The sequence below is a fragment of the Cucumis melo genome, chromosome 7 (assembly GCF_025177605.1).
Source record: "Cucumis melo cultivar AY chromosome 7, USDA_Cmelo_AY_1.0, whole genome shotgun sequence".
Classification (NCBI taxonomy): Eukaryota; Viridiplantae; Streptophyta; class Magnoliopsida; order Cucurbitales; family Cucurbitaceae; genus Cucumis; species Cucumis melo.
The window spans coordinates 22,091,607-22,163,695 of NC_066863.1; the positions used below are offsets into that span (position 1 = coordinate 22,091,607).

The following is a 72,089-nucleotide window of genomic DNA, read 5'->3' on the forward strand; positions in this document are numbered from 1 at the left end:
AGTGGGATAGGTGTTGGCTTTTGATGAAGACAAAATGTCCTGTAGAGAAAGTGGACTTTGAGTTGTTGGGCTTAGGTGTTGCATGGACCTACATTTTCGCATGAAAATTTCTTATAAATAGGACTTTTCAACTCATTTGATGGGTTGGACTCTTTAGGCTCTCTCAAGTATTTTTTTTTTTTCTAATTTCTTTTTCTTCCTCAATTATTTAAAACAAAAAGAAAAAAAAACCTAATTTTTCTCTCCATTTCCATCTCTCCTTCTCTCTCCCGATTCTTTCATCCACAGGTCCCACAATCTGGTTCAAAGTCCGAAGGATAGCAGGTCAACCTTAGTAGTAGTTGGAACAAAAATCGGAGCTCCGAACATAAGTATTTTCAAAAACCCTAATTTCGAGTTTTTTCGGTTTAGGGTTCCATGTTAATTAAATGCAATTATGGTAGAATTTTGATCTGGTTTCTGCCGTGCATTTTTTATTTCTTTCAAATATTTCATAAACCTTTGAAACAGTAACCAATGAACAATAATTTAAATACTTTAACTTTATAAAAATTTAAGAAACAATAACATAAATCTTTGTTTTTTTTTTCCTTTTCGAAAATCAAGTACCTACTTCTGTAAAGTGGTAGAGGTTACTCAATACCAGCTCGCTATCAAACCCTTTTTCAAAACCTGTTTGTATAAGGAAAACCTTTAGCCTTAAAGATCCTTTTGCATTTAAGCCACTTTTAAATATAATAATACCTTGAACTCTTCGTACCTACAGGACGAAACTCTAGGCATGGAACCCATATCCCTCGATACAATGCATACGAGACAAAACTCTAGACGCCCGTAGCATCTTATCCCACTATAGCTAACATGAGATGAAAAATCTAGGCGTTCATAGAGGCCCTCATCTCTAATCTAGTTTGTGTGATGGAAACTCTAGGCATCTATTGGATAGCCTCATCACACCTTCGCATCTATTGGATGAAACTCTAGGCATGGAAGCTCTATCCCTTGATACAATTAATACCTGTGAGATGAACTCTAGGTGCACGTAGGACCCTATCTCGCTATAATTAACGAAACAAGAAATCCTTTTAAGAATTCTTTTTGCATAAAGCAAACCTTTAAACATGCATTTTAGGAAATCCTTTTTGCATAAGACAAACCTTTTCTCTTAAAGATCCTTTTGCATAAAGCAAAGGTTTACCTTTTAAAGATCCTTCTCTTTTGCTTTAAACATTCAATAGTAAACAATGCTTGAATAAATACATTGATGAAAACTCATACTTTTGAAATCATTCATAAATAAGATAATTTGGCATTCAGCTCAAACCTTCCTTTAAACAAAGCTAAAACATCTTTTTGAACATTTACTTTAAACATAAGCTTTAAGAACATTAACTTGAAGAACATGCTTTGAAAATATTTAATAAATTTATTTTATCACTTGCAACTGGCTAGGTTCTTGGCTTAGTTCCATTTCTTCTTACCCAAAAACAATAAGGAAACTCAAGTTAAAACTTGATTTCAACTATGATAAAGTCTCTTTTAACTTCTTCCTTTATCTTTCTTTCTTCTCCATGAAAGCCCATTTTTTAACTCACATTGAACTCTTTTGAAGTCTCAACAACATTGGCTTCCTTAGAACTACTTCTACCAAACTTATCTTAGCTCCAACGAACTCCTAGTCATATTTAAAGTCTAGGTCAACAAAACCAGAACTTGTAAACTTGCTTTAAATCGTCTTAAACAAGGAAAATGAGCTTTAAATTACTTGGATATAAACCTTAGGTCTTTAACCCTTTTTCTTTAGTTCTAACTCACCAAAGAAAACTTCTTGAATGCCTCTTACTCAAACACCTAAATTGATGCTTGGTCAAACTACTCTCTACTCTGGCTTCCAAACTCCCAAGAACACTCAACTCTCACAATACTTCTCTCTACTCTTCTCTCTTGAGCTGAAAAGGGTGAGAAATGAGAGAAATGAGAGGTTGTTGCCTTTAAAAACACCCATTGCATTCTAAAAACACTAAACTTGAGCGTAAAAAATTTCCATAAAATATCTATCACACGTCTAATAAGTGATCTCGACCAAGATCGATTCAAGATCCACCAAGATTTGCACCTGTCTCAGTTGAACAAACATCGAGCTATTGCCCCAGGACCCTTAATGTCCTTCTTTACTTCTAATCCCAATCGAATAAAGCCCCGAGATGGCTCGAGTTTTCCTTACCTTTCGCTCCAAACACGACCTCGAGATTACTTGAGATCTTAAACTCTTAAGCTTTTTTCCTTCGTCTTGGTCGAACAAGCATCGAGATTACCTCGAGTTTCAACTCTAAAACCTTTCTGTCTTTTATCTGGGCTACTATAGCCCCGAGAGCATCGAGATTTCACTTATGCCTCTACTCTGCCTCTTATCTCGGCCAAACAAAACCAAGTCCTGAAGCCTCTGTCCCGAGATTTCTTTTCCAAGTGTCCCGAGATTTCTTTTCCAAGACATTTACTTTGGTTAACAACCAACTTTTTCTTTAACTTTTCTTCCTATCCACTCAACACAACTTCAACCTCCACACTTAACTTGAACCAAATATTTTAAAGTTTCTCTTTCCTTTATCAAAGCTTAACAATTCCTAAAGGTCATAGAAATTCAAGGTTTCACACACTGTGTCTCTCATCTACTTTAAACCTTCATCATTCTTTTAAGCCTCAATACTCTTATCAATAAAAGTCGATCTTGCTCAAAACTAAGCAACCAATCTTCCCTGAGAGTCGCTATCAACATTACATTACAATTCTTTAATTCCTAAAAAAAAAGTTAATGGCATTCAATGAAGCTTAAAATGAACTACCTTTCTACTCAAGGCATCAGTTACTATATTTGCTTTTGCTAGATGCTAATTGATGGTGTAGTCATAAACCTTGGTCAATTTTAATCATCTTTAATGTTACATAATGACCTTTTCAATAAAGATAAACTTTAAACTCTCAAGATACGACACTATCCTCGATATTAATAGTGTTGCCACATTTTGAATGTCAACACTACTATACATGGCTAATTCTAGATCATAAATAGGATAATTACATTCATGTTTCTTTGACTATCTAGAAGCATAGCTATCACCTTACTTTTCAGCATTAAAAGACAACCTAAACCTTAGAGGAAACATCACAATAAATTTTGAAATCAACACCAGACACCGAAAACGTTAAAACGGGTGCTAAAACAAGTTGTTTCTTTAGTTACTGGCAACTCCATTCACCCTCTTCAGTCAACACAAATTTAGAGTAAATAAATAGTCATTGTTAGAATTAAGGACAAAATGTCTTAGAACTGAAAGATACTTTGGATAGTGCTTTGAAGGGGGAGAGGGATGTCTTAAAGGGGAATTTGCAGATTTAATTAGAAAAGAAAGTATTAGTTGCGGTCAAAAGGCTAAAGTCAAATGGCTACCAAAGGGAACTCCAACTCTACATTTTCCATATAGTGGCTAGTAAATGAAGAAATAAGAACCATATTGGTCCTTTGATTTTAAAGAATGGAGAATGCAGTAGAAATGATAAAGAGATTAAGGAAGAGTGATGTTGACTTTTTCCAATCTCTTTAGCTCGATTGTTCAAGTGAAGCCTTTTGTTCATGGTATTCATTAGTGTCCCATTTCGACCAGGTAAGATGAAGAGTTGGTGAGGCCTTTTACTTTTAAGGAAATTAGAAAAGGGGTCTTTGGAAGTGACAAGCACAAAGACTCGGGCTTGGACAATTTTGCATGGATTTTTTCCAAGATAATTATTTTAATGTGATTTGGATGGTGTGTTTATTTTCAATTGTTCTATAGTGGAAACATTTGTGGGTCTTATACCACAAAAGGAAAATGCAATTAGTAACTAAGATGTACGAAGGTTTCTTGTAAGTTGCAATTTAAGGGAAGGAAGAAAGGATGATCAAATTTTGAGTCCTAATCTGAACAACAGATTTTCTTGCAAGTCCTTTAGATTCTTGTTGGATCCTTCTTCTGGTAGTGACATTTCCAAAACCTTCTCTATTCCAAACTCTAAGATTTCCTTTAGAGCCCTCAATTTTCTTATAAAAAAATAGTCTTCCCACTTCCTTCGAGCGGTAGTATTCCATAAAAAAAAAACATTAGCCTTAAAAGAAGGATGTTCTAACCATATATTCCCAAAGCAGAGGGGACTCAAACCCTAACTTTGGGATCTCGAAGCCAAGATAATGGGTTAATGATTCAATGTAACTCTTGACCTCCTCGTTTGTCTAGGACTACCAAACTTATCAATCTAATTCTCGGACAATAAGAAGCTATCAATCCATGTTATAGCCCTATAGGTAGCACAAGTATACTTCTCTCTAATTAAAGGAGGGCCAAACAATCCACTATAATCAATGAACTTATTAAACACTCTCATAGAACTAGTAATCCTCCCATCAGAAGCCTTCTCTTCGAGAGAATAAAAAATGAACAACGTTAAAGTCCCCAGTCACACACTATCTAAGATCACAATAACCATAAGGACTTCTAGTTCCTTCCAAAAAGCTTCTCTGCCTCCAGGCCTCAGGATGGCCATAAACCTTTAAGACCTAAGAATTTTCACCTTCATTATCAAGGAATGAGATCGAAATGGAAAAGTTGCCCCTAACCATCTCCCTAGCACGACAGCCTAGTGCTCCATATAACTAGCAATCCCCTCCCCCTCCCCCCTCAAGGAATCAATCGAATCAAGGACCACCCACTCCACTCAACTACTCTTCCAAATACCAGTAGTTCTCCTATGAAAAAGCCAACTTCTTTTAGTTTCCATTACAACCTAATTTCAACTGTAAGAACTCCAAAAAACTTTGAATACAACAATAATTACAAATTCAAACCTAACTTAGGGTCAAAACCATAATATATCCATTTTAGTTCAAACCACAATAATTTATCAAATAAATTGAAATACCCATCATATGCAAATGAGTAAAATGAGCATGCTCTGATACCACATGCTGAAAATTATACAAATGCAGCGGAAACAGGATCGAAAAATTACTCTATATGCAACTAAACACTTTAGTAATTAACATGCTTAAGACTACCCTAATTACAATGATTAAGGTTAAAAGAAATTCTTTGCCTTTGAAGCTCCCTGATGCTTCAAATCTTCTCATGACCACACACCCGGAACCACCACTAGAGATCATCCGCTATACTCTAGAGTAAGAACTGAGTTGTTGTACCCATCGGATGAAGGAATTTAGAGAGAGATATGGAATGAAGTTTTGATAAAAATTAGCCAAACAAACAACCATCCTTCAGGAAGAAGAATAACTATTTATAACCTAATTACATGCAAAGTTGCATGTAATTAGTTGGATAATTTCTCAACACTTTGTATTCCACTAACATTTAGTGGATTTACTCACCATTCCATTTAGTGGTATTTTTGGATATTTTCATTAATTTTAGTCAAGGGAAAAATGGTCATTTGACCATTTAGTCAAAGTCAAACTTTGACTTTTTCAAGTTTACCATTTTGTCCATTTTGACTAATTTCAACCTCTCGAGCATAAATCTGCATTCATTTTCTTGAAATTCAAATCACATTTAAATATAAAGTCCTATAACCGACGATTATATCACATATATTCATCGGTTTCTCTCTCTTTACCTAATTCGAACAATTCGAATTATTCCAATATGTTGTTCTAAGTTAATTCCCTATGAGCTAGCAGGGAAACTTACATGAACGATTCAGGATAACATCGTTTGTATTATTTACAAAATGGGCCGCATCCATAGTATTTCAGAATAAAGTGCCCAACCCTTAATCATATACTATAGACTATTTAGACTATACTCGAACTTAATCCATGTTTATGTCTCTACATAAAGTTTAAGTTTACTCAAAATATAGTCTTGAGATCTATGTTTATTGGTTTTAAGAATATAGTATTCAATTTCTCAATGACGACTTTATTAAAAAAAAATTATGATTACAAGTACTCTCATGTTGTTAATAAATGTTGAGATCTAAAGTTGAAGGACCAGGTAAAACTCCTAGCTTCTCTTTTGTGTTTCTACTTCCATAGTTTTCCGTAGTTCCATAGAATCCAATATGTCACGCTTGTGCCTTTTCTTCTTTATAATAAGTGGAACAATGGGCATTTAGAACCATTTCAATTACACATCTTGTTGTTACCATTCTAACTGCATTGCTTTGCTAATTTCTCTTTCATTCTCAAAGTTGGTTCTCTTTTTCTTTTTCTTTTTTTCATTTATTCAGATTAATTATCCTTACAGCTTTTTGAAAATCTAATAAACAACTGATGATTGTTGGCATTCCTTTGCTGAATTTAGTTGTGGATGATGCTTTGGCATGTGCTCTATGACTAAGCAAAGCACAATTAGTGAAAATTGTTTAATATGGGGCTTAGGGACTCATTTTGCAAGCAAATGGAAAACCTATGTCATAATTAAATTAGAATAAATGTGACCAATTCCCTTGTTCCTCTCCCTTTAAAATCCCAATTTTATGTCCATTTTCATATAAAGTTTCAATTGTAACCTAAACAAAACAAATACAACTTCATTAATTTCAATTGTACTCTAAATCAATGTGAAATGGGAGAGATGTCAATACCTAAATTAAAACAAAATAGTACATAAAAAAGACTTAATTTGATCTGCTTTTTCAAAAATATAACAATGCCGTGAAATATACGTATAGAACAATTTCGAAAACAAAATAACAAAATGGGCCGTGATTAATTGGCACACAGCACGCATAATATATTTGGTAAAGGATCGTTTAGATTTGATCGGCTATTCTTTCGCAATTTATATTTAATCGTTTAAATTTGGGTAGCCAAATCTAAACGTTTTTTTCAAGATTTTTTTGTACACCATCATTTATATTTGGTATTGTGTAGATTTGATCCTCTAAATTTGGCTGCCCAAATCTAAACAATTTTTTTAAGATTATTTGTACACGATCGTTTAGATTTGACTTTTTTCTTTAACACGATCGTTTAGATTTTGCTATCAAATATCTCAACGAATTTTTTTAGATTTGTACACGATCTTAAACAATTAAATAACAGTTTAAATAAAAGAAATAGATTTTTTATATTTGGTACATAATCTTGAACCAAATAACAGTTTAAAAAAGAAGTAAAAGAAAAATTGCAGAAAAAAGAAAATGGAAAGGAAGGGTAAACGAAAATATTTATAAAAAAAGTTGTAGAAAAAGACAATAGAAATAAAATAAAAAAAAATCACAGAGAAGAAAGAGAAACGAAAAAAAAAGAACAAATTTAAAATATTTTAAAAAAATGACTTTAATTTCATAGATTTTTAAATTTTGTTACATAAGTTAGTAAGGGTATGTTTGGGGTGAGGTTTTAGGAGGAAAAGGATTAGGAAATTGGGCCAAACCGTGTTTGGCCCAAGGGTTATGATAAAGGGGGATTAGGATATCCTAATCCCTAAATAACCCTATCTTATCCTATTTTTACTTTTTTACAACCCTACATTACCCTACCCAAACAATCCAATCAAAAATTTATTATTGTTTTTTAAATTACTACAATCATAACTCTTCTCCCAAACACATATTACCATAACACTACTATCATAATCCCTCCTCCAAACACATACCATCATAACACTACCTTTCATATTTTCTCTCCCAAACACATATTACCATAACACTACCAATAATAATCTATTCCCCAAACACATATTATCATAACACTAGGATTATCATAATCCTAGGATTATTATAATCCTTTTCCTCCATAACTCCTTCCTTCCCCCAAACACACCCTAAATATTTTTTAGTTTGTTATATTTATAAAAATTAATTTAATTTTATTGGTCTCTCTCAACTAATTACTTTTCTAATCCATCTTAATTTTCGCTGTTTTATGTTTTTTATTTTTTTTTTTGTCAAAATGTTTTCATTTTATTTTCTCTCTAATATATTTCTTCTTCTTTTACATGCTAAAATTTTAATAGAGATAAAAGGGTTTTTTTAGATAATGGAAAAAAAAAAACAAAAAATTGGTAAAAAAGTTGTTCAACACACAATTTTGCTGTAAATATTTTATCCATTTTTTAATTTTTAATCCTTTTTCTTTAAAATAAAATAAATAGACCAAAATAAAATAAAAGTGACTAAAAAGATTAATAAAAATAGAAAACGTTGATGAAAATGAAATGATTTAAATGTACGAGAATTGAAATGAAATTTATAAACATTTTTTTTTAATTATTCAAATGAATCAATCTTTAAATTGGAGATTTGAGAGTACGATCGTTATTCATTAGATAACATCTATAGGTCACGTTTGGGGTGGGGTTTTAGAGGAAAAAGAGTTAGTAAATTGGCCAAACCAAGTTTAGCCCAAGGATTGTGATAAATGGGTATTAGAGTTATCCTAATCCCTAAATAACCTATTTTCTACTCTCTTTTCCTTTTTTACAATCATATATTACCCTACCAAAATGACCTACTCAAAATTCTATTATTGTTTTTTAAATTACTACAATCATAACTCTTCCTCCAAACACATTATTATAACACTACTATCATAATCCCTTCCCCAAACAGATACAATCATAACACTATTTTTCATATTCTTTCATCAAATACATATTACCATAACACTACCAATAATAACTTTTCCCTCAAACACATATTATCATAACACTAGGATTATCATAATCTTTTTCCCTCATAACTCTTTTCGTTGATTAACTTATTTTCAACTAGTAGAAGAGTTTAATGATTTGATTAATTCAAATAAATTTTAGGGGACGTTTAGGGCAAGTAATGATTTGTAATAGTTTGGAGATTATAATAGTCTCGATGTTATAATAGTCTGATAGTCTGAGGATTATAATAGTTACATTTGGGATGCAGACTATTATAGTCTATTACTATAAACTGTGTTTGGAATAAATACTATTATAATCTGGGTTTTTCACTACTTTTTTTTTTTTATATATATACATATATTGTACATGAAATACACATTTTTCTTCAATTAATTTTATTAAAATCTGGTTAATTATGATGGTCATTTAATAAATTTAGCTTCAAATTAAACTTGATTTTTCACTACTCTTTTTTGCCATGCATGTATATGGTACCTAAAATACACATTTTTTTAACTGATTTTAATTAAATCTTGTTAATTAGGATGTGCATTTCTTCGATTACATTTTTCGTAAGTCATTACATATCATAAAAATAATTTTAGGAGAAAGTTTAATTACTATTATTCATTTTTATTATTTAATTACTAGTCTTTTTCATTGCTTTGTGTTTTTTTTTTAATAATGATTTTTAAAGAAAGTTATAAGTTTGTTGATTTTGTAAAAGTTAAAACAAAACTTTTTAAAAAATATATATATACAAGTTTTTGGATGATTTTAACCACTACATGTTATCATTCTTTTCTAAATGCATTTGTCATACTGTCATTGATTTTTTGTTTTTAATTTTATTTTTATTTTTATTACATTTTTCCTAAGTTTAACACAAATGATTTTTCCTATTATGTTTAAGCATTAATCGTTTAACACAATTTTCTTAAATTTTTTCAAAGAAAATTTTTCTATGATATTTTTTCTAATTTATTTTTACTAAGTAATTTTTATTACATTATTTTTACAAATATATTTTTCGTAATTTATTTTTCCTAACTAATTTTTACTACGTTATTTTTGTAAATAAATATTTCTTAATTTAACAAGTCATATTTCGAAGTTATTTTTGTTTTCAAAGTAGATGTTTTCTAATTTATTTTTCCTAACTAAGATAAGTAAAATTTGTAAAATATATAATATTTCTTGGGGAGTGAGGAACGCCAAAAAAAGAAAAATGAGGGAATGAAGAATAATAAGAGAGAAGGAGTAGAATAGTTATGATCTTAATTATAGGATTATTTATTTATTTATTTATTTATTTGTTGCAGTGTTTGATTGATAGGAAAGGTTGTTAAAAGTACCAGTGGCAAATCCCTTCAAAAAAAAATCTAAAGCATTTAATTGGAAACAAACAATTAGTATAAGATTATTGAAATGACCTGATTTTTTTTAGTAATAATTGTTCTTTCGGATGCATCCATGATTATGACTACCCACCTAATCCCTAATATATATATTCTAAACAATATCTCATTAAACAACTTCCATATTTCTTTTTTTCTTTTTCTTTTTCTTTTTTTTTTTAACTACCCATTAATTGTTCAGCCGATTAATCTCGTTAATAACATAGATACATGGAAGCATAGTCTTAATAACTTTATATTAACTAATAAACCTTCAATTGCATTGGATGGGAGTGGAGCTTTGACTAATATATTAATGTTTTAGAAATTAAAAAGTGTATGGTTGAAATTCTGTATATCCATAAAAACATCACATGTTAAAATTGAATTTGAGTGAAAATGCTGTAAAGGAAAAATTAAAACAAAATTCGTTTGAAGGCGTGAAAAAAGTGAGTATATTTTTGTTTTTCTTAAAAAATTCTAAGTGTATTTTATGATATATAGAGACGTGGGTATGAGGTCGGCAAGCGATAGGAAACACTCACGTCCTAACGCTCGCACACAACCAAAATCTCCTTCCGTGGGTCAGGATGAGCCTTTTCACATCAAATATAACTTTCCCAATTTTAATTATTAATTTCCTCTTCCTAAATCCCTATTGTGACCAAATATCAAAATGTAGGGTTAAATCAGTCCACATTCCATTTCTTTTGGAGTTTCCCCATCCCCTCTCCTGGAAACACACCTCCTAACTTTCTCCTTTTCTTTCATTTCTTTTGTTAACAAATTTAATATATGATTATTAATAGTAAATTTAGTCACATTCAACTTTAGTGCTTCAATGTTTTAGTGAACTATAAATTTCACATACCTCAGTCTGCTCCAAACTTTTTGTATTAAACGGTATTTGGAGTTTATTATTTTATTTTCTTGTTAGAACCAAACACCTTCAATGATTTCTATGTAGTTTTAAAAGTTTTGTCTAGTTTCCTAAATAGTTAATAATAATTATTTATGTCAAAATCTAGAGAGAAACCTAATACGGTTTTCATCAATTAAGACCACCAATCATGCTCTTGTTAATGTTGAAGTGATATGAATTATTAATTAGATTTGACTAAACTCTAATAAGCAGAGAAAAGCCAAAAAAGGTATAACTCTACTACAAGACGAGAATGATTGAATGAAAGGTCTCTAATCTAAATTTTCTTTTCTTTGCTACATATTAGAAAATTAAGGAAAAACTAGAAAATATATTGACGGGGCTGGAAGAAAAATAAATTACATAGGTAAGATTTGAACTTGGGTGGAAGGGGGCTGACAATCACAGTAACCACTAAGCTAATAGTAAATATTAAAATTAAGTAGCTTTCTTTATATATATATATATATATATATATATATATATATATTATATAATAACAATAAAGTTGAGGGGGGCTCGAGCCCCCTGGACCTATGCTAGATCCGACGGTGCTCTCGCTAGAATTATTTCTAGTCTTACCTTAGTAATTCAAAAGGCCACACACACACATATATATATATATGTTAGACACCCGAGATCATTTAAATATGTCTTATTTGAAAGATTAAATTTGTAAATTTTGAAAATTTCGGTACAACTTATAAAGTAATATAAAAAATAATTTAAATTACTAAAAATGTATATTTTAAAAATTCAACGTTGAAATATACTTGTTATCTAGAAATCGTTTTTCATAAATGAAATGAAGAGTCTTCTTGCAAGATAAAATCAAATTCAAATTGAGACCTCTAGAACTACGAGAACAAATAAAAAAAATTGTAAAATTATGAAATAATAACAAACAATTGTTAAATTTTTAACTTTAGTGTTTGCTTCTTCGAAATCATCACTTTTGTCTCATCTTTTATCTTTTTACCACTTTCAAATAATATATATATATATATATATATATATATATATATATATATATATATATATATATAATTTCTACGTGTTTTCCTTTTAAAATCATATTCTGTTCTTGCTTTTTATGTCATATCAACTTTTGCAGCTTATGGCCCAACATGTAAAGTTGAATATATACACATACATTTTAAACAAATAATTGAATTGTTTTCTAATATAACTTTTAGGGTTTATAAAATATGAATGATGATTTAAATTTAATGTTATATTATTCAACTAGCTAATTTATATACAAATTTAATCTTGACCCATCAATATTTTAAAAATTCAACCAGGTTATTGTTATTTACTTACTTTTAGTTTTTTACGATTGTAAATTCAAATTTCACCAAATAATATTTTTTAAAATAAAACTAAAATCTACTCGAACAACCTCTTTTTTTCAATATATTTCAGGATTATTTGACAACAAAAGAAAAGTAACTTATGTATTATAGATATTGTGAGATTCTCTTATTTTTTCAATGTAAAACCATCAACAATCATATAAAAAAATTTATCAAAGTTTAAAGATATATTAAATATTTTTAAAAGTTAGAGATCTAATATATATAAACTCTAATGGTTTACCCAAAATTTGAAAACCACATGCTTCATCCATAAATTTACTTGAAAAAAATATATATATTGTGTGCATACGTGTGTGTTTTGTTGTGTATATTTATTTCTATGGTGTTTTATAAATTAACCCATTTGCATGCATACCTTCTTTTTGTTAAAACGTTAAATGTATGGATGCATTTATATTTAAGCAAGAATATGATTCTATTGGACAGAAAAGATATTGAACTTAATTAGTGTCTATTAAAAAAAAAGAAAAAAACTTACAGTACTATAAAAAATGGAGATCTCCTGACTAACAAAATTATTGTGAGATATACACAAACTTATCGAAAAAAGATTTTCGATACATAAACATGCATTAAGATGAAAGTTGAGAAAGAATCTCCACAAAATATTAACAGAGATGGACAAAAGTCTAATATTTTATCAGAAATTAATAAAAGTGGGAGGAGGGTTTTTCTTTAATATAAATATTTTAACAAATTCTCTATATTAAATAATATTATCTATGCATGAAAATACGTACTAGAATTTTGATAAGCAAAATTTGAAATTGAATTGATATTTAAACCTCCAACTTTTTTAGTTTTTCTGTGTATAGTATATGTATTATCATTTTGATAAGCAAATCGATTATAAGGTTAGCAAATACGAAATCCATGGCAAAAATGTTTGTAAATTGAGAAAAAAAGAAGATTGAACAAAACTACATATATTTTAATAAATAAAAAAAATACATCTCTCTCTCTCTCTCTCTCTCTCTCTCTCTCTCTCTATATATATATATATATATATATATAAAAGTAAAACATTTGGAATTAAGACCATTGTGTGGGAACCCTGTCCTTGTTGGACTTTTCTCCCCTCTTCTTCTCCCATTTCCAAATTTTGTGTTTTTCCTTTTGTTTGGGGGCAAACGACGTGTCGGATTCAGCTAACTCCGACGTCAAAGAAAAGGCAAAAACGCCGACGACGATACATTCACCGTAAAAGGTTCATACTTTTTATCTCTCAATCCTTTTTCTTTCCATATTCTCCCAAATCCCTCTTTTCATTTCTATATCTTCATTTTGTTCCCTCGTTTTCCTATTCCTTCTTTCATCTGATCTTCCAACTCTCTCTCTCTCTCTCTCTCTCTCTCTCTCTCTCTCTATATATATATATATATATATATATATATATATATATATATATATATATATTAAGTTTTGCCCGTTGTGACTTGTTCTTTATTTTGATCGCTTCGTAATTCCGAAGCCACAGGCTTCGTTTGGAATTCCCAGAAAAGAAATTTTTTTTAAAAAAAGGAAAAGAAAAAAAAAACTCAGCTGGAAAAAGAAGTGTTTGTTTATGTTTTTGTTTTTTTAAAAAAACCAAAATATAAATTTAAATAATAAAACCGGTCCTTCTTTATTCTATATTTCGCAGATTCATTCGTTGAATTACTTTTTTTTAAAAAAAAAAAAGAAAAAAGAAGCAAGAAGAAAAAAGAAAAAGAAAAAGAAATTGAAGGACTGTTTTTATCATGAATTGTTTATATATCAATATTGTTGTTGGGGATTGTTTTACAGAGTAAGCAAAAAAGGAGGCTATGTTTTTTTCTGTGGATTAGGGTGTGGTTTGGAAGAAGAGATATTGAAAGGACAGGTGGAGATATTGTGGGATTTAATTTAGAGGTACGTTTAATACCTTTTGATTTTAGGAACAAAAATATATATATTATATTATATTATACCCATTAGTATTACCCACACGGTTTTAGAATTATAATTTAATTGGAACCGACTTTAAGGGGTTATGTCCTCCTGTGTGACGGAGCATGCCCCTATTGTGGTTACCTTTGTTATTTTGTTGACTTTATTTGTGGGATTTATACAAATTTTATTTAATTTATTTATGGGGTTTCATCGTGTTTCTGGGAAGCTTACTTGGTTTAATGCTTTTTTTATTTCTTCATTTCTACCCAAACCATTTGCTGCACTTTTTTTTTTTTTTTTTTTTTTTTTGGGACTTTGACTATTATCATTCACTCCTTTTAGTTTTTGGAAAGTTGTTTTTATAATGAACTTTCCAAATGCTCCCAATTCTGTCTAAAAACTAAACTAACTTTTATTTTTTTTTAAAAAAAAAAATCAACCATTTGAATTTTGAACCATTGTTTTCTGAAACTTGATAAAACCATTTATCCCCCATCGTCTCACTGGCCGACCTTGACCCCTTTATATAGACTTTCAAATACTGTTTTTTTTTTCTTTCTTTTTCTTTTTTTAAACTTGAAATTTGAGAAGGAACCCAATTTTTTAAAAGAACGAAATTGACCAAAATGATAATTTGTTTAAAAAAATTGTTATGTATTTAAGAAATGGGTAAAGAGGGCTTCTCAATTTGTTTTAGTATTTCCTCTATCAAGCGGGACAAAATTGGGTTTTTCTTTTTTCCTTTTATAAAAGAAGAATTATTTAGTTGTATTAATTTATAGTTACTATGCACTTTTGAATTGAATTTGATTTTTTAGAGACAATGATTTGTTGAATTATGGTCCCAGTGCTACTGAATATTTCAATTTTTTTTTTCTTTTGGCCAAAAACCATAATTACCCTACAAAAAATTTATATATATATATATATTTCTTTATTCGGAGTGGAGATGATTTAAATTCCAAATATCTTGCATTTCCATCCATTATTTGGCAAACAAATTTCTAATTGGGGACCCATCTTGAAAATAAATCTTAGGCCCAATCTAGGATATCTCAAAAAAATTAAAAAATGTCCAAAATATTTATTTTTTGACGTTGATTTGTGACTTGTGAGTTATGTTTGGAATACATGGAAAGAAAAAAACAACACTTTCTTCTTTTTTGTTTTCTTAGGGGTGGTTGTAATATTTTGAAAAAGCAATTTATGCTTATTTATTTAGATATTTGTAGAGTTCTTTTATATTGTAAAGAGAGAGAGAGAAATTAAAGAGAGACAATTCGGAAAAAGAGCTCCCCTTCTCCCATCAATGGTCTGGGTCTAAGTGCAAAAGCAAATACCTTTTTCCCCCCCCTCTCTTTGCTTTAATTTTAACATACTTTCATCATTCCCATCTCAATTTTGCATTGCATACCCAAATTTTCTCCTTTTTTCGAGTCTGAGATCGTTGTTGACCTCTGTTATGCAGATGGATTCCGTAAAACCCTCTGCTGTATCGTCGAAGAAGAGCAAACTAGCTCGTACTTTTGCGAAAGTTCTTCACATTCGAATGTTGAGTGGAGTTTCAGCGGTCGATGGAGTCGAGAAACGTAAGCGGATGACGGTGGTTAAGAATAATGGTGTAGCGGATAGTGAATCGGATTCGTTTGATTGCAGTGATGAAGATCAGCAAGAGAGAGGTGCAATGGAGGCATTCCTTGCAAAATTGTTTGCTAGCATTACTGCTTTAAAAGCTGCTTATGCTCAATTACAATATGCACAATGTCCATTTGATGTTGATGGGATCCAACTTGCGGATCGAAGTATCGTGTCGGAGTTGAAGAGTTTGTCGGAACTTAAACGATGTTTTGTTAAGAAACAGTTTGATCTTCTTCTGCCCGAAACCGCAATGTTGTCGGCGGAACTTGTCGAGCAAAAGAGTGTTGTGAAACTGTACGAAATTTCAGTGAAGAAGCTGAACTCTCAGTTGAGACTTAAGGACTCTGAGATTATATTTCTCAAGGAGAAGTTGGAGGAAGCCAAGAGCAACACGAAGGTTCTAGAGAAGAGGATGAATCAAAGCGGTCCACTCGAAAACCTTCAGCTTTCTGCCATAAACTCGAATCACATGGCTCGAGTCCTTCGTCATGCAGTTAAAACCATTAGAAGTTTTGTCCAATTGTTGATTGATGAGATGAAATGTTGTGGTTGGGATATTGATGAAGCTGCCTCTGCAATCGAACCAGACATAGTTTACTTCAAAGAAGAGCATAAATGTTTCGCTTTCGAGGCGTTCGTATGCCGAGTAATGTTCGAGGGCTTCCATTTCCCCAACTTTGCTCTTCCAAACGAGTCCCTACCACCGGACAAGAATCAGCAGAAGAAGCTATACTTGAGGAGGTTCGCCGAGACAAAATCATTAAAATCCAAAGAGCTCCTTGGACATGGCCAGAAACCCAGTTCGACATTCGCAAAATTCTGCCGTGTCAAGTATTTGCAGCTAGTACACCCGAAAATGGAGTCGTCGCTGTTCGGGAACTTGAACCAAAGAAGCGTAGTGAGTTCAGGTAGAATCCCAGAGACTGCATTCTTTGCCACATTTGCAGACATGGCTAGATGGGTGTGGCTCCTCCATTGCTTAGCCTTCTCCTTTGAACCCGAGGCATCGATCTTTCAAGTAAACAAAGGATGTCGATTCACCGACGTGTACATGAAAGCTGTAACTGAAGAAGTCTTCGTCCTTTCCACACAACCGGACCTTCGAGTGGCATTCACAGTGGTACCCGGATTCTACATTGGTAAAACTATAATACAATGCCAAGTTTACCTATCTCAATCACAACAACAGCAACATAATCATCATGTTAACCCTGTCCAGACAAAACAAAGGTAAGTTTATGAAGTATTTACTCAGTAAAACAAAAGAAGAAAAAAGAAAAAAAAGAAAGGGAATTCTTCTTACAGATTATTAGTTAAAATTCCAATATCTGGTGGGTGGGGTAAAAAAAGAAGTAAAAAACTTGAAACCAGATTGTTGTTTGGGGACAAGACAATCTTAAATGTTTTGTTGTTTTGCCATGCTAAAGAACAGCAAGATGCAAGAGCTATATTTAAAAAAAAAAAAAAAAACAAATTTTGTCCTCAGTTTTGTTGAACTATTTTGGATCTTGTTTGTATATAAATATATAAAGAAAAGAAAATTGTAATTTGTATATCGGAGAAAAACATTAATGTTTGTATTTCATTTCATTTTTCTCTTCCTTCAATGATTTTGGTGCATTACGTTTTGTGTTATTTGACAGAAATTCAAGTTTATGATAAAAATTATTTCTCATGGATTTTGATGGTAAGGACTATGTTCTTACAAGTAAATAAACTAGTTTATGGATTAAATTGTGATGATCTTAAAAATATGGTACTATTAAATTAGTGTTTTTTTTTTCTAAGCATAACATTATTATAATGGATTCAATTTGATATGCCACCCCATTCAAAGACACAACTCTTAGAGTATATATACTTTATTTGTTTATGCAAAGTGATGTTCACAAGGTTGTTTTGATTTAAGTGCTCAGTTGAAGAACAATGCCACCCAAAATAACTTTGGAAGATTCACCATCCAAAAACACAAGTTTCTAAAAGTTCATATATTATGTATATAAACTACAAATTACCAAAATGGTGCCAACTTCAACCATCATAAAATTATGCGATAGTTGCCGTTGTTTGAATCCTTTTTTGATATAATTTGTGTATGTTTAAAATGTGAGATTAAAAAGTATGTAATAAATTTTTAGATCATTGTTTGGTTTGAACTTTTTCTAAAGTCACAACTTAATTTAATAGAATGTTATTGGAAGTAAAGTAGGGTAGGGTATCTCAAAGGATTAAAATATGGTAATTTTAGAAACGGAAAATAAAGAGGACCATTTATTGGGAAAAAATGGTATAAAATACTATTAAAAAAAAAAAAAAAAAAGAGAGGTAGGTAAAAGTAGAATGAGATATTAAATGTACATAACTTATATTTTATTTTTCCTATTCCTCCATAACTAGTAATAAATTGTTTTTCTAATAAAAAGAAAAGAAAAGAAAAGAAAAGAAAAATATAAATAAAATTAAAATGATGACAAAATTTGAAATGGAAAGAAAATAGAGGGAATCAAATCTGAATTATATAATTGTACCCATGGGAAAAAGTTATTGACTTTGGATGCTCTGCCTATATGTTCAATGTACAAATTTATTTTTATTTGGGTACAAAATTAAATTGGTTTAATCATATGGTATGGTATGGTATGCATTGGGTTCCTCAATTTTTTTTTTTTTTTTTTAAAAAAAGAAAAAGCAATTGTGTGTTGTGTTTGCAGAATGGTCCCTAAGGAAAAAGTAATTGCAACTAAAATGAAAAGACCAAACCTACTCATTGCCACTTTCTTTATTTTGTGTCAGAGATGTTTTGTTGGGGAATGTGTGATGATGATGATGATGATGATGATGGATGCACATACTTTGGTTAATACCATTTTCCCTTTCATTTTTACATTTCACATTTATAAAGTTTTCAACTTCTACAACTAATTCACCCACTTCCATTCTAAGGTTGTTTCACTGTTTTCTCCTTCTTTTATTTTACATCCTCATCCTCAATAAATTCAAATACCATTACATATTTCTTAAGTTATATGTAATTGGGTTGACTATTATTTGATCTTCAATCTATTCAATTATGATTGAAATAAAAGAATATATATTTACTAAATATATAAAATATTTTAAAATTTTGAAATTGAAATTCAAAAAACCAAAATATGTTTCTTACGAGTATAACGGGATTACATATTAATTAATTGAATTAAGTTTATTTAACCTCAAAAATTTAGTTTTTATATTTTGAGAATCCTACTTTTAACTAGTTTTTCAATATAACATTTCAATCTTGATAAAATTCATGTTACAAATATCATAGTTCTTAAAAAAGTTAAAATTTTTTATCTTTTTCAAATCGATAACTATGATGAAAAAGTGAAGGGATAGGATAATCTAAAAAAAAAAAAAAAGTCCCTTTTGTAACTCAATCTTTCAAGAGAAAACCTTTCCGTTTTGAAATATTTTCAATTGATAATGAAAGTTTAAATTTGCCTTTCTTTATTATAAGCTTTCTGGTCTTTAAACATAAAATTTGTAACTATTTTAACTTTTACCTATCATAATGGTATAACAATTTTAACTTTATTTTACATTTCATAATGATATAACTATTTAAATTCTTACCCATCAAAATTATACAACTATTACATATATACTTTTATTTTAAAAAATTTCCTTCTTTAGTTACACCATAGTAATTAACTTGTAAAAGTTAAAGCAACTAAAATGAATTAGAATGGAAGGATTAAAAAAAATATTATATAATTTGAATAATTTCCAATCCTTAAATTTTTTTGTTGAGTAATCTCCAAAATTTATCTTCTCAGTTATCATATCTTAAAAAAAGTTTCTAATGATGTGGAATATACATTTCTTAAAAAATAAAATGAAATAATAATTATTTGATGATATCAAACGGAGAAACACTATGATTGTAAAGAGTGCTTTTCTTTTAATTTTCATTTTTCTTTTTCAACTTTTAAAAATAAAATTTTGTTGCTTTAGTTTTAGAAGTAATCATTTCTGATTTATTGAAACTTTCGGTTTGCCAATCATTCAAATAACATAGGATCGGCTATATTCACTTTGTCTCACCTCTTCTTTCCTAATATTATTTTGCAATTTTAAAACACATCTAAGTTTTTAGCTAACATCCTTCTAAAACTCGACACTAATTTCATACCTTTCTTTTGGAAAGGTTTGAATTTCAGATCTTCGATCTTAACATCGTACTTCACATTAGTTAAAATTTTATCTATAGTTGCTATACTAAAAAAAATGTTAAAGTATCATTTGGTTGCTCTCCATATAAAAGATTGTGTATTTTCAACTATCCAATTTAAACTCTTACTTTCAATAAATTTTAAACTTAATTCAGTTTTTCACTGTTAAAAGTAAAAATAAAAGGCTCTATGAACATTATCTTTATTGATTATGGAAATGTATTTGCATAGCGTGTTTTTTTACTTTTTCCTTTTTCCTTTTTGCGTGAAAATTATTGTTAAGCCAAAAAATGAGGTACGAAGATTTGTACAACCTCAATCTAGATGGAAGAAGTAAATGCCTATTATGGTTATGCTTATTTTGACACCATCGTAAATATACATAATTTTTAGAGAATAGCAAAAGAAAAAAAAAAAAAGAGTATTTATGAATTATGAAATATAGGGAAAAAAAAATCAAATTGATGGTGTGATAGAGACTTTGAAGAGAGCGCAACAAAACCGAACGGGCTGTGGGCCTTGCTCTCAAGACACCATGGGTTGGGCCGTAATAAGTTCCAACTCACTAACTATTTTGCAATTGCAATTTATCCTCATGAAAAATAATAATAATTCACATTAATTTTGCCACCTTATAGTTAGCAAAATCTATATCTGATTAGTGTGACATGTACACCAAATATTACTTAAAAGGGAGATGCCTAAACGGGCTTACACTCCAAATAAAAACTTTAAAACAATTAAGCCTTTCCTCTTCCTAACAACTGCTACATACATAGATATAGATATGTATGTTATAGTACAAAAAGTTACGATAAGTATTCAATTACACAATTGAAGCCTTCCATTAATACTTTGATATGTTACTACATTTGTCTTTATGCATGACATCTAATTATCCAATCATACCCCAAATTGTTTGTATGAATCTAATCCAATCTTATAATAACATACAAAATGAGGATTATAATAAAAAAAGAAAAGTAAAAGGCAGATATTGTTGGCCTTACCTGTTGATTAGCAGAGAAATTCTGAGTTTTTATGTTCAAAATTCCCTTTTGTGTGTTCTTCTTAAGATATCCCATTTGCTTGAGTTTGAAGTGTCACTGTATTGTATAACACCAAATTCAAATTAAAAATTTGACTATTAGAGTTCATATCTGTACATTGAAAAGGTAAATCTTGTTTATGATTCTAGTTCTGTGCTTTGACAATTACGAATAAACTAAATATAGTCTTTTCCATTTCATTCTCTTCGATTTTTGAAGCATATAACGTAATTTCTTCACGATTTCTTAAACAGTCCTAGATCTATTCTTCATATTCTTTCACATTTGATAGAATCTATTTTTGAAAACAAGAAAACAAAACAAAGTAATCATGAAAGAACTTACTGTGAAACAGATAAAGAATTTCCTCCATGCCTTCTTCGCATTCTCAAGCTTTGACAGAACCTTAAACATGGGTCGGAGAATCAAGAAACAGACGGTGCTAAGACCACAAGCTACTTTGTTGGTAATCGGAGTGGGAGGAAGAAGGAGAAGAAGACGAAGAAGAATGGAGGGAGATTGGCATTGGAGAGACGAGGGAGAAGAGAAAGGTGTGGGCGAAGAGGACGAAGGTGTGGTGAGTGCGGCTTTTGGGTAAATGTAAAATAGAAAATATAAAGGAGTCAAAATGTGGTTTTTTAAAAATGCTTAGAGACCCTTATGAAAACAGTTAATAAAGGAGAAAGAATGTTGGATGTGTGGAGTGATTATGAAGAAAACCATAAAGAGAGAGCGAGGGAGATTCTATCAAAACTTGAGTGTGGAGGAGAGGAGTGAGGGCGGTGGGAGAGAAGCTGAGGAAGGTGAGATTGGAAGAGTGTAAAAAGAGGTGTGTAGGTGATGAGGATTCCTATGTTTCATGAATATAATCATGCATATATATATCTTCAATTTTGGCTTACGGCCACGTACAATTCTTGAAGATATGCATTCACAAACTTTGAGTCTTTTGGAGGCATAACTTCATCATCACCGGTACTATTAACACTATGCTCCTTTTTTAATTATATCAATTATATCAAATATCAATTAGTAACCCTTTTTGTTTTTGTTTTATCGAGGAATTTCACTCGTTGACATCCAATTGTTTTTTTAATTGTCATGTGATTGCTATATGATTTCTATATTATTGTCACATGATTTCTATCTAATTGTCATGTAATCAAATAACTATCATAGAACAAATAAGTATCGCTAGCAATTGGATAACAATAGTTAGGTATTAAATAGTAATAAAATTGCAACCATTAGCAAATTGTCTTTGGTAAAATTAAGAATAATCAATATCAGAGGGCAATTAGATAAAAGTTAGTGTTATTGGCTGATTATCAAATTGTATTCAAATAACAATCGACACCATTAGCAATCAAATAACAATCACACATCAATGAAATTTGAAGACAATGAACCGATACAAATATTTTTTAATCATTCTAAACTTCTAACCATGTAACAAAAAGAAGGAAATCATAAACAACTAATAATGTATCAAATAATATAAGTAATCAGATGTCAATTAGATAACAATATCATAGACTACTAATAATAAAAGGTACTCAGGTAAGAAGCAATCAATTTTTGTAAATATATTAATTTTTGTTGAGTTTCTTTTTTTTTTTTTTTTTTGAAACTTGCCAATGGCTCTAAGATTAAAGCTATAAATACTATATGTATATTATTTGCATTAAAAATGCAATTATATTTAAACATAATACATTAATTTAGGTATATAAACATATTCCAACTTGTACCATATTTTAATAGGAACATATATAAGCGACACTTTCTTTTGTTTCATCCTTAATTAATTCTAGTTTGGATTTTGGTTTTTAGTTGTTTTTGTTAGTATATTTCTTTAATTTTTCTTTGTTTTTGTGTCTTACTTTTTAACATTAATCCCTTTTTATTAACTTTCTTAATAAAAACATTTGTAATTTTTTTTTAATAGCTAACTTATTTGGTAGAGGGTCCAAATCATGTTTCACGTTTTCAAATTCATTAAGTTAAGCATGTTATGTTTCGTAGACAATTTAGATTATATTTTGGAAGATTGATTTTCGATTTTATTATCAAAACAATGCAAATTTTAAAAAATAACTTTTTTTCTTTCTTTTCTTTTTTATATATTTTTCATTGTAGCAAGAATTTAAATTTTCAATTATATTAAATACATATAAAAACTTTAGAAATACAATATGCCACGTTATAAACTTAATGAATTTATTTAATATAAATATGTATGATGTAATAAATGGTAAATTATATAATACAAAATAATAATTATATAAATTTTTAGGTTAAATTACAAAAATGGTTCCTATGGTTTTAAAATGATAAAATTTCGTCACTATGAATTATAACTAGAATTTAATTATTTTGGTTTAATAAAATCGTAGAAAGTAGTCTAGCTTCTAGGAATTAATTATGAAGGTCGTAAAATCATAAGAACTATATATGATGTTTTATCAAACTACATACTAAACTCTAACTTTCTCTAAAACAAAATAGAGTACAATTGTAAATTAATTTTTTTTTAACATAAATTGTATTTATAAATAAATTAATAATAACTTATTGTCAACTAAATCTTAGTAGATAAATATATAATTTAAATACATTTAAATATTTTTATAATCGTTCCAATTATAAGCAAACTCAAGAAAGCATACTTGAGTGGGCAAAGAAAGTGATTGATGTAGAAGTAGTGTGTATAAACTTAGCTTACTTTTAAATAAAAAACAAAACTAACACGATTATCAAAATTATATGTAATACATATTCTTATTTGTTTGACTTTTCGAGTTATGTTGTTTTCTTTTAATTGTAGTTAATTTAAATTATACTAGAGAGGAAACGTTAGAGATTTGAAGCTGTAACATTTTAGAATAAACTATTATTGTTGAGATGTTGAGAATTTTACATTGAAAAGAACCAAAAGAGATTCACACTACTTGTAAGACAAATGAACTATTCATATCGTTGTTAATTAGTTTTAAGATAGAACGAATTACATCCAAAAGAACGAACAAGAGAGAAGAAGAGGTTGAAGAGGGAGAGTGAATTACAACTATAACAAAAACAAATAATTTGGAAAAAGAACAAAAAGCTTAGCGACGCCAACAACAAATTTCACATTTTGCAGAAAAAAAAAGAAAAAAAAAAAAAAAAAAAGAAGAAGAGAAAAAGGTTAAGGTCATATGTACAAAACTTCAATAGTTTAGGGGTATTTTCCCGAAAGCATAATTCCTTTGTTGATTTCACACTCTTCCCCCCCACTTGATTTTGCATTACATCGTTTTTCACTTTCTTTTCTTTTTCTCACATTCATTCTTCGCTCTTCCCCTTCTCTGTTCTTCTTCTTCTTCCTCCTCTTCTTCTTCTTTTTCTTTTCTTCTTCATCTTCTTCATCCATCAAGTTTTAGTAAATCTAACCAACAATGGCTGGTTACAGAGCTGATGATGATTACGACTACCTATTCAAGGTCGTTTTGATTGGGGACTCCGGCGTCGGTAAGTCCAATTTGCTCTCCAGATTTACTAAGAACGAGTTCAATCTCGAGTCCAAATCCACCATTGGTGTCGAGTTCGCTACCAGGACCTTGAACGTCGATGGCAAAGTTATCAAAGCTCAGATTTGGGACACTGCTGGCCAAGAAAGGTTTTCTTTATTCTCTTTCCTTTGGATTTCTCTTCTTTTCTTGCCTTCTCTTTCGTTTTCCCTTCCCTTGATTTCCCTTTCACTTGTTGCTTCTTCCCCTTTTCGATTCTGCTTTCTGCTTACTGTTTGCTCTGTTGGTTTGAGTGTTCTGATTTCTGGGGTTTTGTTGATTAGCATGCTATTTTTCGTCATGAGGGTTGTAATAACCTAGATCTGTAGGATGGAAACTATGTTTTCCTCTCAACCTTGTGTTGTTCTGCTTTAATTGAGTGTTTTAATACTCGTTCAGTTAGTTTTGATATCTTCTTATTATAGTTTTGTGTTGCGGCTTTGTTCTTCAATTTCCATGTCTGTATAGGTAATTTTGCTGTAAACTTAGATTCAGAAGGCATTGAAGAATTCATTTATTAGATGTTAATGAAGTAGTTGGGACTTGCGGACCCTTGTTGAGGAAGACTTTGGATTTCTTCTGTTTTGTAGATCGTGTGTTCTGAGCCATTTCTTTTTCTTTTTTGATTAAAGAAAAATCTTATAACTTATTTTAGCGACAGGGAGTGGTTTGATTTTTTCAATTATTCTTTTCCCTGTCTCCCGAGAAAGTATAAAGGTATTTAGCTTCGTTTCCTGTTTTCCAAGGAGGGATTGATTAAAATAAAAAATGGAACCAAGATTTTATAACATTTCAATGAAATTTACAGGGTTCTTGATCGCAATTAGTGCAAATTGATTTCCTATTGTAAGAGAAGCTTACACTGGTGTTATAATTACTTGGAAGTACTTTAGAGTATCCTACTAACAAGTGAAACTATGTCATCTACTGGAATATTGTTGTTGTGTGTGGAACTTTTGTCATTAGTTCTGGGGCTTCTGTTCTCCCTAGAACTTAAAGATGCCGTGTTCAACTTATAGAACAGATATGTGTTGCTCCTAGTCTCCACTATTATGAATTTCTATTGTTTTTTGTGAAATTAGCCCAATCTCTCATAGAAGGGGAAGCTTCTCATTATGGATTGTCTAGAAGAAATAAAGGCGTCAATTCTTAAAAATTATAAATCCTCTCTACCACTCCTCAGCACTTCCCTTCCACAAAATAAACATCTGACAAAGGAAATAAAATGATCTGCAGTTCTTGATGTGTTTTCCAACTCTCTATTAACGGTTTTACTTTTTTATTTTTGTTCTAAATGTTATGATGGCTATGAACGTTGTTTGTTAGTAGATTGCGATTTCTGTGGTTGGTTACAATTCTTTTTCTAATCAGTTGATAAGATCGCTTCTTTCTTCATCCATACAATTCTGCTTGACTGATTGTACGATCTAGTTTACAATCTCGCAGGTTTTCTTTATATTGAATGAGCTGTTCAGATCTGTGTGGATTCTGTGTCTGTAGGTACCGTGCCATCACTAGTGCCTACTATCGTGGAGCGGTCGGTGCACTCCTTGTATATGATGTCACTCGTCATGCAACATTCGAGAATGTGGACCGGTGGCTAAAAGAATTGAAGAACCACACAGATTCCAACATTGTCGTGATGCTTGTTGGAAACAAATCTGATCTTCGCCACCTTGTTGCTGTTCCGACAGAAGATGGTAAGTCCTATGCGGAAAGGGAATCACTGTACTTCATCGAAACCTCTGCACTAGAAGCAGTCAATGTGGAGAAAGCATTTGCTGAGGTCCTAACTCAGATCTATCACATTGTAAGCAAGAAGGCCGTTGAAGGAGGAGAAAATGGATCTGCTTCGGCTGTCCCTGCCCAGGGGGAGAAAATAAACATCAAAGATGAATCGGGTTTAAACAGAATGAAATGTTGCTCGAGCTAAATTCAGTAATAATCTGTGTAGGTGATTTTGAATTGGATGTACTGTGTAATATTTTTTTTTCCCCTTGAAGATGGTTAAGAAAGAGGAAGATATATCCCCCAAGACCCTGAATCTTTCTGTATTACAGAAAAAGAAGAGTACCTGAGCCACATGATTGGTTTGTGGTTGCTGTTGTGTCCATCATTATTAGCTTCTACCAAAAAGAAAAAAAGAAAAAATCTTGGTTACAAGTTTGGTTTCTTTGGTAAAATTTCCTCCATTTTAGCTTTATTTAAGCGTTCATGATGTGGTATGATGATGAAGATGATTATGAACCCTTATATTCATTCATATGTTGTTAAGTCAGTTATGATGGCTCTTTGAGCTGTGAACTTCATAATTGTAACAGTTTTACATTAAATTTTTAATTCCATGCTTCGATTTTATTCAATTTAGTATGTCATATTTTTTAGGTTTGTGTACTTCCGCTTTTGGTCATTTCCAAATGTTTAAATATTGTCTTTGTTCTCTCAGTGAATTTTAAATTTAGCAGGAACAAAAAATGATACTTTAATTTATTATTATTTTTTCTTTTGATTAGGTTTTCCAGTGTGAGACTATTTAACAACAATCCTTTCCAAATAAATCTTTTGGCTTTTTTTTTTTTTTTTTAATGAAAATTAGTCCTAAAAATTTGATAAGTATTATTAGTGGTAAAGCATTGTAGGTCCCTATGGTTTTAAGTTATATATGTGTTCTAAATTATATGTACATACATGTATGTATGTGCTTATGCATGTGTATATGTACATGCATCTATTTGAAATAACAATGGTAGAGATGTTTGTCAATATTCTACCTTCCATGTATATTGAATATAGGATAAGGTTGAAACAATAATGATATGAGAAATTTTCACATATTTAATGTCAAACTATTTTCAGAAATAGTAAAAAAAAAAAAAAAAAGAAAAAGAAAAAGAAAGAGGAAAACATATTTTTGTTAACATTTACGATGGTAAACTATATTAGTTTTTAGAGTTAATAGTATCAATGATTTCTATCAATTTCTATAATTGATAAACACCGATAAATTTCTATCAATAATATCAATAATAAACTTACACCATTTTTTTCTTAATAATAGAAGCTAATAAACTTATATCAACGTCTATTTGAACGGTAAGAAACGTAGAAAATTTGGCTATAGTTGGTAAATGGTTTGATCAATTTTTGTGCTTATCTTATGTGATAAACAATATATAACGAAAACTCTTTGCCTTTTTGTAGAGGTTTGGGTCCTACGAGTAAGAGAAAAGAGGCCCTAATTGACCAATGTAATTAATTAACAAGTGTAAAGTTTTGCTGTCAGAATATATTGTACTGACCACATGGAGGGACAGAGTAAATAGAAATGAGTGAAATAAATCTTAAGTCACCGATTAACAAAAAAAAAAAAAAAAAAGAAAAAAGAAAATTTAAACTAGTAAGGAAAGGTAAATTTAATGTACTAAAATTTTTGAGAATTGATAGCTGAGAGAAAACAAGAGTTATGAAATCAATGCAAGTTGATTGAACAATGATTTTTGAAGTTTTTGAAATAGGTTGGTTGTAGCGTTCTAGCTTAACTCATATAATCATTCATAGCATTGGAAGATTTATATTAGTACTTCTGTGTTACTGCATCTACTAAACAAACCAACAGAAGTAGATAATGCTCTGATGTGTGAGCCTATCTGGAAACCCAAGTTTTCCCTTTAGGAATTTGGTACATAGAATTTATTATTGAAGGTTGCATTGACTATTTGATTACTCCTTTGGCTTGAAGAATGGACAGCCAACTGAAGCTGCTAAATCCTCTTTCACATTCTCTTTGCTTTGGGATTCTGAGGCAGTAATTTTCCCCTTCAAAAGACCTCCAAATAGCTCAGCTGGATCATAATACACTTCAGCTTCTTCAACCTTCAGTGCTTCATCAACCTGTCCAAATATCATACACACATCCAACTATCAACAGCATGAGAAACCCCAATTTTTGGAGATTCATATTGACAAGTTTAATTACCTTGAGAGTTGCCAAGCCATAGAATTCAACCAATTCACCAGTTGGGGAATGTGATTTGAAAGGTCCTTCAAAGAAACCCCAATGCCTAAACTTGAAGGCAATCAAAGGAGGAGGTGAATAAACTTCAATAACTTCCCATGCAAATCCTCTTGGAAAACAAGACCTAAATGCTTCGTGAGATGATTCAAATGTCTCTTCCTCTGCTTTGTAATATTGAAATTCCTCTGGTAAAGGACTCTTCAGGAATGCATTGTAGCTTCCAATTCTCAGTGTTTCTTCTCCTGAAAGTCCTTCTCTTCCTGTATGTCAGACACAAAACTCAGTTTATATCAAACAACTACACATACATAGAGACAATTTTAGTTTGACTAGCTTGTCCATCACAAACACGTATCAAATACTTGAAAACAGGATCAACATTTGTCATACGCATGCATCAAACTCTTCTTGTTATGCTTACTGCATAAAAAAGATATGTTTTAGCAAACATGATTTAGAAATTGTTACAATGTTGAGTTGAGTTCAGGAAATTGCATGTATAAACTAGGCCAAACTCATGAATATCCAAAAGAAACTCTTCGATACATGTTATTTTAAAATGGGATTCAATATCCAGCATCCACTCATCATTATCAACAGGTTTGTTCACCTTTGTTCTATATGAATGATAAAATGATCTCCAAAGCCCTCAATTTAACTTGGATAAATATCTTATCATCTACTTATTCACCCACTTGACTTTGGTCAAATTGTTTTTCTGAAAAGTGAAAATTATTTATATCTTTATGAATCCCCATGGTCCCATCTCTTTTAAGTTTGTTGGTTAGTTGAAAAAGCCTTTTTACTTTTAATGTGTGCATGTAACTGCCAGTTATTCAGTGTTTGCTTTCTTTTTCTTGTCTCTCTCTTCAATTTAATTACATGCTATATATATATATATATGAAAATTAAAGTAGTTACCATTAACGAAAAGCTTGAACTTGCGAGGGTTTATGGTGTTGAAATCCTGTAATTTAATCTTGTGGGAAAGCTCCATTTCCCATGATTTGACAGCATTTTGAACTGTTTCTTCTAAGGATCCTTTTGGCCATTCCTACCACAAACAAAACAGAGTAACAGATGAAAATATGAAACTTGAGGGAGAAATTGATTGAAGTGAAAGGGAACTGATAAACTGGCCAACTTTGTTCCCATTAGATCATTTGGAAGTTTGTTCAAATATATCTCTATTCAAATAAATAAAAAAATAAATAAACATGCAACTAAAAATTAGATCTACAGAAACAGACTTGTTAAATCCATATACTAAAAAATTCTAGACTTCACAAAAATCAACTATGTACTTAGGTCCAAACAACATCGGAAGGAGATAGATCTATAAAGATAAAAGTGAGTCAATATATATGGAAGTAGAAACTCTAACAAAATCTGTTTGTTTTGGAAGTGAATGATATCTAAAGAGGGAGAAGGAAAAAGTGTGAAAAGAAAAAACCTTGGTTCTTCCCTCTTCAAAAAGCTGGTTAACAATTCCATAAGTTGGGGGTTTACCATGCCTCCAACTAATAGATGGAGGCTCCAAATGCAAGAAAACTCTGTATTTATCAGGAAGATCAAGAAGGGTTGTTGTTGAAGTCCCCTCAGCGGCCATGTTTTTGAATTTTGATGGGATTAATAATCCTTCAAGTAAACACTACTGTGTGTGTGTGTGGTTGTGTTGTGCAAAGAGTAGTCAGTTACATGTGGTTTTATAGGTGGATAATGTGACACCTTCTCCTCTTCCATTTATTTTCATTTTGACATTTCTTTTTTAAAATCTCTCTCTTCTTCATTACTATTTTTCTTCTTTTTCTATTATCTTCATAATGAATCCTTAACATAAACTTGGTCCACTCTTGTATGTCACTTTCCATCCATAGCTTTATTTATTTATTGTTTTTTTTTCAACAATTGAGATGATATTTGGTGTCTGTTTCATTAACTATGCTCAATGTTTCAAATGAACCCTCTACCTCTAGTTGAACTTAAAATTGTTGTCTGACATATTTCAATAAGTAAAACGTTAAGTTTAATATATCAATTACCGATAGATTTAGTATAGATCCAAGAGGGGTTCGTTATTGTCTTTATAAAATATATGTAAAGAAAACTATATAATTTTTAATAGTGGTTACCCTGTCTTAGAGTACATAATTAAAAATTTAAAAATGATAAATAAGGTTTAAAAAAAATCAAAAAGAAAAATATTGAGATGTGCATATTTTCAGTAAGGTTTGTATTAATTTTATGATTTATTTACAACTTTACACAGGTATATATACACACTTCCATTTTTCTTTGACAACGGAGGAAGCAAACTTCTAATATCTGAGTGTCGACGTCGATAATGAAAACTCACAAACTAAAGCTTTTCAATGGAACAAGAGGAGGCTAGCATGAAAGACACATGGCAGAAAGTCTTAAAGGCAACTAGAAAGATTAAATTTACCAAAATTTATTGGGAAAAAATCTTTTTCAGCATGTAATTAATGAAGAAGACTCGCCTTGAACTCTCTCTCTCAACACATCTAGAACTTAGATCCGAAATCAACCAAATCACTCAACTAAAAATCAAGAAATGAGATGCAGAGATAAAAGAGAGAAGAAGATACTCAAGATTTAGAATGTTCGGCACAGAAAACGCCTACATCCACTGTGAAATCAGCCATTGATATTCTTCATTCAAAGAATCTCAAGAACAAGATAAACCCTCATTATTCAGGTACGTTAATCTGCCTTTTTCTTTTTTGCTCTTACTCTTCTTTCTACGACTTAACTATCTATACAAAAACAAAAAAACTTACTAATAATAAAAATGCTTAACCATATTTTGTTTATGGTATTTGAGCCGACATCGGTGGTCCCCAGAGTGGAAGATGTTTACTAAATTAACCTTCAGTTTCTTCAACAACATCCTTTTTTTTTTTCGCCTTTAGTATAATAGATAATAGAAGTACTATGTGAGACCTCGATTCAGAGAAAGGGAATCGAAAATTATTTTGGATAAGTGTAAGCATGGGACTTCATGTCAGGAAGGATGCGAGAGGAAAAAAGATGAAGCAAAGAGAAATGTTTGGGTCTAAGTTCTATCGCGTAAGGTAAACAACTCGATAAGAATAGCTGGTGAGAAAGAAGCATGTCTTGGATGCTAAGAACTAGGCATGTAACGTACTAATGCGGGAAGAAGTACCTACGCCTAAGTGAGTGTGGCGAAGAAGTAGGTGTCCTGTTGAAATGATTAGACAACTCGTTCTGGAGAGTAAATGTCTGTTGCTTCCCGAGAAGATAGAAAGAGTATGGTGATTAAAGAGTTTAGCTTTCCAAGGAGATAAGGTTGGCATCTCAAGAGAACGTCTAATCGTCGTTGATATTTGGCCTACGTGCCGAGTTTGGGTTGGCTGCATGGTGCAGCGAGTCGATAAAGCGACACTTGTAAAGAGTGAAAGTGACCCTTGAACGTGAAAGTACATTATAAATAGGGCCCAAGACCGAAGGAAAAAAGGAGTTTTTGAAATGTTAAACACTCTGGTAGATTACAAGAGAAAACTCAAAGTGTTGAACGACTGGTCAAGGGAATCGCTAAACGAGAAGAGAAAATCGAAAGCAGAAAAGGAAGGAGTTGAGACTTTAAGAGTGATTCTTTATATATAAAACAAGTATCTTTGTGAAAGATCTTTGTAACAAGTGATTGTTTTGAGTAACTTTCGTAAGCAAAATATTTATGAATCTTTCATCAATGGAAGAAATGTTTCATGAATGATTTAGTTAATGTTGTGTTTGTGGTCTTGATAAGTGAAAAATGTATTCTATTGATGATTGTATTAAAGTATTCTTTCAAGGATGTTTATTGCATGATATTGTTACTACTGTGGTTTTATGAAAGAAAAGTAAGTTGGGAAGCTAACCTTTCTCTCGGCTGATTGTATGATGTAAGAAAGATGAGACCTATCGCAAGCCCCGGTGGAAATCCCATGTAACTCGCGCGACGCTGGTTAAATGTGAATCACAGGTTCATGTGAAGGGATAATTCTAGGTCAGGGCGAGTTGTGATATGTTATTGATGTTGAATGCTGGTTCAATGTGAATCCCAAATCTGGGCGAGGAATGATGTATGAGACACTGGTTGAATGTGAATCCCAGATATGAGAAAAGATTGAATGTGGCGAGACGTTGGTGGAAATCCCAGGTAACTCGCGTAACGCTGGTTGAATATGAATTCTAGGTCTAGGTGAGGGAGAATCCCAGGCCCCAATGGTGAGTTTGGATTGCGTGATGACTTAGCACGTGGAACTTATTGTGCTTGTTGCGATTGTGGTTTGATGCGATGAGCACCTTTTGTTTTGTGAACAGACCTTGTTATTGTTATATCTGACGTTGTTGTATTCCCAAAAAGGTATTTCTCAAACCTATTGCTCTCTAAGTTCGTTTGACTTACGTTTTAAGTTTCTCCTCCCCAGGTTGTCAGACGTGGAAGTCAAGTAAAAGATGGATCTCAGTCGTAAAAGCCAAGTGAAGGAGGGAAAAGGCAGAGTTGTTATGCAAACTTGTGCGACGTGAGAGCTGTGTCATCCTACCTCGTGTTTAAGGAGTCGGTTGGTAAGTGCATTGCTCCTTAACGCCCAAAGCTCAGTTCAAAAGGAAGGCGAGTGCACACCTAGGTTAGTGAGGTCAAGCCCAGCTCAAAGAGTCAAAGAACCGAGTCAAGGAAAGGAAGCCCTAAAGGCTGTCTTCTAAGTTAGGGTTATTGGGCACCGTGGTGAAAGAAGGAAAATGTGTAGATTAGAACTTGGTTTTATTTCCAAGAAAAAGGAATGTACTTGTAATTTATGAACTCTAAGGGGCTGTTTGGGGTTAGGGTTAGAGGTGTGGGCTTAGGTTAGCCCAACCCTAACCCCCGTTTGGGTCCAATGTTAAGGAAACCCTAGTTTTAGGGTTTCCTTAACACGTTTTCTTCTGCCCCTTCCAACGACGATACGCGTGTTCCCCGTTTTCGTGAATCCGGTTTTGTCCTTCCCCGCAATCCGTGTTCCATTTCTTCCTTCAAACCGATTTCAATCTTCTCCTCAACCCTTCTTCATCGAAATTTTTACCAATTTTCTCTTCTTTCTGTCATCTCCCTCAACGAATCGATGTTTCGTTTCGTCTTCTCCCTCAACGAATGGATGTTTCATTTCGTCTTCTCCCTCAACTTTTCTAGGGTTTGTGTTGGTTCTGTCGATTTGGTTTTTTTCGTCTTCATCCTTTAATCGATTCCTTCCTTTTCTATCTTTTTGTCCATTTGTTTCATCTCCCTCAATGAATCGAGAGATAGTTGTTTTCTTTCGTCTTCTCCCTCAACGAATCTAGGGTTTATGTTGGTTCTGTGTTATCCGGTCGATTTGGTTTTTTTCGTCTTCATCCTTTAATCCATTCCTTCCTTTCGTATCGTTTTGTCCATTTGTTTCATCTCCCTCAACGAATCGAGAGATAGTTGTTTTCTTTCGTCTTCTCCCTCAACAAATGTAGGGTTTCGTCTTCATCCTTTAATCCATTCTGCCCTTGCGTTTTCGCGATGAAACCGGATTTCGTTAGGCCGAATCTCTCTCTACATCTCTCTAATCCGTCTCTCTCACTCCCGAAAGGAGTTCTGTGTTCGTTGAAGCTGACGATTTCGTTGGCTCCGAACACGATTTCCTTTTTGGAATCGTGGGTTTTGGCTCCTTCAAACCTCCTTGCCGCCGTGGTTCGATTATGCTGTCCGGTCTTTCGCTTGGCAATAAGACAGATTCTTCACTCTGCCATTGGAGCTTGGTAGGGAGGTATTGGAGTTTTCAATCCACTTTTTTTTTTAAAGCCGATGATGAGTTCGAATTTGTGTAATATTGAAATCTTTTGTTTACCTATGTAGTTGTGTTCTGTATTCTTTACCTATGTGTTCTGTGTTCTGTGTTCTGTATTCTTTACTTATGTGTTCTTTTGTAATGAATGTATGTAGTTCCGGCCATGTCGTTGCTTTACCTATGTGTTCTGTATTCTTGCACCTATGTGTTCTGTGTTATTGGTTATATTTATCCGGCCATGTCTTCTGTATTCTTGCACCTATTTGTTCTCTGTTATTGGTTCAATTTCCTTGCACCTATTTGTTCTGTGTTATTGGTTCTTTTTTTACCTATTATTTCCTTAAAAAATTTGTTACATTTTTTTACAATTCTTGTATTCTTCTCTGTATTCTTTTGTTACATATTATTTCATTAAAAAATTTGTTATATTTCTTCTATTCTTATCTCTCTGTATTGTATTCTTCTCTGTATTCACCTTCCAGTGTTGTCTCTTCCATGTCTTTTTAGTGTATGGTTTTGACTTTACATTTGCTTACAAAATTTATTACAATCCTTCTATTCTGTATTGTTACATTGTTCATTTACTTTCATTTACAAAATTTATTTCTCTGTATTGTTACATTGTTCATTTACTTTCAATTGGTCTTGGTTTCTGTCCAGTGTTGTCTCTTCTTCCTTTCTGTCCAGTGTTGTCTCTTCCATGTTTTTGTAGTGTATGGTTTTGGTATAGGTTTCAGTATATAGCCTTTGACTCTTTGGACTTTGTTATGCTTTATGTCAGTTGTAGCAGAGAGATAGAGCCTGTCTTTTATTGATAGATATGTTGCAGTTGGCTGTACTTTGGGTCTTTATATTTTGGTTTACCTCCCTCCAAGTCCTCTCAACTTGCCCCATCTTTCCCTATATATTACCACATTTCCTCTTTTGATTCACTGCATTCTTCTCCCTCTTTTTGTATCCTCTATGTGGTTCTAACTTATATTTTGTAAGTCCTCTTCTTCTTTACTGTTACCATGTATCTTCTGTACCCTCTCTGTGCTTGTAACTTATCTTTTATATTCATTACCGTTACCATGTATGTTGTCTCTTCCATGTCTTTTTAGTGTATGGTTTTTGTGATATGTTTTGTATACCTTTCTGTCCTTTATTTTTTTTTTCTATAACCATGATGGAATTCCGTTCATTATTTTGAATGGAATCAAAACTCTGAGGCTACTAAATTAAAATTAATCTTATTCTTTCGGTTTCCCGATTCAATCTTCATTTGGAGTAACATTTTTCGTCATAAAAGGTATGTATGTTTATTTTTTTTATACGTTTTTTATTGTGTTTTAATTACAAATAATAATCATCTTCTTGTCTTATGTAGGACGTTGCGATGAACGAGTTCGAAAATATTTGAAGAGGTACTCTTGTAATAGCCGTTTGTAGGCTTTCGATAATGTATTTTATTTTTATTTATTTTCTTTCGGTTTTGTATAATTTTATAATTAACATTTTGTTTCGTTTATAATATGTATATAGAACATTCGGTTTAATTTTGTTACATATTCTATCCTATTAATTTTCTGTTTTTTACCAATTTTTTTTCTATATAGTAATAATTTTTTTTTCTATTCGGTTTAATTTTTTTCTATGTAGTAAGAACAATTTTTTTTCTATTAGGTTTAATTTTTTTCAACACACAATCCAAATACAAATTATATTTTAACCACAAACTTATTAAGATGTTTTAGCCAACCATAGATAACAATAATTTTTTTAAAAAAAGTTTCTTAAAGAAAAATGTATATCGGAAGAGAAAGAGGATTGATATTAATTTTCTGTTTTGTAACAATTTTTTTCTATATACTAAAAACAATTTTTTTTTTTATTGGGTTTAGGGTTTAGTTCTATATAGTAATAACAAATTTTTTTTCTATTAGGTTTAATTTTTTTCAACATACAATCCAAATACAAATTATATTTTACCCAAAAATTTATTAAGATGTTTTAGCCAACCATAGATAACAATAATTTTTTTTAAAAAAAGTGAATTAAAAAAATTAAATTGCGGAAGAGAAAGAGGATAGATAATTAATTAGTTGCATATATTTCTTTGAACACCGCTCAATTATATATTATTAAATGAAAATGATATCAATTTATAAAAAATATTGAAAAAAAATAAATTTATTTCCATTATAAATTTTCTTTGGTTTTTTTTAAAAAGAAACTTTTTCAAACGTCTTCTATAAATATTTGTTCAAACGTATTCAAAGTTCTTCATAAACTTCTTCATAAACTTTATTTTCCTTTTTTCTTATATTTTTCTTTTCTTTTAAACTTTTTTATGTTTTGTTTAAATTATTTTTTCTATTTTCAACCAATTTTATTTCTATTTTTAAAATACTTATTTTAGAACTAAAATACATTGTAAAATTTGTTGAAAATAAAATAAAATTATAAGTCATAATTCCAAATTACAAATTCCAAACTATAATCTCAAATTACAAATTCCAAACTAAGTTTACATATCTTTTCACAATATATCGATATTCTACTAATTTAATTAGTACATGTTTTTTAGGGAACTTTACATACATTGTAATGGATGAACAAACACTTATTGGAGTCCTAACCGCATTCACGTTGGCCCAACGTCAGATTTTACTAACGTTGGAGCTATTAATGAACAACAATAAGCGTCTCCCACATACACCGCCCGATACACGCCATAGAATTAGGGAGCTTGCTTACTTTCGCATGATACACGAGTCAGATCTTGTGTGTCGGCAAAGCACGCTGATGGATAGGCGAACATTCGCAATTCTATGCCATTTACTTAGAAATGTGGCTGGTCTTTCTTCAACTGAAATTGTCGATGTTGAGGAAATGATAGCAATGTTCTTGCACGTCCTCGCTCATGACGTGAAGAACCGCGTCATACAATGAGAATTTGTACGGTCCGGTAAGACAGTATCTTGACATTTCAACATCGTATTGTTGGCCGTTCTTCGACTGTACGAGGAGTTGATAAAGAGACCTGTTCCGGTAACAAGTAACTGCAATGATCAACGTTGGAAGTGTTTCGAGGTGGGCATCATAGAAGTTCACTATAATTGACCTTTACGTACATCGCACTTAATTCAACGTGTTTCTTTCAACCTGCAGAACTGCCTTGGCGCGTTAGACGGGACTTACATAAAGGTCAACGTCCCCGCAGGAGATCGACCTACTTTCAGAACGCGTAAGGGGGAAATTGCCACAAACGTTCTGGGGGTCTGTGACACGAAAGAGGATTTTGTTTATGTCCTCGCCGGTTGGGAAGGATCTGCAGCAGACTCGCGGATCCTACGTGATGCGATTTCACGAGAAAATGGACTACAAGTGCCAAAGGGTATATCTTCTTTATAATAAAACACCGTCGCTTCCTACTTACCTATTTAAAGTTCATAAACAAACCATTTAATAACAGGATATTATTATCTGTGCGATGCGGGATATCCAAACGCGGAGGGGTTTCTCGCCCCGTACAGAGGCCAGCGGTACCATTTGCAAGAGTGGCGTGGTGCTGCAAATGCGCCAACAAATGCAAAGGAGTACTTCAACATGAAGCACTCCTCCGCAAGGAATGTTATTGATCGCGCGTTCGGTGTTCTAAAGGGTCGTTGGGCCATTCTTCGTGGAAAGTCGTACTATCCCCTGCAAGTCCAGTGTCGAACCATTCTAGCATGTGCCTTGCTTCACAATTTGATCAACAGGAAAATGACATATTGCGACGACGTTGAGGACGAGGACGAAGGGGACTCCACGTACGCGACGACCACCGCTTCAGAAGACATTCAGTACATTGAGACAACAAACGAGTGGTCTCAGTGGCGCGACGACCTAGCCGAATCGATGTTCACCGAATGACAGTTACGTAACGCATAGCTAAGAAAAATTTAGATAACAAGTTTCCGATGAGTTCGTCCCAATTCTATCGTGTCTAACATGTACTGTAAAAACTAATATGGGCTGTTGCATATGAATTGTACGCGTGCCATAATTTGTATCATGCCTATTTTATTTTGGAGTTTAATGGTGAAATTACTTACGTACTCCATGTATTTTTTCTAATTTCTCATTCTCAGTATGTCAACCTCAAATCGTGCCCCGAGACATGTTTGGACGAAGGAGGAGGAGGGGACTCTTGTGGAATGTTTAATGGAGCTAGTGTCAATGGGGGGATGGAAATCAGATACTGGTACGTTCCGCCCAGGATATCTTGCGCAATTGGTATGCATGATGGCAGAGAAACTACCTGGATGTCAGGTACGAGCAACAACTATAATTGATTGTACGATCAAGACACTGAAGCGAACGTTCCAGGCCATTGCCGAAATGCAGGGCCCAGCGTGCAGTGGCTTTGGGTGGAATGATGAAGAGAAATGTATCGTTGCGGAGAAGGAATTATTTGATAATTGGGTTAGGGTATGGAATATAATTTAAACGTGACACAACGTTCACAATGTACATTTAGTTAACAATTGTTCAATTAGTACTCATACGTGATTTTTTTTTGTGCCCGCAGTCGCATCCTGCAGCGAAGGGACTCATGAACAAACCATTCTCGTATTACGACGAACTTACATATGTATTTGGTCGCAATAGGGCGACCGGTCGGTTCATTGAGACATTCGCGGACGTGGGGTCTAACGAGCCTGGTGGCGGATATGACAGATTTGATATGGGGGATGGAAACGAGGACTTCCCGCCCGTGTACAGCCAGGGAGTTGACATCTCGCAGGACGATGTACGTGCATTCCGACCTTCTCGCGCTTCAGAGGGTAGGACCGGATCAAGTGGATCGAAGAGGAAGAGGGGAAGTTAGCGAGACTTCGAGCTTGAAGCGATACATCTGGCGCTCGACCAAACAAACGAGCAACTCAGGCAGATTGCGGAGTGGCCAGCACGTAACCTTGCAAATGACAACCACGTGCGCACGAAATTTTTCCGCATATTGCATGAGATGCCAGAACTTACGAGTTTGGATAGGGCGTTATTGCAAAGGCATCTTTTGTCTCGTATGGACGACCTTCGGGGTTTCGTACTCATGCCTGAGGATGAGAGGGAGGGATTCTGTAGAGTCCTCCTACGAGACATAGAGAGATAGTTTTTGTTTCTACTGACCTGGGTTGCTTATTATTTCCTTACATTTTTTTCTGTATGATGTTGACTATTTATGCATTTTCTATTGTCAAGAACTTCTTTTCCTCATTGGTAATGTTTATTTTAAATGAAGGAAAATAGTCACAATTTTCCAAAAGCGTTATAACGGCTATTTATATAGATTTAAAATTGGATGACTTCACTATCGCCGATTAGAAATATTGAATAATTTTTTTATCTTTATAAAAAATTAATTGTAATAAATTTATCACAATATGTTCACAAATTTATTTTAATTTGGGCAACTGTATGTATTAATTTAATAACATTACACATGCAACAAATAAAATAGGAGAATAAGACGGATTCGAGGGTTTCGTAAAAAAAATATGCAATAATTTTTTTATGATATTTACAATTTAATTTAAAAATATTATACCACATAAAAAATTAATTAACCCAACCCATTTAACAATTTTCCCAAATAAAATTTATCACAAAATCCACGTAAACCTACCCACCTAACCCTTCCCCCAAACACATTTTATCATAAAATTCCCATAAAACTACCCACCTAACCCTTCCCCCAAACACATCTTATCATAAAATCCCCATTAATCCTCCCCACCTAACCCTTCCCCCAAACACATTTTATCATAAAATCCTCATTAACTCTTCCCACCTAACCCTTCCCCCAAACACATATTATCATAAAACTACCTTTTTAAACCCTTCCCCCAAACAAGGGTTATGATAAAACTAGGTTTAACTTAACACTAGTTTTATCTTAACACTAACCCTTCCCTAAATCAACCCTTCCCCCAAACGCACCATAAGTGTTAAGTTAATAAAAAAAAGAAGTTTATTTATTCTGCTGTATTACTTTTTATGCTTATTGCCTCATTCCACTATATTACTTTTTGTGCTTATCGCATAGAAGTTAAAAGTTGATTAGAACTAAGGATTAAGTACTAGGCGATGAAGCTAACTTTAAGAGTTGTTTTCCACTGCAAAGAGTTATGAAGGTCTCCAAGGTTCAAGTAAAGAACTTTGCGAAGAGATAAGTGAAAGGAATTGTTCTGCTTACTAGGCGTTCGATGCGTCATCTCGCAGAGATGTACACAAAGGATGTCTAGGCGACACGCCTCCATCTGATCGCATGGAGTAACAGTTGGGGCGGGGGGTGACACATTATGCCAATTAAGCTATGCTATTTTTGGTCACACGCATGGATTGACGGAGTTTGCCTGCTTTGCCACTATGCTTCCTAAGTCAAGTATCTGTGTACGTGCTATCAAGGGCCAGGGATAAAACAAGCATCTCATGAGAAAAGAATAAATAGCTGAAGGCTAGAGATAAAACAAGTGTCATGACAATAACATGGTGTTAAGGGTCAATGATAAAATAAGCGTCTCATGATAAAAGAATAAATAAGTTAGAGGCTAGGGATAAAACAAGTGTCATCTCAGCAACATGGTGTCAAGGGCCAGAGATAAAATAAGCGTTTCATGACAGAAGAATAAATAAGTTGGAGGTCAGGGATAAAACAAGCGTGATCTCAGTAACATGGTGTCAAGGGCCAGGGATAAAACAAGTGCCATTGCAGCAACATGGTGCCAAAGGCTAGGGATAAAACAAGCGCAAGAATGAATAATCAAGTTGGAGGTCATATATTAAATTATCATATCAAGAATGTTTACCATGTCACCTACGGGAATGCAGACAGTGTAGACAATGTGAAAGGCCATGGATGCATGAACATGTTAATTAGGTATAAAAAGTTGAATTATTGTTTACTTTTCTCAAGAAAAAACCAAAACATGCGTAATAGCCCAATAACGTTCATGAGTACTGAAACCTCAACATATTAGTGACTTGACGAGAAAATGCTAGAATAAAAAGCTAATCGTCGCTTTATGCATAATATTTCTTCACATAGTTCACGCTTAACGGGTTAGGCGTCATCTCCGCCCATATTTGTCAAAGTTAAAGCTCTTCCTGAGAAAGCTCTTTTTACTACATACGACCCCTTATAATTGGGAGTCCACTTACCTCTGTGATCCTTTTGAAAAGGTAGGATCCTTTTAAACACTAAATCTCCCTCTTGGAAATGACGGTGTCAAACCTTTTTGTCATATGCTCGTGCTATTTTGTTTTGGTACGACTCTATCCTCTACATAGCGCAGTCGGTCTCTTTTCTTTTATGAAATTTAACTGCTCGTACCTTACTTGATCCCACTTTGCTGCATTTAGTTCTACCTCTTGGATTACCCTAAGGGATGACACCTCAACTTCAATAGGTAAAACTGCTTTGAAACCATACACCAGTAAAAAAGGGGTTGCCCATGTTGACGTGTGAACTGATATTTTATATCCATGCAATGCGAAATGTAGCATTTCATGTCAATCTCTATAAGTGACAGACATTTTATCGAGAATATTTTTTATATTTTTTGTTTGTTGCTTCTACTGCCCCATTCATCTAAGAGCGATAAGGAGTGTAATTAGAGTGTTTAACCTTCAACTGACTGCACAACTCCTCCATTATTTTGTTATTCATGCTTTTTCCATTATAAGTGATGATACACTCAGGAAAACCATACAGACATATAATGTCCTTCCGTATGAACTTGACAACAGTCTGCTTGGTGACACTTTTGTATGAAACAGCTCCACCCACTTCTTGAAATAGTCTAATGGCTACCAAAATGAATCAATGGTTGTTTGATGCCTTTGGCTCAACTTGCAAAGCTTTTGTCGTATAGGCTTACATTTTGGTTTATGTGGTAATCAATGTGTTACAATCTCTGTATCAAAACCAAGCATATTCCAATGGGACCATGCAAAATATCTTTGAACTCATGAAGCAGGATCACCATATCTGATTGATCCTACTCTGGAGCTAAAGTGCCAATTCACACTTCTTTCACTTCTTCTGGTGTTCCCAAATTGATAACCTTCAGAGTCTCTTGATACGACACAATCTTCTTTTCTTCTTGCTCTATCAATCGTAGTAATTCAAGAGATATATCATACTCATCCTCCTCAATATTCTGCTCAAGATTATAGATTGAAACCTCGGAATCAATAACGTCATCGATGTTTCCTTCAACCTTGGTGCCCCTGTTACGGATCCTAAATTGTATCGGTAAAAGGGAAAAAAGTGAAAAGAGAGAAAAAAGAGGAACAGACACGGTATTTGGGATAGAATCAACATTCTTCATTTCTTAGAAAAAAACTAGTAAGTACATTATGGTGGTGTTATTAAAATGTAACTTTGTAAAATAATAAAAGATGCCCTTATTACAAAAAGACAAGAAACCCTATGACCTTAGGCATAGTCAGAGGGTGTATAAAACGCTATTACTTTCGTGATCCCTTAGAGACTTTTAGTGTTTTCTTGATCTCCCATTGTTTAACTTAAATTTTGGTGGATATTGATAAACCAATGAATGAGGCAGAATAGTATTCCCAGAGACAATCGTAATTGAGGTATCATTTGAAGTTTCCTTATTAGACGAAGCATCAATAATTATATCGACCTCGATTTCTTGCATGCTCATCTGTCTTACCAAGAGAATCTTTGCACCCATCAGCTTTTGTATCTCATTCTTGAACTCACAACAATCCTCAATGGAATAGTTTATCTCAAAGTGGAATAAACACTGCTTCTCGTTGGCGCATCTAAACTTCTCCCCTTCATAATTGTTAAACCTTGGTGACAAATATCCAGCTCCACGAAGGATTTGAAAAAGTGTATTCATTGAAGTAGTCACATCACGTACCTTATTCTTGTATCTTTCCGTGAATGTGTCAACATCATTTATGGCGGGACCCTCATAATTTGATAAAGGATTTTGGTTGACGTTAGACTCTTCTTCTGTCTTCTTGAATTTTAACTTTTCGCCCTTAACTAGACTTTGCACTTTAGCTTTTAAAAGAAAACAACTCTCTGTAGAAGGCCTAACTGTCCCAGCATGACATTCACATTTTGTGTTGAGGTCACACCATTTAGGATATGGTGGTTGGAAAGGCTCTAGTGGTACGATAGCCATTTGATGACTCTTTAAAAGTTGAGGCAAAAGCTCTGTATACGACATAGGTATAGGATCGAAATGGGTTTACTTCCAATTGTTCCTTATGTTCTCTGAGTTGCCTGACCGAATGGGCTTTTACCTCCATTCTGATAAATATGAGAGTAATTTGTCTGCCCCACAGTTGGTGAGGATACATGCACTACTCTTTGAGTTGAGCTCAAGTCATGTATTTCTTCCTTTTTTTTCTTTGGGGTCATCATTCTTTTTGTCTCTGAAGAAGAATCAGTGATCCTTCCATTCTTCACTCCAAATTCAATCCTCTCCCCAATTATTATGACGTCTGAGAAATTAGTCGAAACACTTTCAACTATTTTATCATAGTATGGGGCTCGAAGAGTGTTTATGAACATGGCTGTTAATTCTTTGTTGGTTAGGGGAGGTTGCACTTGTGTAGCTAACTCTCTCCATCATTGTGCATACTCCTTAAAAGTTTTAACATTCTTTTTTTCTATCCTTTAAAGATCTAGATGGTCGGGTGCCATATCAATGTTGTACCTATATTGTATTAAGAATGAATCGATGAGATCCTTTCACCTATGCACTTGTGAACCATCCAACTGTATGTACCAGTGAGAAGCCAGACCAACTAAGTTGTCTTGGAAGCAATAAATCAATAATTTATCATCATGAGCGTAAGCTAAACATTTTCTAACAGTACATAACTAGATGACTTTTGGGCACGTGGTTCCATTGTACTTCTCAAAATTTAGAGTCTTGAATTTGGGAGAGATCATCACATCTAATATCAAACATAGTTGTGTTGCATCGATACTCCCGCATATGTCTGCACCTTCAATGGCGTGCGATCTTTCTTCTAGAAATTCTAGTCTTCTTCTATTACCCTGCTCTTATCAAATTTTTCTTACTACTTTCCGTAATTGGAGTAGATATGGAACTGCTCACATGAGCTGCCTATTAAGTGGTCGAGTTAGGATTTTGCGTAGGAAAGGATGTAAGATATGTCCTATCCACCATGCGTGGACTAGACGACCTTTGAGGAGTAAAACCCGAAGGGTATGCAGGCATGTCCTCTAGTACTTGGTTCAGATCTACTTCCAATTGTGATGAAGTCCCCACAACACTTTTTTCTCTTCCAGTAGTGAGCAATTCCAAGATCTTTGCCAATTGATCTTTCAATCCTTCAACGTTTTGATGAACTACTTGAACCAAATCTTTCAATCCTTCCAATTGGTTCGCTCATCCATTATTCGAGCCTTTCTTCTTGTTCAATATGGATGTTGAGGAGGTGAACCTTGAGCTATTTTGCAAGTTTTGGCTTTTTATCTTTCAAAAAGAGAATAATGATTCAATTAGGATGAGTCTAGATGTAAATGCCAAATGCAAGAAAGAAAATGATGAAATAATGCAATGGCTTAAACAAACTTATTGAAATTAATGCTAGTATCCTATTTGACATAGGCCATCAAAATGGTGTATAGTCACACTCAATTATACAACCAAATTGAGTGAGAACTTTTCGTGTGCCTACACGGGAGCAAGAACTCCTAGAAGGTCAAACACTAGTACATTCTTTTATCTAATCCTATAGGTACAACCCGGATAGAAGACTTGTGCTAGTGTGTGAGAATAATATAATAAGACAAAAAAATTAATATTCTAAGACATATGAGTTGACATGATATGTGAATCATAATGAGCGAAGCTGAATATAAGTTCTAAAGGATAAAAGGCCCCCAATTTGATCACAACTGTCACATGTGATTGTATGACCAAATTGAGTGAGAACTTTTCGTGTGCCCGCAAGAAAGTAACATAAGCTCCTCGAAGGTCAACACTACTCCATCCTCGTTTTTAATCCTATAGAATAGAGCCCGAGCAGGAGACTCGTGATTGTGTGTGAAACAATAATAAACAACACATTAAAACAAAAAGAAAATAAAACAAATAAAATAAATATACAAGATCAAGACAAAAGAAAAGACCAAACTCTCGAGGTGGAGCCTCATGTCTCCAGCGGAGTCGCCAAGCTGTCGCCACATACCCGGGACGATGCAGAGCGACCGACGTCCTTAAAAAGGGATTAATTTAAAAAAAGAGTCGTCACCAATCTTTTTTTACGGTGTGATTGGACACCAAAATAAAGTAAATAATTTTAAATAAAATAAAAACTGGTCTACGAAAAAATTAGAGTTGAGTTCGGGAGTCATTTGTGTACGGGGAAAATGATTTTTTAATGTCTTATTTCATTGCTCACCACTCCAATATTTGAAGCAATGATCACATGAAATAAGTGGAATACATTCATTAATTAGACTATATTGAGGAAATTATTACAATTTCTCAAAATCTATTATAGGCTAGTTTTTGAACGAAGATTTTTAAAACATTGATTAAATTCATTTTTCTTGGGATCAAATCTCGGACTCCTAAAGATATTGATCCCCCACCTCAAGAATCTATAAATAACGGACTCCTAGAAATTTCTAGATTCTATCGTAGGATTCTTTTAATGAAATCGATGTGGGTTGTTATGAAACAGTTGATTAGGAAACCTTATGAAATATATATTTAATTTTGAGTTTAAAAGAAATAATTTTAAAGCAAAAAAAAAAAAAATCTAAATGGTTTAAAAAGGAAAATTTAAGAAAGATTTCAAAATAACATGTAATCAAAGTTAAAAATATTTTAAAAACTTCAAGAAATTTTTAATAAAGTTCAAATAAGAATAATACATCATAAACCAAACCAAATATACCACACAATGAATTAGACAAATAACGTAAGATATTAATGCATGCATATAATAATTATTATGATAGTAATGAAAATAAGTTAAAAGAAAAGAAAAAGAAAGATACATATCAATAATAAATAAAATAAGAAAAAAAACAAATAAAATAATAAACAAACAAACAAATATATATATATATATATATATATATATATATATATATAATTAAATAAATAAGTAAATAAAAGAAAAGAAAATGGGACAGAGAGGTGGCGATAAGTTAAAAAATAAAAAGATTTATAAAATAAAATAATAATACTTCTAATATTAATAAAAATAATAAAAGGTTAAAAAAAATTATAAATATCGAAAAACTAAATAAATAAATGAATAAAGGTTATAAAAGAACAGAGAGGTTGCCGTCACCCTAAAAAATATATATAAAATAACAATAATAAGAATAATAAAAATAAAAATAAAAATAAAAAATAATAATAATAATAATAATAATAATAATAATAATAATAATAATAATAAAGTTAATAAAGTTAAAGAAAAATATAAATAAAACAAAACTAAATAAGTAAATGAATAAAAATTAAAAAAAAAAAAGAGAACAGAGGGTGGCCGCAAGGTTGCCTCCACCGTAAAAGAAAAAAAATACCAATAATAATATTATTAAAAATAAAAAATGTAACAATAATAATAAATAATAATACAAAAACTTTTTCCTTATATCTTTTTCTTTCTCTCTATTTGTTAGAGACAAGAAAAAGATTAAAAGATCTTTTTTATAGAATAAAAAAAAGAAGTGACAACTTTTGTATGAGATGCGGATCATTGAGAGCAAATTTCTATCTAATAACCTCCAATTAAGTTTTTCCTTCGTTATAAGATTAGATTTAGGGAAAAGAAAAAACACATATAAATAAATACATAAACATAAAAATAAAAATAAAAACGATAAAGAAAAAAATTGAGAACCCACCTTTTGCATAGAAATAGGTTTTTTCAAAGATTTTTTTTTTTTTTTTTTGCAAAGATTCTCTCTAAACAAATTTTTTTCTCGTAGAAATTATTTTTAATACAAAAATTTCTCCCGTTTCCAAATGATCAAAGGTCCCTACTTATAGACCTCGAGTGTGCCACAAATTAGAAAAATGTAATAAGTATAAAATCAAATTAGATATTATGTAATTTTATTAACTTTCTTTTTTCTAAAATAGTAAAAATATGATATTGAAAGATTTTATCCAAAATTAATGTATTTTCTTTTTTTTTCCTAAAGTGATAAAGATAAATCAAAATATGATATTAAAAGAATTTTGTATAAAATAAATTATTTTTTTTTCTAAAATGATAAGTTAAATGTGATATTAAAATATTTTATATAAAATAAAATATTTTTCCTAAAAAAGATAAAAATAAGCCAAATGTGATAATTTTTTTTAAAGATAGATATTTTCATTGGGGAAACTTACATAAATGTAACAAAACTGTAAACTATTTACGACCCGTGTAATAAAGCCTATAAAGTTAGCAATTTTTTAAATATTCCAGATTTGCCCTCCATCTTTCCTTTCTTCCTCGTGATTCGTCTTCCTTCTGTTATTTCATCTTCCCTGTCTTCACCTGCGATTTCGTCTTTCTTCTTTTCTCTTTTTCTTTTCTACGATTTCTTTCCATCATATTTCTTATTTTTCAATTCTTTATTTATGTTGTTTAATCTTTCCATCATTTTTCTTCTTTTCCTCTTTGTTTTTTTTGCTTCGATTTTTTTTCATCGTCTTTCTACTTTTCCTCTTCTTTTTTTGCTACGATTTCTTTCCATCGTCTTTCTTCTTCTTTTTTTTTTTTTATGCGTTTACATTTGGGTAACCAAATCTAAACGACTGTGTACAACAAAATAGCAAAATCTAAAAGATCGTGTATAAAGAATCTTGAAAAAAAATCATTTAATTGAAGTAGCCAAATGTAAATAAATAATAATAAAAAAAAAGATTGTGAATAAAGAATCTTGAAAAAAAAATCATTTAATTGAAGTAGCCAAATGTAAACAATCGTTTTAAAAAAAGTAAATGATCGCGTAAAAATAAAATAAAAGATCGTGTATAAAAAATATTGAAAAAAAATCATTTGGATTGGAGTAGCCAAATGTAAACGATCGTGTAAATAAATCTAAATGATTGTATAAAGAAATCTAAACGATCGTGTACCAAAAGAGTTAAAAAAATCGTGTACCAAATTTTTTTTAAAAATCATGTAGATTTGGGTCCCCAAATCTAAACGATCGTGTAATAAAATTAAACGATAGAATTGAAAAGATAAATTGTAGCCATATCTAAACGATCGCGTATAAATTGTAGTCATATCTAAACGATCAATAACCAAATCTAAACGATCTCAAATATATTAGGCGCGTGTTGTTGATGGGACATTTTTGGTATTTTACACGGTGGGCCTTGGAACTTTTTTCATTTTTGGAATTGTTCTATAGAGTGTAAATATTTTGCCACATTTTTATATTTTTGAAAAGACCCATTTTCATTAATGATTTTTATTTTTCCTTTTAATAAAAGATTTTAAAAAATAATAATTATCATAAGATTTTATATTATTAAAAAAATTTACCTTTTTTTTTTCTTTTTAAAAATAAATAAAATCTTTGCTAATATTACAATCACTAGGTATTTTTGATAGAGATTAAACGACCAGGGCGGAAGAAAGACCGAAATTCTACCCTAATTGTAATTAATTAACAATAAACCCTATATCGAAATAAGATTAAATATAGAATTTTTTAAGAAAAACTTATGTTTGAAGTTCCGATTGATGCTTGAACCACCATTAGGGTTGACTTACTATCCTCCGGACTCAGAACCGGGTTGTGGAACTCGTTGGATGAAGGAAAATCGAGAGAGAGAAAGAAGATGGAAAATAAAAAATGAAATAAGGGTTAGGTTATTATTTTTTTTTTAAATTTTTATAAAAACAGTAGCAGCCTAATCTTTTCTATAGAAAAAATGCCAAGCCCTAACCTTAAGGCCCCAAGAGCCCATTTTATAGAGAATTCACATGCAAGGTTGCATATGCATGCAATCACATGGGCCAACAACACATAACCCACTAACCATTAGTGGGCTTAATGTTTTCATAGTTTGCTAACACCTAGCCCACTATAGTTAGTGGGTTTATCCAAAAAAATGTTAGATTTTCCCACTAACTTTGGTTAACGGGTAAAATTGTCATTTGGTCAAAGTCAAATTTTGACTTTTCAAACCAAAAAGTCAACATTTTGACTTTTTACAATTTTGTCCATCTTGACTAATTTTGACCTTCCGAGCATGAGTCCACATTTATTTTCTCAAGATTCAAATCACATTTGAATATATTGCCGGTCAAAGTTTGACTTTTTCAAAAGTCAAAAGTTAACATTTTGACTTTTTACGACTTTGACTATTTCCATCTTTTTCGAGCTTTTGAGTATGAATCCACATTCATATCTTTAATATTTAAATCCCATTTAAGCATAAAGCTCTATTAGTAATCTAAAACCGACGACTATATCACATATACTTGTTGGTTTCTCTCTCCCCTTATATTTCAAACAATTTGACTCACATTATATTGTTATAAGTTTATTCCATATGAGCTAGCAGAGGAACCTAATGAACCTATAGATCATGGGCTTCAACGATCCAAGATTAACAGACTAAACTCTTTTATACCGAGCTAATCAACGTTCGTTAACTAACGAGTCATTCCACTAAAGTTCCGTAGTTGCACTCCCCTCACTATAGATATATTTGTGTCCATTTGATATAACCATGATCAATAAGTTAATCCTTCAAAGGTTGTTCGTAAGCTTGGCTGGGTCGAAAAGTACCGTTTTACCCCAAGACTACATCTTTCTCCTTAAGTCCCACTGATCTACTATTAAACAATTGGTTTTCAGGTACAACCTATAAACTGAATCCCTCTCGAGCCAATGAGAGGGTGGGGCCCCTTTGTTCAAGACTTGGATTCAATCCTTAAGGGAACAATCTATCTACTAACCTTAAAGCGGGTATGAGAGAATTCCGTCTTACACCTTATGTTCCCAACTATCCACCTAATCTTACCCCTGAAATGGGAGGCTTATTGGGCCAACGCTAATGAGTTGCCCTTACCTATGCAGATCTAAGGATAATCTCGTATGAACAGAAGTTCACAGTTAGCTCAGGATTAAGATTAAGTTACCTAGGTCGTCAATATAAAGCCTCTCATGATCGACGCCACGATACCCTCCCCCTCTCGGCTGTCGTTCAATCAATGACTACGCCACTTGAACATCTAAGGAGAAGCTACTGCTGACTCTTTCGTCGTCACTTTTGGCCTCCGGTAAGTAACTTTCTCTATTCTCTATTTCTTGGCTTTCTCTACGACGTCGTCACTTTCACTTTCTCTATTCTTGGCTTCATCTCTCAGACTTGGTTTTTTGTTTGTGTATTGGCTTTATTGGCTTAAGAGGATTTATGGATAATAATTCCGATTGTCTATTCATACTTTCTATCTACTTTCATTCTTTATCGCCGTGTTTTAACTTTCAAGCAATTCCTGTCACTATTCGAGCATCAGAAATCTATAATTTTAGTTTTTGTTTTTTACGTTATCATCCGGAATGAAGTCACACTGTAATTTCTTTTCTATGTTTTGTCACTTTGATGAATAATGGATTCTTTTTGTTTGTTTCTCTTTTTTCTGTTATTTTTTCTCTTAGAAGTTACGATAAATACATGTGGATACTCGGATTCTTTGTTGTATTTTTTCTTTGTCGTACTTGTGCTCAAATTGTTATTGAATTTTGATTGCTATACATTTTACTTGGATGGCAGAGATGCTGGAATCTTGAATTAGTTTCTTTTTTTCTTATCGATTTTGATGAGCTTTACTAGCTTCCTTAACCATGCGTCTGTGAACATTTTTTCTGTGATGTTGACATTCTTCATGTTAGGGGAAAGATTGTTCGGAATCTTATTGTGAATGCATGAAAACTCAATTTCGAACATATTATCTTGACTTTCATCTTCTCTTTTGTCTAAATTGTTACAAAATTTTCGGTTTGTTACATCGTATTTGGATTAGATGCTTGAATCTTGACCTTTTTATTGATTAAGATAAGATGTCAAGATGTCGCCTACAAGCTTCTCAAGCTTCTCACTTCAATATTGATATACCTTTTTATTGATTAAGATACGACGTCGAAGATTTTTATTCGATGGTCCTTAAGATGCATTGTGCAATCTAGTGAGCACCTACGTATTTCTTTTTAAAATAAAGTTGATATATCAAGGTTGACCTAAAAATAAATAAATAGAAGACCCCACCCACTTCAATCTTGGAGTATCCTGATTTGGGAAAAGGAGGAGGTTGGTTTGGTTTAATATATTGGAGAGAAGAGGGGTGTAAGGTGTTACGAAGTTTCAGAAAATGGAATTAGAGGATGGATGGATGGATGGATGGATGACTGCCTTATTCTTACTACTCTCTTCTTATGTGTTAGTTTGGTCAAATCTCACACCTACCCCCTCTCTATTTCCTATTTTTTCTCTCTCTCTGCTGCATTATTTTGTCTCCCTCTCCTCTCCATTTTGAGTATAAGGCATTTACCATTGTCATTCATCCTTCAAACGAGTTGGCCGAAACTCAAGGACTTTTGGTCAAATAGTATTAACGTTACTTTGCCTTGGTAAGTCGAAAGTTCGATCCAAAGTCTCCTTCTTGTTGGGATTATTTTTCCTTTTACAACACACAAAGAAAGATTAAAAATAATTCTTATTTTGGAAAAGCCTAAAGCTACCATGTCGTAAATTTTTATTCGACGATCCTTGAGATGCATTGTGCAATCTAGTGAGCACCTACATATTTCTTTTTAAAATAAAGTTAATGTGGTTAAGAATGAGGTTCTAGTTTTGAGTAACATCGGAAATGGTTCTTAGTCTCTTGATAAAAAATATTGATATGTTTGACATTTGTTTAGTACTCTAATCATGAGAGTTTTATATATAGTTGTTGAATTTTCTTGAGTAAACAATTTGTTTTATTTTTTTGTTTTTGGTTTTTGAAAGTTAAGCTTAACAAACACTTCTATCTTTAATTTTTTTGTTTTGTTATCTGTTTTTTACTATTTTTTCCAAAAGTTAAGCCAAATTTTAAAAATTATTTTCGAACTGTCCAAATCTTGGAGTATCGAATTTATAATGATTTGGGTGTTGATTGATTGGTTAGTCGTGGATTAGCTCTTTTTCTTCATTTTGGAATTCAAAATTTTAACTTTTACTTGGTGAAACCTTTTTTAAGTAGAATTTTTTATTTTAACTGAGACGAAAATACCATTGCTGTAAAGTTTTTACTTTCTACCGAATTAAGTTTTGGGTTTTATAATCCGTTGGATCTTCCCTTTAGTTCAACTTTTACAAATATGATTATGTATAAAGATACCATTTGTGTTTTTTTCCCCTATATGATTGCTTCTTTTACCTATGAACCTTGTTTACTAACATCTGAAGAAAGATCATAATCAAAGCATATCAATTTTTATTGAAGTTCAAATCAATACTTGTATCATATACTTCATGGTGTTGGAATTATCATTGTATTGTGATTAATTTGCTGTTTCAAGAATTCGATGGAAATGGTAGTTCTTTGCAGCTCTATGAGAAGCTTAGTTTTTCTTATCCATCCCTCCTTCAACCTCTCATTCATGAACGAGATACCGTAAGTGCAATCCTACAATGCATTTTCAGATATTTTTCTTATCTGTGTGAAAGAGAGAAAGAGACTAATATCTCTCTTAATTTTCATGGTTCGGTTCCGCATTTGTTTTTGTAATCACCATTTTTCAATTCAACATTCACAATTACAAAGTGCTTAATATAGTTGTATTTGCAGCACCTTGCATGGTCTCTGAAGCGTAGCAAGGCGGTGAACAAGACCAAGAGGGTGGTTAGGGTGATTGGAAGAGGCTATATGAACGGTGTCATTTACGCAATAACATCGGACCAAGGAAACTTACGATTTCGAGGCCTTTCAGGTAAGAAAGCTAGAGAAGGTAATTCCAATGGCTTTGTTAGCAATCTCCTGAAAAGTTTGGTTAGAGACACTATAATTGGTATTATTTTGTGGATTTTATATGAACAATTAAAACAACTACACATAATACCTTAGCAAGGTAGGTGTCATGGCAACTAATTACTTCTTTCCACCAATTCATATCTTTGCAAAAAAGTAATTAGAAATTTATACACATTGATTATATAAAGATACCATTTGATCCATGTATTTGTATACTTATCTATTTTTCAATAAATATAAAAGAATGTATCATGCATATATAATCTTTTATATACTTTCTCTCCTTTATAATCTCAAGTATATATTTCCAGTCCCCTACTATGTTTGGTGTTTGTGTGTGTATTATGATGATTTAGAAATTAATTAAAGGTAAATAAAATAAAAAAATAAAATAAAAATAAAATAAAAAAGTAGGGGTGGAAATAAGCCAACAACCACATCGAAGGCGATTTTCTTGAAATGGAATGAGAGTTAAATACAGAATTTATGAATAATTTGTTCTATTCTCATTGTTTACGGTAATTGAATGGGCAGATGCCACTGATATTGAGATTGAGATTTGAGATAATTTTCAAAGCTCAATAATGCCTTTTTTTTTCTCTTATTTGTTATTTGTTATTTATGATTTCAAAGGTCAAAGTGTGATTCTTAAAAGTTAAGAAGAAAAAAAACTCTCTTACTGTCTGTGCTTTGGATCTGCGCCCAAAGACAATGAAAGATATTAATTCCATCCTGACATAAAGACACCAACACCCTCCCTCCCTCCCTCTTTTTTCTCTTTTCATTTAATATAATAATAAAATTCATGTAATGCCCCTTCTTTATATAATCAATATAAATAGAGAAAGGAGAAATGAACGAGGGATGGAGGGAGGGAGGAATAAATGAAAAGATTGGGGGAATCTTGTGGAAATGGAAGTCCAAATGGGGAGGTGGGGGGGGGGGGGGGGGGTGTAAGTTGCATTAAATATTATATCTTAAATTTTGGGTTTAAAGGGAAATTCAGAGGGAACTATGAAATTTTGATATAAACTTTTTTGAATATTTAGGTTGTGAGTTTTTGTGACATATGTTTGTTCATCATCCTTTGTTGTTTTTGATATTTTATTAAAGAAATTTAGAGATTGTTTGAAGCGTTGAGTTGAGATAGGATGTCAGAAGTTCATATGTATTTGGAGCTCGTCATATGTTTGGAAGAGTCATATGTCCATGTTTGGGATGCAAGGTTGTTTTGTTTCATTGAATTGTTTATTGGTTTGATAAGTTTTAGAAGAAGCCTTTTTTTTTTTTCTATTTTTATTCCTACAGATCTTTTTGTTATGTTTTTTTTTTTGTTCTAATTTCTTCTTCACATCATTGAATTGTTTGTTGATTTACCTTTATATTTTTCCTCTATTAGAGTGTGAAGCGGTTTTTGGTGAAGTTTCTGTTTGGCTATCAAGGAAGAAAAATCACAAGATTTTTCTTTGTGGTTTCCGTGTTGGTAGACAAAAGAAGTTAAATGTAAGTTTTTCTTTTGGTTTTGTGTAATGTTCATGTTTGTTATAAAGTTTTTTTTAGTGTTTTTAGGTTTTGTTTCCTAATTCATTGGTTTTGTGTAGTGTTTTTTAGTGTTTTTAGGGCTTTATTATTATGTGTGCATGGCAAGTGGTGGGGTGTGGTTCCATGAAGTTGTTATATATATTGTCTCGGACCTTATGCATTATATTGTATCGATCCCATAGTTGAGTTTTCATTCATATACTCTTTTTCTTCCCGTACTATTCTATATAATTGCATGACTTATTGCACTGTGAATGAAGTTAAATCAAAAGCTAAACATATAAAAGAAGCAAATTTATCATTCTTCTCCCATGCAGGCTTTAATTAATAGAAGTTAAGCAGATTTTTTTTAGTTAGAAACAGAATGAAGAAACATAATAAACAGAACAAAATCTTCAATCTAAGCCTAAACCAAGAGCCAAGGTCCATCAAATTATGTAACAAAAGTATAGTAAATTTAACATTAATTACAATCTAAACCTAAATCAACAGAAATAGGTATCTCAAGAATTATACATTTAACAAATACAAAATAATTAATAAAATCAAATAGAATTTTAAAAAAGAAGAAAACGAAGAAGAAGAAGAAGAGTAAAAGCTAGCTTATGGTTATTGTGTGATATTTATAGGTAGCGAGACTCCGATCAAAACTTTACCATAATTTCAATGAGCAAGTTCATGATTCCGACTCACGAATTCTTCTTCATGACTTGAACTGAGCTTGTGTTTGGTTTTTGTGGATGGTTTTAATTTGAGATTTTCTTATTAGTTGATTGAGTGATACAATTGTGAGTTTTGTAGTTGTTTGAGTGTATAATATAGAGGCTTTTGGTTTGGGTTATATAGCACTTGTTAGTTTTTGGAATGTGGGTTCAGTTTAAGTTTACTTAATTTCGTTGTTTTCTCGATTTTTTTTTATAGATTAAATTACATCTTATATAATATGGATAAGTCGTGGATGCAAAAGAATAGAACGTCATCTGAGTATGCTTATGAGGTTGAGATGTTTATTAAAAATGGGTTGAAACATTCGAAGACGTCGAACGTCATGGCATGTCCTTATTTAAAGTGCGTGAATGCAAAAACTTTAGATGTGAATACAATTAGAGATCACTTGTTTTTTAACGGCATCGATCAGAGTTATCAAGAATGGATTTTTCATGGTGAATCACTACCAATAAAGAGAAACAATGAAAGTGTCTTTAGTAGTGTAAGAAAAGAAATTGACAAGGACGATGTTGATGACACAATTGGAATGTTTGAGGCTACACATAATTATTTTAATGAAAAGTTAGAAAATTTTGAGGAACTAGTAGATGATGCCAAAAAACCATTATATCCTAATTGTACGAATTTTACCAAAATATCTACGTTGATAAAGTTTATAATTTGAAAGCTAAATTTGGATGGAGTGATAAGAGTTTCACTGAGTTGTTACAATTATTTGTGACATCTTACCTACTCCCAATGAATGCCCTACTTCTACTTATGAAGCAAAAAAGATTTTGTGTACTATTGGAATGAAGTACGAGAAGATTCATACCTGTATGAATGATTGTTGCTTGTTTAGGAAAGAACTGTCTGATGCAAATGTATGCCCCTCTTGTAGTATGTCAAGATGGAAGATTCCTAAAAATTCAAAGAAGGAGGTTAAGAATGTTCCAGTGAAAGTCATGTGGTATTTCTCCCTAATTCCAAGATTTGAAAAGAATGTTTCGAAGCAAAGAAACATCAAAATTATTGACGTGACATGCTAGAAAAAGAGAAGTGAATGATCTATTACAACATCCAAAAGATGCATTATCATGGAAAAAAATAGACAATTTATGGCCAGAGTTTAGGTCGGAACCTAGAAATCTACATCTTGCTCTTTCCACAAATGGGGTAAATCTGCATGGAGATCTTAGCAGTAGATATAGTTGTTGACCAGTGATGTTAGTGACATACAACCTACCTCTATGGTTGTGTATGAAGTAAAAAGTTTTTATGTTGGCCACACTAATATCAGGTCCCAAACAACCGAGAAATGAAATAGATGTTTATTTAGCTCCGTTAGTTGATGATTTGAAAATACTTTAGCATGATGGGGTGGAATGTTACGATGCATATCAAGATCAATGTTTCAGACTAAAAGCTATTTTATTATGGACCATTAATGACTTTCTTGCGTATGACAACTTGTGTGGTTGTACAGTCAAAGGATATCATGCACGTCCAATTTGTGGGGAGAAAACTTCATCCATTTATTTGCCAAAAGGAAGGAAGATGACATATATTGGGCATCGCAAGTTTCTACCACGTCATCATCCATATAGGAAACAGAAGAAAGTTTTCAATGGTGCACAAGAATTAGAATTGGCTCCAGAACCATTGAGTGAGGAAGAAATTTTCGTACAAACAAGTAAGTACGAACACTCATTTGGTAAGAGAACTATCAACGAAAAGAACAGTGAAATGAGTTCTTCAGGAACTTATTGGAAGAAAAAATCTAGTTTTTTTGAATTAGAATATTGGAAGTTTCTTGATGTGCGACATTGTTTAGACGTGATGCACATTGAAAACAATGTATGTGCAAATCTCATTGGCACATTGCTTAATATTCCCGATAAAACGAAAGATGGAGTAAAAAGTCGATTAGATTTGGTTGAACTGAACATTAGATTAGAGCTAGCCCCTCAAGTAGGGGAGAAAAAGATCTTTTTACCCCTGGTATGTTATACATTATTTCGAGCAGAGAAGTTGAGTTTTTGTAAGACATTATCTAAACTGAAAGTACTAGAAGGCTATTCATCGAACATTCAAAGTTTAGTGTCACTCACAGATTTGAAACTGTATGGACTTAAGTCGCATGACCATCACGTTCTTATGGAACAATTGCTACCTGTGGCAATTCATGGTATTCTATCGAAACATGTAAGACTTGCAATTATTCGGCTATGTTTCGTCTTTAATGCTATATGTAAGAAGACAATTGATACATCACACTTGAAAATAATGCAAAAAGATGTAGTTGTCACTTTATGTCTATTGGAGAAGTATTTTCCACCATCATTTTTCACTATAATGGTACACCTTGTAGTGCATCTCGTAAGAGAAATTGAGTTTTGTGGACCTGTTCATCTAAGGTAGATGTATCATTTTGAACGATATATAAAAGTCCTAAAAACTTATGTGCGAAACAGAAATCAACCAGAAGGATGTATGGTAGAAAATTATATTGTTGAAGAGGCTATAGAGTTCTATTCTGAATTTATTGCTGGAGTTAGTTCTATTAGACTTAACTCATCTGTAATAAAAAAGAATTCAAATGTGGATAGAGCATTATCAGCTTCTTTTTTTATCACATCGAGTAAAGAGCAGTTAGATCAAGCTCATCTTTATGTCATTCAGAATGTAAATGATGTTCTACCATACGTCGAGTACGTGCTAAATCCTATCTATTCTCATTCTATATAAGTTGGTTATGTAATTACTTAATAACTTATCATTTATGATAGACAACAAATGGAGAGTTTGCGTAAGCTTAACTCTGGTAAAGCTCGAAGTAAAAAGTGGATTCAAGAAAAGCATAATCACTCATCCAGTCGGTGGTTGTCCACACAGGTAATCACTATAATCATACTCTTTCATGTTTGTTTTGGATCTAACTAAATCCAATATATTGTGTAGGTTGCACTTGCTCTCAAAGTACCTAAAAATTTCATCACGCCTTCTTTAAGATGGATAGCTCACAGACCTTTTTCAGATGTGGCCACTTATTCTGGTTACAAAATTAATGGTTATTACTATCACACAAAAAGACGTGATGATATTAGGAGAGTTCAAAATAGTGGAGTTAGTATAACCGCTACTACGATGCAAGTCTCTAGTTCTAAGGACAAAAACCCTGTCATGTCAGATATGACGTTTTATAGTGTAATACAAGAGATATGGGAGATTTATTACCATCAATTATCTTTTATTTTATTTAAGTGTGATTGGGTTGACAATAGAAGTCGAGTCAAAGTGGATGAGCTTGGGTTTAACATCGTGGATTTCAAATGTATTGGGCATAAATCACACTCATTTATTTTAGCCACTCAAGCAAAACAAGTATTCTATGTCCAAGATTCTGCAAATCCTGAATGGTCAGTGGTTTTAACATCTCCACAAAGAACTATTGAAGAAGATTTCTTTGAAGATGAAATAGGAGATATGCTTCAAGAGTGTGGTTATGAAACCATTAAAAGGATGCCCAATGTTGATACACCTAATGAGACTGATGATACAAATTCAACTTATATTAGACATGATTGTGAGGGTAGATGGGTAGAGAAGGGTATGTTATTACTTTTCTTTATAATGTATTTATGTTTAGAGTTCGTAATATAATTGATATGCTTATGGTATGTTATTAATTTGCTTTATAATGTATTTATGTTTAAAGTTCGTAATATAACTGCTATATTTATGGTATGTCATTACTTTGCTTTATAATGTATTTATGTTTAAGTTCGTAACATAATTGTTATGCTTATGTATGTTGACTTTGCTTACTAATGTATTCCCGTTTTATGCTGATTCATAGATGGAGGATAGCAGTGAGGACGAAAGAGAAATGCTTCCAGAAGTAAGAAAGAAATCATTTGTTCCACGTGGGCCAACTACTATGTCTGAGTTTGCCTCAGTGAGAAATTCTGGGCAAAAGTTGCTCATTCAATTTAATGAACACGGGCAACCTTTTGGAGCCACGTCTAAGAAAATGCAAAGTTACATTGGTGTGTGCGTTCGGCAACAGATTTCTATCACATACAACTCTTGGAAAGAAGTTTCGAATGAGCTGAAAGATAAAATCTATGATTGTATATCGGTATGAGTTCTATTATTATGTTTTTCATATAATGTAGTTTTCTTTACACTCTAAGTTTAACTACGCTTTTTTTTTTGGAGATGTCGTTCGATTTACAACCCAATGCTAAACATTCTATACTTATGTCTGCATCAAGAAAGTTTCGAACTTTCAAAACCACGTTAACTCAGAAGTATATACTTCCATCTAAGAATCAACCATCACTCTTGCAGTTTCCTCCCAAAATCTTTTCTCATATAAATCAAGAAGATTGGGAATCGTTTGTGGATGCTAGACTAAGTGAAAAATGGGAGGTAAATAAGTTTACATTTTCACTTTAATTTTGTTTTGATATCTACCTACAAACTAATACATTGTATAGGATTATAGTCGTATTCAAAGGGAAAGAAGGTCGAAATGCGTATACAATCACCACATGTCACGTAAGGGATATGCTAATCTTGCCTAGTGAGTATTTCTAATTAAATTCAAGAATTTATCTTAATATGTTGTTGTTAATTAAATATCTATCTTTTGTTGTAGAAAATAACACATGATGTTTCCTATCGTTCAACTCTTTGGAAAGAATCACGGAAAGGAAGAAATAATGATTATTTTGATGATGTTACTCAAGATTGTGCCTCTCGGATTGTAAGTATACTTATGATTACAATACATAATCTTTTGTTAACCTAACTGATGATGAAAATACTTGTATTTTTTTATAGGATGAATTAGTTGCAACACATAAAAATGAGGACATCTTGATTGACACATTGGGTTTCAAGGAGCACGGTGGACGTGTAAGAGGCGTGGGTGGTTTTGTATCTCAATCACAATATTTCAACACAGTAAAAGGGAAGGAGAAAATGATAACTCCACAAGTCGAAATATGTCATAAAGAAGAGGATGACTCGAGATACAAAAGTGACAAGAAGAGAAGTAATCACTCGAGGTCATCCATCGGAAGTATTAATAGAGATCTTGATGCCGATGAGGACACACCTAGCAACAAAGGATTGGAGGTAATTGACTTTGTTGTCACTTTTAGTTTTTTAATGATATAGGATCAATTGTTCTTAACTATGCTTTTAATATTTGTAAAGGGAACACCATGCCAATTGTCTATAGGATCCATTAATAATATTGTTGCAGTAGCCATGATAGTTGAGGATAACATTGGATGTCCCAATGTTAAAGTTCTAGTAGACGTGGTTACGGGAGAAAATTTGACTATACCCAATCCAGTGAAGGAAAAGATAGAGACTTTAAATCAAGCATTGGGTAACATTATAGAATGGCCTCGTCGGCTTGTTTCTACGATCAATATGACAAACAAGTGTGTATCTTTTTTTACTATTTAAGTTTTGATTTTATTTGTATGTATTTTGAATTTAGAACCTTGGTTGTGATAGGAGCATTCAACTAGGAAGGATGTCGTATACTCTTCAAATTATATTGACGTTAACGGGACTATTAAGCTTTTAAATAGACATGTCATGAACAACATGAAGGATGTAGACATGATTTGCATCCCAATGAACAAGCTAATATTTGGAAGTGACAAAATTTGTTTATTTAGCTCGTGAAGATTTGTTGCATTACTACGGCATGGTTGAAATCGGCTATATGTGTATAGTAGCGTATATTACGCAAGTATAAAACAACTTATACTCATCTTTATCTCAAATACCACTGTTGTAGTTAGTTTGCTGATATTTTAACTATGATTGCTTTTACTTGGATATCTTTGGGATGAATGTGACTGTGCAAGGAATTGTTTTGTCATTGACCAATCAAAAATATCGTCACATATCAAGGATCGTGATCTTCGATCTAGAAATTTAGCCAACTAGTTAGAAGCAGTTAACTTGAAACAGAAAGTGCTAATTCCATATAATACCGGGTAAATGAAGAAGAGAAACACATTAATTTTTTTCCATTGAGCTTAAATGTGTACTCACATTGAAGATGTTGTTTATTGTAGTTTTCATTGGATGTTGCATGTTATCGATCTCGTGAAAATTGCGTTTATGTTTTGGACTCTCTTCGGAGTAAAGTCAATGAAGACATTCATGGAGTCATAAATGTGTAAGTTTATTCACTTTATTACTTGTTATTTAACTTTATTGTCTTCTAATGTTTCAAAATATTTAGAGGGTTGAAGACATGGCAAGCGAAACACGATCTACAACGCTATCGATCAACTCCAAAATGGAGACCTGTAAAGGTAATTTGCATTTACACATAATTATTTTTTATGAAACATAAGATTAATTTGTATTCAATTTATATACATGCAGTGCCCTCGTCAATTGGATTCTGTAGGGTGTGGGTACTACGTGCAAAGTACATACATGAGATAGTGCATAATTCTAGTACTTCTATTACTAGCCTTGTAAGTTTCTACTTTAACTTTTTACATATTACAATTTATGATCTAGACTCATACTTTCCATATCTTTCTCTTTGTGTGTAGTTCAATACCAAAAATGCATATAGGCAAGAGGAGATTGAAGAGGTTCGAACCAAATGGGCAACTTTTGTAAGTAGATTTGTGTAAGCTTTTAAATGTGTTTTTTGGTCGAGTTAAGTTAGTAGTTAATTTTTGTAGTTAAGTTAGTAGTTGGTTGAGTTAAGTTAAGTTTTTGTAGGGACGGGCAGTCCTATACTTTTTTGAAGGACAGGTGGTCCCGTACTAATTGTTGTTTGTTAGATAGTTTGTACGTATACTTTAGTTAGTGAAGGAACTTTCTATTGTACATATACATTGGTTATTAATCACGATCTTATATATTATCTTTATATTTTTGAGTTTTCACTTATAGTTGTTGGTTGTTTATTTAAATATGTGATTATATATAGGAGTTGGATGATTGTATTTGTTGTAGTACTATATAGAAGGGTGGAAAGGTGTGCTGATATTTTAGGTGTTGGATGATCGTATTTGCTGTAGTACTATATGGAAGTGTGAAAAAGTGTGCTGGTATTTTAGTGTTGGATCTTATGCATTGTAGGTGTTTATTATTGGTTTGCCATGGAGGGCAGGATGTATTGTTTGATATGTGTGATTATGTATATAAGTGGATATATTGGAGGATTTGGAGTAGTTGGACTTATAGTGTTGAATATAGTTGTGTTTATTGATATGTGATTATATTTAGGTATTGGATGATGTGTATTTGTTGTAGTTCTATATGGAAGTGTATGCTAGAATTTCAGGTATTTTTGTGTACATTGCAGGTGAACTAGTTATAAGGTTTGCCATTGAGTAGTAGGCATTATAGCTAGCGTGCAAGCAATTTTTTTATTTTTTACAATATACGATGACGAACATTTTCGAACTTAATTCGAGTCAAATAATGTCGATTTTGCCAGCATAAAAACTATTATAAATACGACATTAAATGTGTCTTTAATGTTGGTTTAAAAACGACATTAAAGACATTTTTAATGTCGGTTGAGAAACGACATTAAAGAAATCTTTAATGTCGGTTAAAAAAATTAAAGACATCTTTAATGTCGGTAGAAAAACGACATTAAAGATATCTCATAAGCGACATTAAAGACATATTAAATGTCAATTATCCATCAACATTAAAGATGAACCGACATTAAAGGCTTTCAATAACACATTCAAAGATATCGGTTTATAAACAACATTGAAGACCTTTATGTCGGTTTATAACCGACATTAAATATGCCTTTAATGTCGGTTATGAACTGACATTAAAGATCAACTGACATTAAAGGCCTTTAATAACGTTCGCCAAGTGACATTAAAGGCCTTTAATAAGGCCAGATTTCTTATAGTGTTTATTCATATACTTAGACTATTTAGGTCATTTACTCGAACTTAATCCATTTTTATGTCTCTACATAAAGTTCACGTTTACTCAAAAATAGCCTTGGGATCTTAGTTTATTGGATTTAAAATTATAGTATTCAATTTCTTAATAACGACTTTATTGAATAGAATATGATTACAAACTACGAGTTTTAGGACATAAATTCAAATATTTTTTTAAAGAATAAAAAAAAGGATAAAATTAGGTGGCTACAATGAACATAATAGAATCTCGTGAGCATCAACATGCCCTTCCTCAGATTTTTCCATCTTCAATGGATGTTAGTCGTTGGTTTGTGTCTCTTCATGGCTCATTCAAAATGAATTATGATGCAGTTTTCCTAAATGGCGAGGTGAAAATCAGGGTCATTGTTTGTGACTCTAAGGGTGATTTTTGCTTGCTATGAAGAACCACTTTTCTTTCACAGGTTAGTTTTCCTTGCTGAGGCAATAACCATGTTTAACTTGAAGGTCTTTCTAGAGCTATTAAAGTTGGCATCTCCTCTCTTTGGGCTGAAACTGATTCTCAAATCTTATGAAACCTTTTGGTTGGAAGAATTAGTTATATATGTTAATGAGATTTATGTGTTTGTTGATTCTATTTGTACTAATGTTCATTAACTTCAAGATTTTCTTTTTTGGTTAATCAGCTTTGTAACTCTTGTTGCACATGAGTTAGCTAAGAGAGTGTCATTCAAAAATCTAGCTTAAAAACATTTTTTCATGGGTGGATTCAACCTTAATTTCATTTTGACATGTGTTCTTAGTTTAGTTTATCTTGTACTAATTTTTTTTAAAAAAAAAAGAAGGAAAAAGAAAGTTCCCATTTTGAACCACTTAAAATTAATCAAACATAATACATGCTAAAATGGCTAGAAGTCATACACATTTATTTAATAGAAAATAAAAGTTCAGGTCCCCTCCACTCGTGTATATGGAAAGAGATTTATTGAAAAGTACACACCTTACACAATTTCGCATAACATATTTAAGTCCAATAATTACATTATTTTTGTTTATTGGAACTACTTCTTAGTATCGAAGAGTGGGCAAGCAGAAGCAGATGAAGAATCACTTATTTTGGATAATTCAGAATCCATAATATTTTTTTTACCCTTTAAAATACTTCCAAATAGCTCTGTTGGATCGTAGTAGATATGAACTTCTTCAGCCTTCATTAATGAATCTACCTGTACGCCTCTCCAAATATACCATCATCATTTAAAATTATACCTTTAAACTTACTTGTAGACAAAACTAAAATAGTTAGCAAATTAAAGAATTAATTGAAGTTGAATTAGTACCTTGAGAGTTGCCATGCCATAGAATTGAACCAATTCACCAGTTGGGGAATAGGATTTGTAAGGTCCTTCAAAGAAACCCCAATGCCTAAACTTGAGAGCAATCAAAGGAGGAGGTGAATAAACTTCAATAACTTCCCATGCAAAACCTCTTGGAAAACATGTCTTGAAATCATTATGAGCTGATTCATGTGTTTCTTCTTCTGCTTTGTAAAATTGAAATTCTTTTGGTAAAGCACTCTTCAACACTGAATTGAAGCTTCCAATCCTTAATACTTCTTCTCCTGACAATCCCTCTCTTCCTACGTAATAATAATTATATATATACATATACATATATATATATATATATACACACATCCAAATTAATAATATTATATTGGACAATTTAGCAAAATCATTCATTCAATATTGATCACTATATTATGAGCGGTAGATTTTTTTGTGGTTTAGGTTTCGGTTTCGATTTTGTGATGGACTTAACCTTGACCTAATTTTAATCGATTGAGTAAAGAAAATTCTATGCTATATTCATCAACTAATTTCATAAAATTAACTTGAATTAATCTCAAAGGTTAGATGTTCAATTTTTACCACACATTTTAATATATTACGTTATCTTTGAAAATAATAATAATAATAATTACCATTGACAAAGAGCTTAAATTTGTGAGGATCGATGGTGTTGAAATCCTGCAATCTAGCCTTATTGTTGATCTCCATTTGCCATGATTTAATAGCATTTTGCACAGTTTCTTCCAAAGATCCTTCTGGCCATTCCTAAGACAATTATTGTTCACAAAACAAAACTTAAATTAATTAAACACATAAGGTAATTAAATATATATATATTTAGAAGATAAAATTGAATACACACCTTGGTTCTGCCTTGTTCAAAGAGCTGGTTAGCAGATTCATAAGTGGGAGGTTTCCCATACCTCCATTCAACAGAAGGATGTTCCAAATGCAAAGATTTTCTAAACTTATCACCAATATTACTTTTGCTAATTTCATATTCATTTTTATCAATGGATTTGGATTCCATTCTTAATTAATTTTTTGTTTGCCTTCCTCAAGATCAAAACGTATCAAGAGGTATATATATATATATCAATGGTGAAGGATCCCATTTAGGGGGGGATTAGGAGATCTTTTTTCTCATTAATACTCTAGGAATTATTTTCCTAAGCACTGCATTGATCTAAACACATTATTATTTCTCTGTCTCTAACCACAAAAGAAAGGCTGCTATATATTTTGTCTACCATTTCACAAATAAAAATTTGGAAACTATAGGTTTAATGAAAATAGGGTTGCATATATCATGAAATTTTGAAATTGAATATTAATTTAAACAATTGTTGAAAATGTATTTGATATTATATTTACAAATCATGTAAAACAACGCGTCATTAGAAACTAAATATTGATTTAGAATAAGCTATTATCAATTTCTTTAGGAACATGCTTTTTTTAATAAATTTGGTATGATTATTATAGAGTTATATAACAAAATAACAGCAATAAATGTTAATTGACATCGAAAGACTTTCAACATTTACATTTATAGGTGTTGGTAGAAACTGTGTCTACCATTGATAGATTATAAAATTTTATTATATATATTTGTAAATATTTTTGGTAGTTTTTTTCTTTTAAAATAATTTTCTATAATTATTTTATAGCTAGCATCTATACATAATAATTCAAATTTTAATATAACAAACAAAAATTAGTGGATGATTGTATTTCATGAGAGAGTCCTAGCTAGGTGCATACAATAAGTAACACAGCCTCACTCAAATTAAATTTGATACAATTATATATGATAATTAAATTAAATAAACCAAAATGGCAAAATCCTACAATGTGCCAACATAATTAAAGACTTAGAAGTACTTAGACACATTTTAATTTTTAATTAAAACTTATATTATCTATATATATTAAGATAATTAATGGTGTATTATTCTAATAATTGAGTTTATGATACACATTGAATTATAAATTCAATAATTCAACACTCCCAATCTCAATGTCATTGGAAAATTTAGAGCAACCTAAACTTTTTCTTTTTGTTTAATAAAAGTCAAAGTGAGTTTAGTTATTATTTAGTTTAATAATTGGTATCCACCCTTTTCAAATTAGAGGTTGGATATATCATCTTTATAATAATGGAAACATATCGTTATTGTTTTCTTTTTTATATTCGTGAGTGTTTAGATCAAGTTACCTACATTTCGATAAATCTCGAAACAATCCACTTGACTCTACAACATTTGGATATTAAGGAAAATCGTAGAAAATTAATTCCTACCGGTAAGTAAACCAATGATAGTCAATTGAAATATATAGTTAATGGCATACGTCTATATTTCCAAAGATTTTCTACCATATTGGTTCATAGAGACGAAATTTTTTTTATCTATATTTCGTTGGGTTGTTTTTCAAATATAACAAAATGGGTCAACATATTTATAAATATAGCAAATTGTCTCTGATAGATGATGTTAATAGACACGGATAAACTACTATCATTTATCGTTGATAGATATTGAATATATAGATAGTGTCTATCACTGGCAGACTACGAAATTTTGCTATATTAGTAAATATTTTTAGTAATTTTGTTATTTATAAGAATTTTTCTTTTTCCTTGTAATTTTTAATTAAAATATTTTAAAGATATATTTAAACTAAAATTCTACTAAAATTAAAATGTTTCAATATTAATATAAATAATTATAACAAACTAGTAGGTTAATTGTTATTGATTGTTTGGTTGACATATATTTACTTAACTCACCAGTGCTATTGATAAATTGTTATTTATTCAACGACCCTAATAAAATTATGTATTGAAACTATAAAATTAATTTACTAACTAATCTACTTACTTAAATAATTTAGTAGAAGTGTTACTTTTTTTTTTAAAATAATTTTTATATTATATTTAACTAGAGTAATTCATTCATTGTTTATTTATTAAATTATTCAATTACAAAATTGTTAGTTAAAAATTTAAGTGTCGTGAAAATGAGTCACAACGAAAATACGAATATCGAAAAAAATATAATACTATAATAAATAAATAAAATATATAAAAAATATAAATAAATTAATTAAAAAATTAAAGAAAAGAATTATCTTATAACTCTAATTTATTTGGAACTTTAGCCAACATGTGTAACTTACGAATCTACTAAAGACCTCTATTTAGAGGCAAAATGGCAAGTAGGTGGTGGCTTACATGAACATTAATGGTGTGTCATATTAAGACACATGGACACAAAGTGGGTACTTATAAATTGTCACTTGGAAATAAATACTAACACATATGATCATAATATTTATGATATTTCTTCTTAGATGTTCATTACTTATATGAAATAATATGTCTTGTTAAAACCTTACTAGAAAAAAAATCTAATGGAAAAAAATTCTAGTGAAAGAAAAAGAGTTACATATTTCATCTAATTATACACTTACAAAGATACAATTAACTCCTCCTCATATGTCTAATTCTTCCTTTAATTGGAAAGAAAAAAAAAACCTAGCGAAGGAAAATAGTGTTTTGAGCCAATTTCCTGGGTCCAATTTCTATAATAACAATAATGTTAATAATCCTTCTTTTTAGCTAGTTGGACGTATTTTTTTGTCAAATTTGTGACATGCCAGGCCATAGAGCTTTAGATTCTTATAATCGTATGAAATTGTCTTTTCAAGGCCTCTATAGCTCAATTAGTAGCCAAGGTAGTAATTACTATGTCTTCTCATACCTCAATGCCTACTAACGGTTTTTGTTGTCACATAGTTAATGCAATGCTTATTTAATGAATGATTTAGCCAACTTAAATTTAACCGATGACATGTGAGGATACAGTAAACTATTGATAATGGTCAATCTCTAAATATTAATATTTATCGCGTTTCTGCTATTACTTTCAATCTTCTGTCTATGAGCCAATTTTGTCGTGATCGTAATTGTATCTTTATATTTTACTCTAATAAGTTCCTCATTCAAGATAAAGCCACCGGTTATCCACTCTATTCAGGTAAGAGCATCAATGATCTGTATCTCATTTCTCCAACTTTTGGTTTACCATCATCTCAAGCACATCCAAAACTTTTCACTTCTCTAATAAAACATTAGTCTTCTTTATGGCATTTTAGGTTAGGATCACATCTCTCCCCACGAATATTGTGTAGCTACTTATCTCATTATGGTTTTTCTATTCGTCCATCCTCTTTCTACTTATGAAATGTTCTAATTGTTTACGTGGAAAAATGAAAAAACTATCTCTTCTCATGTCTCTTTCCTTGCCGTTCTCTGTTCCTCTTAATTTAGTTCACAGTTATGTGTGAAGTCCTTCTTCCGCACGTTATAAATAAAGGTAATCACTACTATGTCAGATTTATTGATGAACATAGTAAATTCACTTGGTTGTTTCCAATTACTCATATGTCTGATGTCAATCTTAATTTGTAAAAAATTATTACATTTGTTGAAAATTTCTTATCTCATCATTTAAAATCTTTTTTGCTCTAATGTTGGTGGTGAGTTTTGAAATTCGGTCACTAATTCCTTGTTTACATTGAAAGGTATTTCCGTAAATAAATCTTGACCCTACATTCCTAACCAAAATGGGGTTGCACAACATAAGCACTGTCACATTGTACGTTGAAACAACTATGACGTTGCTTTTTCATTCTTCTATCCCACTTGAGTTTCAGCTCTATGCCTTTTTCACTATTGCTTTTCTAATTAATTGTATGCCTACGTCCACTATTAATATGATATCTCATTTTGAAAAACTTTTTGGCACTACTCCTGATTTGCTTCATTTAAAAGACTTTGCATGTGCTTGCTATCCCTTGTAAAAACCCTACAATAAAAATAAACTTGAACCTAAAATATCTTAACATGTTTTTCTGGATTACACACTTGATTTCAAAGGCTATATTTGTTATAATATGTCGTCAAAAAATATGTATTGTCTCTCGACATGTTATCTTTCATTAAACTATCTTTCCTTTTTTGTTTGTCTCTTCGCTTTTGTCTTATGCTTCCCCTTATCATTCTTAAAAAACTTATTCAAATGTTGTCTCATGTTCTTTCTTCATCCACTTTGTCTCCTTCTCATGAATTTATACCCACTACATTTGAGTTTAGTTTGCAGGGCTTATCTACATGTACCTCTCCACAACCACATGTTTCCTTTCCATTATCTGCATTTCCCCTATTTGCTATCCTTCTTCCTGACAGTCGTGTCCCTTCTAATGTTGTAAGACCCTGACTATAAATTTCCTTCACGCGATAAGATTCTACAAGGTAAAGGCCTATGCGATAAGGAGTAATGTGCGATAAGAAAGGGGGACTATGTAAGAGGCCCTTGTTGCAATGCCAGCCTACTTCACCTAAAAGAAATGATGTCATTTCTCACATGAGGAAGTTGGTGATTGATTTGACCTTGCCACCCCAAATCCAAATCTGGGATAAAGATATGGCAGAGACACCTGGTGTTTTAATATTGGGCCACTCCTCGCCGCTGGCAGAATAATCATTCCAACATGGAAAACTTCACAAAAAAGGCCTATAAATAGAGGATTTTTCGATTATTTTGGGTTGTTTTCACCTTAAGCTTCCTTAAGAGAAAAGTTAGAAGATTTTCGAGGTGCTCACGGATCCAAAACATGGCGGCATCTGAGCAAGATTTCAAGAAAATATAAGGAAACTCTTTGATAAAGAACTAGGTCGAGGAGCTATCTGATCATGATTATGAGTGACTCTTCTTATCAACTGTTTCTAGAGAATAAAAAGGATTCATAAAATGTGTTTAAATCCTTATTATATATATATTCTTTTGAAACCCTAATCTATATGATTTTTTTATAACTTCCAACTCTTAAAATGCATGTGTCTATTTTGCAAATAAGAGAAGTATTTTTTTTAGTCGGAGGAATGTTTTTAAAGCATTTTCTGAGTGTTTTGTTGCATGTTGGAAATTTCATTATTAGAGTTATCGTTAGAAATAATGATTTTTGATTAATGTGTGAAATTATTACAGTGGAAGTAAGATGATCCTTGTACCCTATTCAACATTACACCTTATCTTTGTTGTGTAATCTGAGATAAGATGCTTTATTCATGTTGTGTGATCTTGAATGGGATGCCTCATACTTGTTGTGTGATCTGGTATGGGATAATGCCCTTTGCTTGTTATGTGATCTAGCATTGAAAGACGCATTATGCATGATGGAATTGATGGGACTTGCCGAATGCGTTGAGATTACTTCGCATAGTTGCAACTCAACAAAACAGTGTGCTAATTAAATACTTGAGTTGAGGAAGAGTACAAAGATGTAATTAACTAAATAGAATAATTCTGCATGAAAATGATATGATAAATTGATAAAACATGTCCTACACGATATGAACTTCATGCATGAGTTGTTATTGATTTCCATGTGAGTTATAAATGTTGACAATGGGATTTGAGTTGTGATTGAGTTGCCTAATGCATCAAAATGATTGGTTCTAGACTTGCTGATTTACTATTAAAGCTCATACGATTGTATCACATGATCTAGCAAACTAACTTATAATGAATCAAGGCAGAATTTTATATATTAAAAGTATTGCTAAAAGATCTCACTTACTAGATGTTTTTCGTCTAACCTTTCAAATGTTTTGCTTTATCCCCTTTCCTAGGTAGAGAATGATATCCAATGTTGAGCTTGCAGCCTTGATCGTCTAATGTACCCTTTTGAATGCATCATTTGGTAGTGGCCACTATCAACTCGCTTAGATATAGTAACTAGGTGGGAAACGTCCAAGTGTCGTGTTAAGTGGTGTTAAGTGCTTTCGAAATGAAAATCGTGTAATCTATTGAATGTACTCTATCATTGAATTATCATTGAAGTTTTCATTTTTCATTCACCCATTTTCCATGTTGATTTTCTTGTATTTTTCTTAATTCTACTCACTAGGCGTTCAAT

At 31.9% G+C, this 72,089-nt stretch overlaps 4 protein-coding genes across 9 annotated transcripts; 2 read left to right on the top strand and 2 right to left on the bottom strand.

Moving 5' to 3' along the window:
- The first annotated feature begins 13,367 nt into the window (after positions 1 to 13,367).
- LOC103492946 (protein GRAVITROPIC IN THE LIGHT 1-like) lies at positions 13,368 to 17,502 on the top strand. Of its 3 annotated transcripts, XM_051087019.1 has the most exons (3): positions 13,368 to 13,553; positions 14,132 to 14,236; positions 15,726 to 17,502. In XM_051087019.1, the coding sequence occupies exon 3, from the start codon at positions 15,726 to 15,728 to the stop codon at positions 17,127 to 17,129; it is 1,404 nt and encodes a 467-aa protein (XP_050942976.1). In that variant the 5' UTR covers positions 13,368 to 13,553; positions 14,132 to 14,236; the 3' UTR covers positions 17,130 to 17,502. The 3 variants fall into 3 exon arrangements, with proteins under 3 accessions (XP_050942976.1, XP_050942977.1, XP_008451753.1); XM_051087020.1 differs by lacking the exon at positions 14,132 to 14,236; XM_008453531.2 differs by lacking the exons at positions 13,368 to 13,553; positions 14,132 to 14,236 and adding an exon at positions 15,415 to 15,569.
- Positions 17,503 to 24,374: 6,872 nt separating this feature from the next.
- Positions 24,375 to 27,069, top strand: LOC103492947 (ras-related protein RABA1b-like). The gene is made up of 2 exons (XM_008453533.3): positions 24,375 to 24,816; positions 26,207 to 27,069. Exons 1-2 carry the CDS (start codon positions 24,596 to 24,598, stop codon positions 26,637 to 26,639), a joined length of 654 nt encoding a protein of 217 aa, XP_008451755.1. The 5' UTR covers positions 24,375 to 24,595; the 3' UTR covers positions 26,640 to 27,069.
- A 1,098-nt stretch (positions 27,070 to 28,167) lies between these two features.
- Positions 28,168 to 31,515, bottom strand: LOC103492949 (pathogen-related protein). Of its 3 annotated transcripts, none has more exons than XM_008453534.3 (4): positions 30,175 to 31,515; positions 29,643 to 29,775; positions 28,683 to 28,981; positions 28,168 to 28,597 (listed from the first exon to the last, which is right to left on the bottom strand). In XM_008453534.3, exons 1-4 carry the CDS (start codon positions 30,328 to 30,330, stop codon positions 28,427 to 28,429), a joined length of 759 nt encoding a protein of 252 aa, XP_008451756.1. In that variant the 5' UTR covers positions 30,331 to 31,515; the 3' UTR covers positions 28,168 to 28,426. The 3 variants fall into 3 exon arrangements, with proteins under 3 accessions (XP_008451756.1, XP_016901137.1, XP_008451758.1); XM_017045648.2 differs by having other exon boundaries at positions 31,367 to 31,484; XM_008453536.3 differs by having other exon boundaries at positions 31,331 to 31,479.
- Positions 31,516 to 64,658: 33,143 nt separating this feature from the next.
- Positions 64,659 to 66,298, bottom strand: LOC103492950 (pathogen-related protein-like). 2 transcript variants are annotated; one of them, XM_008453537.3, is made up of 4 exons: positions 65,968 to 66,298; positions 65,738 to 65,870; positions 65,094 to 65,392; positions 64,659 to 64,979 (listed from the first exon to the last, which is right to left on the bottom strand). In XM_008453537.3, the coding sequence occupies exons 1-4, from the start codon at positions 66,133 to 66,135 to the stop codon at positions 64,815 to 64,817; spliced, it is 765 nt and encodes a 254-aa protein (XP_008451759.2). In that variant the 5' UTR covers positions 66,136 to 66,298; the 3' UTR covers positions 64,659 to 64,814. The 2 variants fall into 2 exon arrangements, with proteins under 2 accessions (XP_008451759.2, XP_050942978.1); XM_051087021.1 differs by having other exon boundaries at positions 64,659 to 64,989; positions 65,968 to 66,177.
- Positions 66,299 to 72,089: the final 5,791 nt, after the last annotated feature.

What these genes read in the sequence shown, in the direction of transcription:
- LOC103492947 (XM_008453533.3), top strand. Translation starts at nt 24,596, where the DNA reads ATGGCTGGTTACAGAGCTGATGATGATTACGACTACCTATTCAAGGTC. An exon ending in GACACTGCTGGCCAAGAAAG is followed by an intron (nt 24,817 to 26,206) that starts GTTTTCTTTATT and finishes CTGTGTCTGTAG; the next exon opens with GTACCGTGCCATCACTAGTG.
- LOC103492949 (XM_008453534.3), bottom strand. Translation starts at nt 30,330, where the DNA reads ATGGCCGCTGAGGGGACTTCAACAACAACCCTTCTTGATCTTCCTGAT. An exon ending in GTTCAAGCTTTTCGTTAATG is followed by an intron (nt 28,982 to 29,642) that starts GTAACTACTTTA and finishes TCTGACATACAG; the next exon opens with GAAGAGAAGGACTTTCAGGA. An exon ending in ATGGCTTGGCAACTCTCAAG is followed by an intron (nt 28,598 to 28,682) that starts GTAATTAAACTT and finishes ATATTTGGACAG; the next exon opens with GTTGATGAAGCACTGAAGGT.
- LOC103492950 (XM_008453537.3), bottom strand. Translation starts at nt 66,135, where the DNA reads ATGGAATCCAAATCCATTGATAAAAATGAATATGAAATTAGCAAAAGT. An exon ending in TTGAACAAGGCAGAACCAAG is followed by an intron (nt 65,871 to 65,967) that starts GTGTGTATTCAA and finishes TAATTGTCTTAG; the next exon opens with GAATGGCCAGAAGGATCTTT. An exon ending in ATGGCATGGCAACTCTCAAG is followed by an intron (nt 64,980 to 65,093) that starts GTACTAATTCAA and finishes AGAGGCGTACAG; the next exon opens with GTAGATTCATTAATGAAGGC.